General features: G+C 40.4%; 2 protein-coding genes and 1 long non-coding RNA gene across 4 annotated transcripts; all 3 read left to right on the top strand.

Annotated features, from left to right (window-relative positions):
- Nucleotides 1-35,069: 35,069 nt before the first annotated feature.
- LOC131561482 (uncharacterized) lies at nt 35,070-41,696 on the top strand. Of its 2 annotated transcripts, none has more exons than XR_009275069.1 (3): nt 35,070-35,275; nt 37,300-37,354; nt 41,523-41,658. It is a non-coding gene; the product is annotated as an uncharacterized LOC131561482 (long non-coding RNA). The 2 variants fall into 2 exon arrangements; XR_009275070.1 differs by having other exon boundaries at nt 35,078-35,264; nt 41,523-41,696.
- A 3,687-nt stretch (nt 41,697-45,383) lies between these two features.
- LOC131561481 (pulmonary surfactant-associated protein A-like) lies at nt 45,384-51,827 on the top strand. The gene is made up of 5 exons (XM_058810789.1): nt 45,384-45,417; nt 46,052-46,152; nt 49,325-49,463; nt 50,475-50,546; nt 51,267-51,827. Exons 3-5 carry the CDS (start codon nt 49,340-49,342, stop codon nt 51,641-51,643), a joined length of 573 nt encoding a protein of 190 aa, XP_058666772.1. The 5' UTR covers nt 45,384-45,417; nt 46,052-46,152; nt 49,325-49,339; the 3' UTR covers nt 51,644-51,827.
- A 6,499-nt stretch (nt 51,828-58,326) lies between these two features.
- LOC131561458 (pulmonary surfactant-associated protein A-like) lies at nt 58,327-60,421 on the top strand. The gene is made up of 3 exons (XM_058810763.1): nt 58,327-58,532; nt 59,164-59,241; nt 59,941-60,421. The coding sequence occupies exons 1-3, from the start codon at nt 58,376-58,378 to the stop codon at nt 60,315-60,317; spliced, it is 612 nt and encodes a 203-aa protein (XP_058666746.1). The 5' UTR covers nt 58,327-58,375; the 3' UTR covers nt 60,318-60,421.
- The last annotated feature ends 11,310 nt before the right edge of the window (nt 60,422-71,731 follow it).

Genomic DNA, 71,731 nt, shown 5'->3' with positions numbered 1-71,731 from the left:
TGCTGATCTTGGCCTGGCCTGCTGCCCTTGCAGGGGGCACTCAGTAATTTCATTTCTGCCTTTTGCAGGGTTTCAGTTCAAGGACTGTGCTGGCCATTCACTACCAGAGTCAAATGCTGACCACGTCCATGCAGTCTTGCAGCCTCTGAGGGTGGCTGAGCACGATCTTCAATAGCATCAGCGAACTGTGTGAGCTCCTCCCAGAGCAGAAGGGATTTGCTTTCCTGCCATGAAAATGCAAGGTTGGTTGAAATTATAAGCTTACTTAGAAATAAGCAGGAGGTATTCTTTTGGCTTTAATGGCAGTGTATTTCACCCCTTACATTCTACAGCTTTTGAAATCAAAAGAAACGACAGAGACTAAAAATTTTACTTAGTTTTTACTAAAGCTGTCCCTCAGACATGATTGACCAGCAGCCATCTCTTGGAAGGATGGTGGATGAGGTTTGTGCCTCAGTCTTTAGTGCTCCCTGACAATAGTGGTTCCATTTTAATTTTTTCCAAGTTAATTTCTTTTTCTGCAAATATCCTCTTTTCTTTTTGAAGCTTGTTGCAATAAGGATCTCCTTTAATTGAAGTCTATGATGTAGTTTCTAATGAGTCTGAAAGGCATCAACATATCAGAGGCTGCCTGCAAAAGGCCAGGCAAGTGTTGAACTGGTCCTTCTAAAACTTGAGGAGATTATATGCTGTTATAGAAGCCCACTGTGCAATTACTTCACTTTGATTCTTTGATTGTCACAGATGGCTACTGAAATCATTCTGTCTGATAGTGTTTGATGAAGCATTTAACATTTTGAATCACAGTGGACTAATACAATTCAGAATGAATATTGAATATTTTAACCGGGTTAAATGTCCGAGAATCTTTTTGTCTCAATGTGCCACGCTTTTCTACTTTAAGAAAACCACAGGCACTTTAAAGCTGTGGTATTAAAAATGCTGTTTGCTGCTGAAGATGCTGCTGAAGATAGAATGATGAAAAGAATCCCACCTTTCCTTGGTGTCTCTGGCTGTTCCTTTCTCATCATAAAGTATGTATCAGCTCTTTCAGACAGCTGAACAGTCCCATTGTCCTGGGCACAGAAAAGCATAAAATCACTGGCAATCACTTTGCCATTGTGTTTGGAGATTAAAGGACAGGACCTGACAAATGAGGCAGACCTTGAATCAAAAGAAGAGGTAGTATCAGATAATGCAGCTAAACAGTATGTCTAGCACGGATTAGCTCTGAATGAATTCTTGGCCAGTCATTCCTCTGGCAACCCATTTGCCAAAGGGTCCTGATTTATCTTTCCGGTAGTATTGATCTTTACTTCTAGTTCTAAATATTGTTTTGAATTCAGTTTTAATTAAGATTTGTTATTGTCTTGTAAACTTCCAGGAATGCTCAGAGAGCACTCATAATGCAGAAAATTATCTGGATGCTTATTTCTGTGGTTGTTCTCCTTACTCCCATCTTGCCACCCTCATCCTGGCAGCACATATTTGTATCAGTATCAGTTTTCTAATGTAAAAAGCAGTGTACAAGGATTTGTGGGAAGGCCTTGGGATGAGTCAACTCTTGGCTGCTGCCTCAGCAGCAGAAGGCTGTAGTTTCCATTTCCACCTCATGTACTGGGCTCACACCCAATGCTTGGCACTGTCTTTTGGTGACAGGGGGTGTTTCACTGAGGAAGATGTCATCCTGAACATGACATGATGAACTCAGAGCTATTGTTTCTCCATCTGGAAATGAAAACCCCAAGGAATATTTCAGACAGAGCAGGAGCTTAGCTTAGGGCACGGCCAAACATTCCCAAAATCATTGCTGCGGCCATTCACATGTGAGATGTTCAGTACATGACGTTTCTGCCTGAAGAGTTTCTGCAGCATCACTGTCTGTATTGTTCTCATCAGGCACAGCATCTGCTGTGCCATTTGTAAAACACTCAGATCTCTATTAGCACAGCAAAAGTTTTTCTTCTGTGCAAGTGGCAGGAGCTGTAACAAGTCAGCTTTGCTGCTGCCTCTTCTTCCCACCTCTGGAGAGGTGCATCCTTCCTGCTGCTGCAGGGAGAAATCACTTTAATGTGTCTGCCAAGGGAAATACTCCAGCTGATTCCAGATTTTTTTGGTGATATGGAGACAGTAGTTCTTTAATTCTGGTGCATGATGGAGGCTGGAACAAGGGGCCAATATTGACAGTTTACAACTGTCTTTAGTAAAGGAGATTGACGCACCTAGGGAAAATTGAACAGTTTTGGCTCATTATCATATTCTGCTTTCAATCTGAATTAAAAAAAAATCTTCTGTGTCTGACTCCCTGTTACCCCAGCTTTTCTGTAGTACTCTATAGTCTTACTACAGATTTCTGCTTGTTTTCTTCCACTTGTGAAAGAAAGAAAGAAAGAAAGAAAGAAAGAAAGAAAGAAAGAAAGAAAGAAAGAAAGAAAGAAAGAAAGAAAGAAAGAAAGAAAGAAAGAAAGAAAGAAAGAAAGAAAGAAAGAAAGAAAGAAAGAAAGAAAGAAAGAAAGAAAGAAAGAAAGAAAGAAAGAAAGAAAGAATTCAAGTACTTTTTTACTTTTTCCTTTGGTGTAAAAACATGGAAAATGGCTGTGTGAGAACATTGATAATAGCCAAGGACCAGACTTCAGCCCTGTGTTTTCATGCCTTTGCAGGGAACATGGTGATGATTATGAACTGTTGCAGTCCCAGCCCATTGAGTTTGTTCTCATGCAGAGAGCTGATAGCAGATTTCAGATGCCACTCTGTGAAGCACCAGCCTTGCTGCAATCAGGGTTGAACTTCCCTCCCTTCACCACAATCTTAAAGAGCAATTAAAAATGCACTATAAAAGTATCTTGTGATGTGCTCTTATCCCTAGGCAGGGGACATCAGGATCCTACCAAGGATACCATCATGTTCTAAAGCTCCTGATACAGCCTCTCTGTGGTCACTTTGGAGAGCTGAATCTTCCTCTCTGTGTGAGCTCAGAAATAATTCTTCGTGGAATTTGGTGGAAAAAGCAGTTCTGAAAAGTATTTAAAAGTGAGAATAAATATATTGCTTGGTACCATGACAAATACCTTTCATCTTTTAGGTGGTATGAATGTGCAAGTAAATTGGTTTGCAATTCTCATGACACAAAACTAAGCTGAAAACTGTAAATAAAATTTGTTTTGCAGATCTCAGAAATAAGAAAGCTTAAAAGAGAGTCTGATATGTGAGCAGAGTTGCCTGTAAAATAGACTCCTCTCAGGGAATTTAAGTAGTTTTCCTCTTTAACAAAAATATGGCAGTTAGATGCTCTGCCAAATTTTTAGTGGCTTAAAACTCCAAGATCTCTGCAGAAACCTGGAAAGGAGCCATTTTGGAACATGATTTTTATCAACAGGGATTAGAAGGAATGATCAAAACAAATCTGAAGTTTTAATAAACAATCAAGTTTCCATCTTCACTGCTTAGATTCCTATTTCCCTCCCATGCAGGTAGAACTAAATTGCAGGTAGCAGGTGGGACTCTTGTTCTTCATTAGACTTTAATTTCCATTCATATATATTTAAAATTTATAATAGGTCTCATGAATTCAAATGAGACATCACAGTCCACAGATAAAACTGCAATAACAGTTATAGAAATTTTAGAAAATAGCCAACCCCAGGTGTTGACTCATGAATATTTATACACATCAGACATCAATGAAGCAAAACACCATTTAGACCTGGTCCTATTCCAAATAAAATGGATAAAAAAGCCACTCAATACTAGAAAGGCTCCTTTAAAAAACATCTGAGAAAAAACCAACAATTTTTCCCCATCTCCATGTGTATCCCCAAATATAGGGTGTGGTAGAGGGATCTTAAAATGAAAATATGGTTTTGCTTTTTTTACTTCTTGAGATGGCTATTCTTTTTCCTCAATTTGAAATATATTCTTATCTAAGTGCATGTAAGCAAAGCTATTTTTTGCATACAAAATTTTTTAATTGTGTCACAATATTTGAGTTTAAGCATATATTCTTTGCATGATAAACTTCATGAATAAAATCTCTGTGACACCTGTGAAAGGAAATACATATGTAGAAACAAATCAAAGTCAGTAAAGATTTTATTTATAGAGTTGGAATACAGCCAAATGGATTTTTCTCACTTAAAAAAACTCCATTCATTCAAACTGGAGAAGTTTCTATTCCAAAAATTTCTATTTGGAGTGTTGTAGGGAAGGAAAAAAACCCAAGTCTGGAACTCAAATGATATAGATACAAACACCTGGTTAAGTATGAGCTCTAGGGCAGATTCTGACTTTATTTGCACCTTTGTACATACTTGGATATTTCCATTAAGTCACATTGTTAAAGATTTATTTCATGGCACTGAGACCAGGATCATGCACATGAATGCCTGACACAACAGAAGAGACAGTTTGACAGATCAGGAAAATAGGACCAAACCTGGACTTTATATAGAACTTAAGATTTTCGCTCTTCCCTCAATTCTACATTTTCCTCCTGAAAACATAACTCCCTGAACCAGGGAGACAGTCAAAAACAGAGAGAAAATGCTTGTGGCAATAAAAATAATGTAAAAAAAGGTTCAGGAAACATGATCAATTGCTTAGAAAGACCCAAATCTGTTCTTTTTTTCCTAGTGACCGAGGATGGAGGAGGAAGTTGTGCATTCTGTTCCATTTCCCAGGAGTCTGACATTGTCCTGCAGGTAAGGATTTACCTCATGGCAATCAGGCTGGGAAGCGTTCACTGGGTTCCAGGCTAAAGAATGCACTGAAATGCAGGATACTGAATACAAGTGCAGTAGCCAGCAAGAGTGAAAAATAGTAGTTTCTCATCTGTTTATTTCAACAAGACAGTTCTCTGGCACTGGAGAACAAAAGAAGTTGATTTCATGAGGTGAGAGGAGCAGAGCTATGGACTCAGAACTTTTTTTGTATTCAGTATCCTTTGGCTTTAAAATTTGTGTCCACTTCCGAAACTGGCTACAGTTCCAGGAACAATATTACTTGAATAAAACATATAAATATAAGGAAATTTTTTTGCAAATATGGCAGAAGTGATACGTCAGTTCACAGTGGTTTATCTTGAGCTCTTAATATATGAGAGTTTTTTAGTAGCCTTTATGTATTTGTGATGAAGAGTTTGAATCCCAGAAGATTTGCAGAAAACACTTAAGGATATTATTCCATTAGTGTTCCATTTAAAATATTTCACACTTAATTAGGTAACAGAAACAATATCAGACTTTGGTGTTTAAATTTTAATCTGGGTAATGTCACAGTGAAAAATTAATGCTTTGATGGAAAAAGAATTATCTTGGGAATTATTTGTCATACAGAATAGGGCCAAAAATAATTTTTTAAGTTCTAGTTTAAAGGAAATGCAAGAGGACATAAATAAAAATTCTTTTATGTGCAGGATAATGTTCTCAAATGAGAACATTAAAATAGGCTGCCCATCTGGCTACCTTGTAGGCAATTTAGCATTTTCTTTCATTTATTTTCATTGCCTTTATTTTTAACACAGAATAATGTTCTTTCACTGAGCTTAGTGTTGCATGTGAAGGGGTAAATGTCCAGGTGACAGATGACAAATGTCATTACTTGATTCACTGCAACTGTGTAAGGAAGGGCAGCCAGTTTTCCTCATGTGGTGTCCAGGCTGAAAATCAGGTACAGGGAGCTTGGCATCAATCCCACACTTGGGAAGGGACTGATGTCAGTGGGAACAAGTGGCACAGGGGAATAGAGGAGTTAGATGGCTGCTTGCATCCTAAAACCATGAGAGAGCCTCATCTGTCTCTGGATATCAAGGTAAAAACAGGCAGTGGCAAACACCGTGGGGCCTCTTTACATCACCAGGGAATGTACTTTGTGTCTGCTTAGTCACTGTAACTGCTAACAGAACTCTGCAATATCTAGGGAAACAGCTTAGTGCATATTAATTTCTTGGAATCACTCAAATTAAAGCAGAAAGTACAGTCAGCTTTCTGTAGACTCAAACAATTAAGGCAAATTTAAATAGATTAAACACATCTGTCTGTACTTAAGAAGAAAAGGGATTAGGACTTAAATGTAACAACATAACCCTTGTTCAGATGTATGTCAGGCACAGTTTGGAGCTCTGTGCTGCATTATGATTAAAATTCATACAGAAGTATTGCTAAGAGAGGGAAGACGTTTCAATTCCTATCTTCTAATTAATTAACAACTAAATATGACATAAAGACAGCATAAGAGAAGGAAAGGCTCTGAGTCATCTGATAGCCTCACACTTTGTTGCCATAAGGAAAACCATCTTTAGTTACAGTTTCATGACTCTGCACTGCTCGAGCTGAAAATTCACAGTGCGCAATACTTGTATGGAACCCAGTGAAATTTGGTTTCCAAAATGAAATGGGAATGACAGAATGTGTGCCACATTCAGATGAGCAACTCAGATGTCAAACAGTCCTTCAGAGAGACCACAATGTTCTGTGTGAAAATCTATTTGAAGTGTACCAGCAGTACATTTAATCAAAGCAGCAGTGCTGGAGCCACAGAGCAGGGATGTGCTAATGGAGACAAGCTTTGCCCTGTCCCCAGCAATGTGCTTTAACTCTGACACTCAGCTGTCACAAGTGGGTCTGGAATAGATTTCTTTGCAGCAGCATGACTGCGTCTGAGGGAACACCGGTGAGGGCAGGACAGCAGTGAGGGTGTTTCATGCCTTTAGTCTGTATTGTTGAGGCTAGAAAGCACAGCGTGATTTGGAGCCAAGAAATCAAAGTATTAGCAAGCGAGGGAGAAATCACAGTTTTTCTGACTGTCACCAAACCTAGCAGTAATGCCATTAAATATAACACACATGTACCCACTCATGGCAGGGGAAGCAGGTGCACACAGACAATTAATTAATCCCTTGCCAGCCCCGTGTGCCCCGCTGGATTCTCCCGCTGTCAGCACGGCGGCTCTTCCAGCCGGGAGCGGCCCTGGCACCGCAGGGCAGCGGCACGGCCCGGCCTCCCAAACCTGCGGGACCGGCAGGGCTGCAGCTCCGGGAGGGATTGCGGGACCGGCAGGGCTGCAGCTCCGGGAGGGATTGCGGGACCGGCAGGGCTGCAGCTCCGGGAGGGATTGCGGGACCGGCAGGGCTGCAGCTCCGGGAGGGATTGCGGGACAGCCCCAGGGCTGCAGCTCCGGGAGGGATTGCGGGACAGCCCCAGGGCTGCAGCTCCGGGAGGGATTGCGGGACAGGCAGGGCTGCAGCTCCGGGAGGGATTGCGGGACCGCCCCAGGGCTGCAGCTCCGGGAGGGATTGCGGGACCGCCCCAGGGCTGCAGCTCCGGGAGGGATTGCGGGACAGCCCCAGGGCTGCAGCTCCGGGAGGGATTGCGGGACAGGCAGGGCTGCAGCTCCGGGAGGGATTGCGGGACCGGCAGGGCTGCAGCTCCGGGAGGGATTGCGGGACCGCCCCAGGGCTGCAGCTCCGGGAGGGATTGCGGGACAGGCAGGGCTGCAGCTCCGGGAGGGATTGCGGGACAGGCAGGGCTGCAGCTCCGGGAGGGATTGCGGGACAGCCCCAGGGCTGCAGCTCCGGGAGGGATTGCGGGACAGCCCCAGGGCTGCAGCTCCGGGAGGGATTGCGGGACAGCCCCAGGGCTGCAGCTCCGGGAGGGATTGCGGGACAGGCAGGGCTGCAGCTCCGGGAGGGATTGCGGGACCGGCAGGGCTGCAGCTCCGGGAGGGATTGCGGGACCGCCCCAGGGCTGCAGCTCCGGGAGGGATTGCGGGACAGGCAGGGCTGCAGCTCCGGGAGGGATTGCGGGACAGGCAGGGCTGCAGCTCCGGGAGGGATTGCGGGACAGCCCCAGGGCTGCAGCTCCGGGAGGGATTGCGGGACAGCCCCAGGGCTGCAGCTCCGGGAGGGGATCGCGGTGCGGGCTGAGGGATGCGGAGCTCCCCGGGGCTGCGGAACCGCGGCGCTGCCGCTCCCCCTCGCGGCCCCGCCGGCCCCGCTCCCGGCGCTGGGTACATCAGGAACGTTTGGGTTTGGAATGTCGCTGCCGGGATACATCCAGGAACGTTTGGGTAGGATCACTGGTGCTGGAATACATCAGGCACATTATGGGTTTGAAAGGCTGATGCTGGGATAGATCAGGCACGTTTGGGTCTGGAATGCTGGGATACATCAAGCACTTTTGGGTTGGAACACTGGTGCTGGGATACATAAGCACATTTTGGGTTGGAACAGTGATGCTGGGATGCATCAGGCACATTTGGGTAGGATCACTGATGCTGGGATACATCAGGCGCACATTTTGGGCTGGAACACTGGTGTTGGGATACATCAGGCACATTTTGGGTTTGGAGCACTGATGCTGGGATGCATCAGGCACATTTGGGTAGGATCACTGATGCTGGGATAGATCAGGCACGTTTGGGTTTCTCTCTGTGGCACCAAGCAGCTCATGCAGCTGTTTCTGCTGGTAGTCCCTGCCCTTGCTCAGGGTGTTTGGAGGCCGCAGCAGGGTGTGAAGAGAGGCAGGGCTCCAGCCAGGAGCTGCTGAGCTCACGGAGGGGTGGGGGTGTTGGTACCACACGTTCCGGTGGTGTTAGGATGAAGGGAGCAGGTAGCATTGCTTTAAACACAAGAGATCCTCTCCTGCCTGCCCCGGCTGCCTCTCTGAATTCCCCCTGATGTTTGACCAAATTATTTGGATCCATTCACCCTCCTACACTGATTTTTTTCTCCCAAGATTTCTATTGTTTTATGAAGCATGTAACTATGACAATTGAACTTCAGAGCACTCTGGGAGCTTACAGAAAATGAACCAATGCAGATTTTTTGTATTGTGTTTAGAAAATTGTTTACATTTTAAAAATAGTACTGTGAGCTTCTGGGCATTAGTCACAATTTTTTAATGCCTAAGAGGGAAAATAATTAACTGATTTTTGTGCCTAAAAGGAACATTAGTGTCTAGAAGTATATCCTGCATGAGGTACATAGCTAGACATATGACCAATTAGCCACTTATTTTAGATAAGTACTGCACATATTTTATGCTAATTATTTGCACAGATATTAATCCATCAGAGACTAATTAACCAGAATCTTCAGATAACTTATGCTCAGTGTTCCTGATATCACTAGGTTAGATCTCTTGTCAAAAGACTGATTGTTATGAATCAATGAAGAATTTTTAATGAAGCAAAAAATACCATCAAAAAGAATCCTACATAATGTAATCACAGGTGCTGAGCTCAAACACCTGCAGTATGACAGACAAAGGAAGAGATCTGATATCTTTATTTGAAAGAAATTACTGTCTTGTTTCCTTTCAAGGTAGATAATTTATTAATGACATGTAATTTAGGGAGTCTAGTAGTGACTTGTTTATTTTCTTAGTTGGTCAAGTAAAAATTCAGTTGATTTTAAATATATTCTTTTTATGCAAAATGGCAACAGATGTTGGAACAAATATTCCAGCATCTCATAGTTTTGTTCCAATTTCAAACTGGTTTTGACATTAGCTTGTAATATGTTCTTCCCTCCACTGGAGGAATCAGAGGGTACAGGGTGACAAAGTGTCATTTGGGATGTCTCATTGAAAAGTGAAGGAAAATTATGAGATTTTAGCTTAATAGTCTGAAATAATGGTGGGGTTCACTACAGTAAATCAGTTCCTGCCTCCTGAGTCTATTGAAAAGGAACTGTACTCGAGGTTTGTGATGCACCACAGCTCCCCCAGTGAGGATGACCCCGGGCAGCTGATGCACAGCAAGCAGTTTGGGGGAAGAGCTGATTGTAAAATGTTCCTGTAGCCTTGTGCAGACAGCTGTCGCAGTAGCTTTGCCAGTGGAAAGGGACAAAAGCATCACGGTTCCTTCATCCCCATGCCTTGTAATCTCAGTGTAAAAGTATAGCTGGAGCATATGTGTATCTTTTCATTATCACCATTCACTTATACCATTGCTACCTCTTATGCTCTGTGAGGTTTTTATCCTCTGTAAGCCTTTTATTCTCTCTGTGACTTTGCAAATGTACTTCACAATGCTTTGAAGATTAATCCTATAATTAAAGGACATAGTTAAATAATAAAATTCTGGCTTGCTTATAGTGAAGAGACATGTACAATCTCCTACCATTAAATTGCATCTAAAAGCATGTTTCACTCAAAGAAACAAAGCACCAGCAAATATTTTCAAAGAAAGGATTTCAAGCTGCTGATTCATGACATACCACCTAAGCATGAATGTTGTATAGCATGCTTTGTCTGGAATACACTTTATTTAAGGTGTAATGTTTAATTCATCCCTACTATTTTTATATGGCAGTAGAAATACCTTTCTTTCTTATTAGACAGAAAAGGCTTCATTTTCCCAGTACATCAAGGTAAGAAACCACAGTTGATTCATGAGGCAGTGACATGTGCTGAATAAAAATCTAAATATCCTACAGACCAAATTACTCCAATCCCTATTTGATGCATTGTCTGCCTATAGACAAGCAGGTCATAAACTCATTCAGGTTCTGTTTCTTCAGTTACCAATTTGCTCTGATACCTGCTTTTGTTGGAGAAGCTGCCCCACATGCCCTGCCATAACAAAGTCATCCTGCTGCCTGATCAATAATAGGCTGAGCAGTCCAGCCCTCTGCCAGAATTCAGCAAGGCACAGGTGGAAGTTACAGTCATCAGATGTTTGGGCAGCAGAATGCCCTGCTTCTCCTCATTTGTATTGAAGTGTTTCACCTGGGGGATGATTTTATCCACTTGATCTTTCAGTTTTGGCTTGAAATAGAACCCTGGTGGTGACTTTTTATAGTTAATGGTCCATCCAAGTCCACTAGGACTTTCCTTAACTTGCAGCCATAGGAAAAAGAAATGACATGTTAAGCTCAAAATATTAATGCTGTCCTTTTTTTTTTTTTTTAGGATAAAAGGATTCATTTCATAGAGTATTATAGGAGTACTGAGTGAAATGCTGTCTATCCTGTGAGTAAAAGCCTGAGGGTAGAATGGACTGAATCATAACAAATGTTCTGCTGAGTACCAAATACCTGTAGGAAGCATGACTTCACGGAGTAACTGAGCAGTACATGTAATTTTGATTTAAGTCAGCAATATCATATGCATTACTTAAAACAGATTGAACAAAATACTGCAATGTACCAACTCTGTACAGGCTGTGTAGGGTAAGGGGGAATTTTGGGCAAATGCAGGGGAGGGAAAAGAAACAATGGAAAAGATTTGGTGGAAAGGATTTTACTGAGTCTGAGGCCTTGATCAGAGAGGGGGGATCAAGAGACTGTTTATAAGCTGTGGGAGGTAAAACTGGTCAATGACCCAAGGATTATGGGCCCTGCTCAAAAGGTCTTGGCCTCAATATAGCTCAGAGAGCCAACATTGCTGAGGTATTTCAGTCTTATAAACTGTCCTGCACAGATATCTCTCTCTCTTTCTTCCTCATTCTCTGCCTGCAAGAAAAAGCACTATTTTAGTTGCCCTGTGTGATCCTTTAGCTTTTGCCAGTCACTGCTGTAAGAGAAAACAAAGAATTGAAAAGTGGTGTCCTTTCTATGGAACAGGTAGCAACAATCCTGTAATCTCTATTTGAAATGTATTGGTAACTGGAAATAGAAATAGGGTGGTCTTTCTCTTTGAGTTTAAAGAAAGGTGCTGGAGTGACAAGATTAACTCTTGGTACTAATGTTTGTCCTCCTGGGTTTCTCCTAAAAAACTTCCTGTTACCATAAACTCAGCTTTCTCACTTCCTAATTACTGCTCTTAGTGAGGTCAGGTTGTAGCCTGGTTTGATATCTGGTAAGCCATAGAATTTAGATTTCTTAAAGGCTGACAGAGGCTGAGAAATAAAGAAACATTTCCAGTGGGAAACATTTGACAAGAGCAGTGTTAAAGTCTGTTCTTAAGGGTCAGCCCTTGTGAAATCCCAGGGTAATGAGATGGTGTCAAAGCATAAATTGCCTTCTAGCAACTTATTTTAATGTCTATATGCATTTTTATATATATATCCATAATTTTTCTTTTTTTAATCTTTGTGCATCTTTAGAGGAGAGTGTGAAGGGAAGGAGGGAGGACAGGCAAGAGATGGCCCTATTCAATCCCAGCCTAGTCTGTGTTTTATACAGAAAGAGGGTAGTAACAAAACAACTAATTTAAAAGACAGTAGCAATCCCACACCAATTGAAGTACTTTGAGGAGAATTTTTAGGAGATTCTGTGACCTTTGTAAATAATTGCTCCTCGTTGCTGAAAAGCCAGGTGTCATACAGAACAACCTGCAGCAATGAAGCAGCAATCAGTGCAGGGTGCTTTTCCTTCCTTCCTGTGTCAACACTAAGCTTTACATTAGATTTGGTCTCCCTTGTCATAATTTCATGTATGGCAGGAGCCATTCCTGCTTTCTCTAGGCTGGCACAGCTAGGACACCACAGCTCCTGTTAATTCATCCTTGGTGTACATGTGCATGAATGAAAAGCCTTATTCTATGGAAAGGGGTTATTCTGAGAATCTTTTAATACAAAATTTAGAAATTACTTCTTTTATCTCTCACTAAATTAAGTTTATTAAAGATAAAGCAGTACATAATTTCCCAAAATTTTGTTTCTTCAAACATTTGTATTTTAGATATTAATAATGGAACTTTTTATGCCGTATGTGTTCATACCTTGTTTTGAACACTAGCACTGGTTTTTAATTCTTCTAATTTTCTGTATATGCGCTATTGAAACAGAAAACCTGAGGCATAAATGACTGTTAGAGCTGATACAAAATTTTTCATTGTACAAGAATGCAATTGCGACTGCCAAGCATAAATATTGCTAAAATCTTGGTTTTAAATTGTGTAGCGTGAGGCTGCAAATACAGCAATTCATTTTCTTAAAAATTACTGTCTACCTAAAGATTGTGGTTGTACAAATAGCTCTGTACCATGGAAATGGCAGGACAGGAAAAGGTCATTCCAGAGTTAAAAATGTGCCCCCATTTTAGTACAAACTGTGAATTATTTAGAGGGCAAATCCAATGAAGTGGCTCTTTCTACAGACATAAAGTGGCAATGTCCAAATCTGAGGAAGTGTTCAAACATTTAAAATTTAGCAGGACCCGTCTGAAAGAGCAAAGAATAAAAGCTGTATGAGTGGTGAAAGTTCTGTTTGTATGCATGCGATACAATAATTCCTAGTGTAGATGTTTAGCTGGCCCTTGGGCATTTTGAAAGATGCATGTGCCTTATGTTGCACCCAGATGCCCAACTCAAGCAGCAGCTGAATGATGCTGCTGCTGCCATCAGCCTCACATCCTCCTGTCCTGGTGCAGGCCCTGAAGGAAAACTGCCAGCCCTGATCCTGCTCAGACTTTCAAGCAGCCCAGTGTTTGTGTACTGATGAAGACATGGTTGCTTTAAAGGAGAAAAGATGTGTTTGGATATGCAATTATTTATTTCATGTTTATTCATGGCTCTAACTTCTTAAGTGAATCCAAATGATTCACTTAAATTTAAATTATGTAGTGCTATAAATCTGTTTAAATCTTTTGCTCAAGAATACATAAATAGAAAATTACGTTGCTGGCATATTTCTGATCCCATCATAAACATTCTTTGCAGATTTTTATTTGAGAACAATTTCTGGCTAATGTAAAGCTGGCTGCCCAAGCTTTAGTGTCTTCTAACCTGCTAAAAAACTTAAGCAAGTACAGAATTCAGCCTTGTCATCCTGGTGGTGTTGTAGCTGCTTAGAGGCTGAGGTACGTTTCTTTAAACCAGAGTCTCCATAGTGTTTCTTAAAGTCAGTGACTTTACAATGGCACAACAGAGGAGGGAAACCCAGAGCCATTTTTATTAGAATGCTAACCTCCTCTTGCAAGGTCTTTGAACATGTTAAAGCAAAATTAGAAACATTCCAGGTTTCCCTGAAAATACAATCCCTGATGAGAAGATGATTTTAACCCTAAATCAGATATGAGACTAATATAAGGAAGAAATAGAAAGAGGTTAAGATCTAATCTACACCCAAAGCTAAAAAAAAATGTTAAAAATAAAGTCAGACTTGTCATTTCTGTCAGATTTTAGAAGGTAGAAACTCTCATGCTTAGACTCTCTGTAACCAGATATAGGAGGGCAGCCTGTAAACCACTGTCTCCCCTGAGGCCACAGGAATGACTTGGTGTCAATATTCTCCTCTGATAAACAGTATAAAATCTGATTTTTCAGTGCTTGAGTAGTGCTAGCTTCATATACTGCCAAGATTTTTATTCCTTTTAAACTGGGTTAAGAAAAATCAGCTTCTCTGTCATTTTTCAAAATCTTTCTCTTAGGCCTCATAATTACTGAAACTGAGTGAGTAACTTGGCACACCCTGCTTTTATTTATCAGGGCTCAAGGACTAAATCATTGCAATTTAGATGTATGTGGAAATAGTTGGAAGACACAGCTGAAGTCCTCTAATGACTAGTTATGGTAGACAGCCTTATAAAGCCCTAATAATATTTTGATTATTCAGCTCTGATATTTCTGAGTACTGGGCTATCAATTAGTGAAATCATGAAACCTGATATTTTGATCAGGGAAAAATGGTGTATGAAACTGAAAAGAAGCATCATTAATTCTTTCACTACTCTGCTGTAGGTAGGGATATCTCTGTTGAATGCCTTCCACACCAGCCCATAATTAAATATCTGCTTTATACAATAGATGATAAAGTGACAGCTGGGAGTGGGTAAAATATGCTGGGAAATCCTGATGGGATCTGAAGATCATGAGCTTGAGCAGAATATGTTGCAAGAGAAAAAAATCTTTTCTGTTTGTATTTCAGATTTTGTATTTAGTGCTAAGTTCAGCATCATGCAAATTGGCTCTGACAGAGGCATGAGCCAGAGTTCTTGCATTCCACAGAAATATTTTCCTTGCTTTCATTATATTTTTAATATCTCCTAAATGTAGGATATGTGTGGGCAGAATTGTCACAAGCATTGTTGCTGGTATTATCAAATACTCCAGAAGCCTGATTATGATACACATTTGGTCTCTATTATGCCATGAATTAGACATATCAGTTAATTAGTTATCAGCTGCTGTTCCTTTGTTTGTACAATGTATTTATTTACCACGAAAAAAAATTAGATTATTTGTTTAGATTAATTAGGTAAATGTAAATACAATAAAGTGGCATGGGGGAGGAATTTGAGATCATTCTACTAATTGCTTAGTGGCTAATGGGAGGTTGAACACCAAAATTATTTCTGCTTGAAACTTCTCAAAGCAACAAAAATCATGGGATAAATAACTGAGTGCACTCTCTGCCTCTGATTTCCATTTTGTCTTCTTTCAATGGAGCTGCATTCAAAAAAGGTTGCTTGAAAATTCAGAATTGTATTTATATAGATGAAATTCTGATGGCATACCTGGTGTAATAATGTTAAATTTAACAGAATAGGTGGCACCCATTAAGCATGTCTAAAGTAACTCTAATTTCTGGTCTCATGATTTACAGAGGGTATGTTAATGTTCACCATCTTGTTATTGAAATTTTAAAATTCTGTTCTTGACATTGGAGTCATTCACACAAAGCAGCTTGCCTGTGCATATTTACCTCTTTTTACAATCAGGAAAATGAATCTATATTTGAAAGATCCAGTCTGTATGGGTTTGGGCTGCTAGCTACAAAATCATAAGCTTAGAAATTGGATTTTAGTGCAGTTCTGTTTGAACAAACTCAGTGAATCCAGAGCAACTGTGAGCTCAGATGCAATTGGGCATTACCTATAGCTAATGAGTAAAACAGCAAAAAGGATGTTGAGACAGGGTTATAAGGGCTGAATTTTGCTTTCACAGGAACTTCAGTGGCTTAGCAGAAATAACCCCAAAATTATCAGCTAAAGCCCTCAAAAGCTCATCACTCAATGAATAAAGGCTCCCAAGCATGTGGGACATCTGCCCCATCTCTGAAGCTGTCCTGTTCTTTGGGGACATGACAAACCCTTAACTCTGAGCAAGGGTTTGGGGGTTACTTTCCTACCAGGGCTGTCAGTGTCATGTGAGGGAGCCTTAGCTTACTACTTCCATTTTAGTCAATTTTCACAATTAATGCCTGTTTTAAAGGCCCCTTTTTAAAGGTGTTGTTTAAGAGTGGCGCAGGAGCACTCATTTTATGAGTTAAAAGGCAGAAATTCAGAATAAAAAGAGGTGATCAACCCACTTGGATGTAATACAGTTCCCTTATGGAGCATGGGCAGCTAAAGAGAGCCAACAGCTCTGACAATAATTTGGTCATTAACCCTTGCAGGCCAGACTGAGCCAGTGTTGAGCACTTCAGTCCAAGGAACAAGTGACATCTCCAGCACTGCAAACATGTTCCAGGCTGTGGCCCTGCTCAGAATGAAACTCCAGACAAAGACAACAGAAATAGAAAGGAAATGGGGGTCAAAATGGACCCAGGTACAGTAAAGTGGCTTTCCTACAATTTATCTCACTGGTAACTGTGTTCAGCTATTCTTCATTAAAATGATGTTTAGTACAGTCCTCAACCTGCCAAACATGGAAGGAATGTTTGTGACCATTGCTGATCTGAAGGTTTATAAAATCTCCTGATTTCATGTGATTATGTGGTAAAGGACTAGATAAACATAGGGCAGCATGTAAAATGAGGGTGGAATATTCCACAGGTAATTATTCTTTTATGGTTCCTTCAGTGCTAGATTACCATGATTAAATGGGCTCTGGTCTGGTAGTGAATTAAATCTGTTAGCAGTGCTGTTGTTTCAGAAGGTTTTTCATGAATCCTTCATACCTTTTTCTAAGGCAAACATGGTGCTGTAACATACATAGCCCAGTTCAATATTTTACGCTAAGATGGGAAGAATCTATGAGCATTTCAATTGTTTTTTTTTTCCTAGAATACAAGCCAGAAGGAAATTAAAGGCCAAAAAGGAGGGAAATTCTATAGACTTAAGAATGGTTTTTACTCTAAATTGTAACTAACAATTCATTAGCTATTTGGGAATGCTCAGGCAACATCCTTATCAAGCATGCTCAAAATGACCTATAGTTAAAGGATTTCTGCTCATGATTAAGGTAATTAGAAATGCCTGTGTTAAAACTAAAAGAAGCTACTTGGACAACTACATCTTTCTGGACCCATAAGAAACATTATTTTGACTCCTATTAAATTCTGCAGAAATCTTATATTTCTAGGGGGCTAGAAGAAGGAAATTTAACTTCAGAGAAAGTCTGAAAATTTCCCACTACCAAGTTGAGGAAAAAATAGAACTCTAATGCAAATATATGTATCATAAGAGATTGAGTACTCATGAAATGAAGCTGCTTGCAAGAAAGTACTATTAAGGCATTAAACCAGTGGGGAAAAAAGTGTAGAAGAGAGGGTTACTAAGGGTTATGAAAAGTCACATAATCCATCCTTCTGCCTGAAGGAAGGCTGGAAGAGTAGTGCCTTCAAAGCCAACCTCGAGGCACTGTGCTTTACAGATCCACTGAAGCTAATTACGCAGGAAAATTTAAACCTTTCTGATTCCAGCAAGCAGGACTTTCCACCTTTCCACCCCTGCCCCAGCTCTGGACACTGATGGTGGCACATCTGTCCATCCATGCTGGCAGGCAGCTGGAGGGAGCCCCAATATCTGGTCACAGACAAGCGTTGCAAGTCTCATGCAGCACCACTGCAGCTTCAGTGGCAGAAGAGAAGGCAAATTTGCCCTTCTGCCTCACAAATCAGTCGCTGCATAAGCCCTTCCCAAAAGCCTTTCATAATTACAAATTCTACCTCAGTTATGGCTTCACATCCCTCAGTGTGGCTTCACACCAGTACTTGTGGTTCCCTTGTAAGCAGCCTGGGGAGGATGGAGGAAATGCCTATCAAATATTCCACTCTTGCACCCAGTTCTTAATCCTGCCATTATCCTCTCAAGACAGGTATTTCAGCAATAATTTTTTTTTTTGCCTTGCTTTTCTGTTTTTCTCTTTTAAAATGTCACCATCTAATGCCATTTCAAGACCATCTAATGCCATTTCATACAAATATAAGGAAAAAAGGAAATAAATGTTTGCACTTGGCAGAATTCTTGAGAACAGCAGAAAAGGTGAGGAGGATAATAAGGATAGGCAGATCAAGATAAAATAGCCATTTTGCAGTCAGAGGAACCTCCAAGCTCAGCTAGTAATAGAGATTAAAGTCAAGACATGCTTCTAATAAGGCCAGTAGTAACTCACCATAATTATACCTTACAGTAATGCCACTTCATCATCATGGCACAGCTATAAGTAGAATATCATCACTTCACATTTTCCAATAAACTCAATACATTCTGAAATAAGGTAATAAAATCTGTGATTCCAAATAGTGACATATAGAAGCTGCTATTTACCACAGAAACCCCCTAAACAAATGCAGTATTAGGGGCTAATTTTATTTCAGAAGAGAGACTGAATTTTCTTCTGAAATGATAATTTATTTCTGGTATATCTAGGTCAGTGATTGGTCAGTTGTTTGGTGCATGTGGAAAATTGATTTCTGTGTATATTATTCTGTGATGAAAGAAGAAATCAACTGCGTAGCACTGAAGTCTTTTCACTGTTTTACCTTTTTCCATCAGGTAACTTTCCAAAATCTGTCTGGGAAAACTGCAAAGAAAGCAATGCCTCATTTGCACTTAAATAATTTTGCTGAGGCCAAAAGGAAGACTTAAAGGGCCACTCAGCAATCATAGGAATTTATTCAAGCAGGATCTAAATGCAAATGTCTGAACTTCTTGAATATATTCAGTTCTGGAATTCCATTTAAGATCCATAGGTATCAAATATTACACTTTGCATTTGTAATAAGAGACCATTAGTCTCATTTTATTAGTTATAACCTGCACCCTAGTAGTTTTAAGAGGAAGCTGCAAATGTTTACAAAGTTGTGAATTAATTATTTGCTTCATTTGCATGCACACTTTCTCTTCAGCTTTTGTGATTCAACTCACTGGGTCATGAAGTGTTGAGGCTCTCTTTAGAAAACATGGACTGTGTGGAGCACAAAGCACAGCAGCCACAGACATTACAAGAGCTGGGTGGCAGGGGTCAGCCTTTCCTTACAGGAAGCAAAAGGCCCATAAAGAGTGTAGGCAGACAAGGTAAAGTAAACAAACCTGATATAAAGGGAAGAAAGTCTCAATTCCTCTTTCCAGGTTGAGATAAGATCCTTGTTTAGACAGGAGGGACTGATGAAGCATAGACAGGGCATTCTGCTAGATGCTCCCCTCATGCAGCTGCCTTTTGAAAGCAGAACCACGCCAGGCTTGGGGTGGGAGGTGGTTTGGACAGGTTTTGTTTTGCCCTCAGCTGAGGGATGCAGCCAAGCTGTTGCATGCCCAGTGGTGATTACTGATGGCATAAACAACAGCAAACTATTGTGTACAAGAAATGCACTATTCCTCCTGGAAAAAAATAACATTTCCCAGAGTTACTGCAGCTTTCTCAGAGATCTGACAGAAGTAATTCTTCAGGATCTTAGTAACAAGAGTTTTGATGCAAAGGCCATCTCATGGGGTATCTGGTTCCAGGACCCATTTGATCCTGCACCCCCTAGATCTTTGAGAGCTACAGAGCTGGAAACCCCTTTATAAACTCTTCATTTGGAACAGCAGCCCTCAGCTGCACTGACATCAAAGCAAATTGGCAAATTAGCCATGCAGTGTTCTCAACACATGGGGCACTTTGGGAAATGAGGTGGCCTTGCTAGCAGGCTCCCAGAAGCTGCCACTCTGCTCTGCTGTGCTGAAAGTAATTTAAATGTATTGTGTTTCTGGGTCCTCGTCATCCTCCTGTTCCCAAAAGGCAGGAGTGCTAGTGGAAAATTATTAAAACCTGATATTTTTGAAGGTGACTTGAGACATCAAAAGCACTTCATTGGCAAGTTGCTGGGCTGCTTTCTTCTCCAAGGAAGTCAGCAGAGAGTAGTGCTATAGAATAAATAGCAGCTCAGCATAACCATCACCTGAAATGCATGATATGCAGGCAAGAGAATTGCTTGAGCATCCTAATGTTCAAAGTGAGATCAATAGAAACAGAGTGGTAAAGAGAGAACAGTGGACAAAGGTGAAAGTGAAAAGCTGGATCCTGCTGGTAATTTCAGACTCTAATCTACCTGTCCCTGGGCTGTCACTTGGTATAAATGTGCACATGGCTTCATATATTGCCAATATATCATATGTAATGTTTTTTATTATATTGCATAAATGATGTCCCCACTATGCCTGTACTGCATCTCAGTAACAAATTCACTACTTTAGCATTCCTGCTTGGATTTCACATTGAGGTTTGTCAGCTACATGAGTCTCCATTCACTCTGTCATCAGTGAAAATTAACTTTCTTGTACGCTGCTCTTATCACTTTTAGACAAACAGAAACTGTTTGGTGACTCACTTACAGGAAGAGAACATTCCCTCTTACTGTGAGGTGATATTAATGACAGTAAATCTTCCCGTGACCTTAGTTTAGCTGTCATTTGCTAGGCAATTCCTGTGTCTGAAGAGCAGTAATGTAGCCTATGGTTATCAAAATAAGATTAGAAAAGGTTGTGTGCAAATGATGATTATTTTTTAGGTCTTTTCTTGTATGCATGAAAGCTGTTGGGGATCGATTTCATATTTTTCAGAATCCTGCCTATTTAAACTAACATATTGAAATTAGATTTCATTTAAGAAAAAATGGTAGGCTTTCAAAAATTCTGAAAACTCACAGCCTTCATTGTGGTAATTGAAAACTTTGGGGATCCAAACTTTCCAAAAAGATGATAACTGTGTTTGAGCTGTAGCAGAAAGGCTCTCCAGAAACTTAGTTATTGCCCAGCTACTGGAGCAATTCCTAACAGAAGCAGTCTGTGCCAGAAGATCCTGTTCTGTTATACACTTCAGCTGGTGGTGTAAATTGTATTTAAAGCAGGGGCCATTTAAGGATTATTCAGCCTGTCCAGGAGAAGTGACTGCAGAGTCACAGCCATTCTCAGTGCGCTGGAGCTGCAAAGCTCCTGTCAGACACAACGTGACTGAGAGATATTGGAGACTCCAGGGGTGCTGTCAGAACATATTAACAAACCCATTTCTGCATTTCTGTCATCACATCAAGATATCTTTGGCTCACTCTCTTTGGAAAGACCTAGTGTTTCAAAATCCTGGGTCTGAATAATCTTTGGGACTTTCACATTTTTGGCAGCTACCTTTTAAGAGCAATTAAGATTAATTGCCTAATATTTTTTCAGATACCAAGACATATTTTGTGGAAAGCTGCTGTAGAAATGCAGCAGCTTTGGTTTCTAATGAGAAGCAATGCTATAAGGTTAATGACAACAGCTAGCTGTTTGGTTAATTCCATAAATTAGCCAAACCAGAGAGGAAGGGGTTCAAATCAAACAAAATTTTAAGAGTCCATTTTGGTTTAGTCCGTACTGTGAGGAAATTGCGCATGACAATTACAAAAGGTAAAATTTCATCTCTGTTGTCCTTGTATTCAAAATAGTCAGATCCAGAGGAGGCACTGGAGACAAACAGCTTTTTGGGCATTGCTGCCCATCCACTGTGGCTGCATTGCAGGGAAGCAGCAAAGCCTTGGAGCATTCCTGTAAGGGAGGTCAGTCTGCACAACAGCCTCTGCCCCGTGACTAAGCTGGGAAACTGCTCCAAAACTATTCAGAACTTTAAAAGTGGTTTTGAAATAAAGAGGATGAGTAAGTGAAGACAGAATAGGAAGATTTTGTACAATTCACATTTTTTGGCTGAAGTGAATACAAGAGGACTGGTAGATATTAGTGGAAAGTAGATAGCTGTGATGGTGTTTAGAGGGGTCTTATGTTGAAGGAAGAGATGAGGATCTGACTCCATGTTTCAGAAGGCTTGATTTATTATTTTATGATATATATTATATTAAAACTATACTAAAAGAATAGAAGAAAAGGTTTCATCTCAGAAGTCTAGCTAAGCAAAGAACAGAAAGGAAAGATTGATAACAAAGGCAGCTGTCTCAGGCTCTCTGTCTGAGCCAACTGGGCTGTGATTGGCCATTAATTATAAACATCCAAGATGGGCCAATGCCACCTGTTGCATTCCACAGCAGCAGATAATCATTGTTTACATTTTGTTCCTGAGGTCTCTCAGCTTCTCAGGAGGAAAAAATCCTAAGGAAAGGATTTTTCATAAAAAGATGTCTGTGACAGGTAACAGCTACTCTGCTTGAGGAATTGTGTTTAATTTTTTTGTAAATAGTGTCTGTTCTTTTTTTTTCCTTGTAGTTCAGCATTATCCCTGTCAGAGGAAAGCTTTGCAGTGTCTCAACTGTTGGTCAAGCAGCCTGAGTACTTTCATTAAATTCAAATTTAGGAAACAGCTATTTGTGGAAGCCAGACTAGTTCTTTCATCTATTTGGGTAATAACTTTTGAGGGTAATAACTGGGGGAGGTGTTAATTTGTGGACATTCCCTTTAATCTCCAATTGTGTAAAAGCATCTGGTTGATTAAGACTTCTATATAATATGAAAATTTACACAATAATAATATCAATATTGCTTCACATAGTGCACTTGTTTAGTTCAGAGGAGTGTAAATTTTCATGTTTTTCTTCGCCTGATTTATGAACAGAGATAGCTCAGGGATGACATTTGCTCGGTTTCTCGGCTGTTTAGGCTTGTAAGGTTTTCTGTGAGCTGTCTAGGTGGCCTGGAAAGGCCCAGGGATGGCCTTGAAGAGCCGACGCTTCAAAGGACGAGGAGAGACTTCTGATCTTGTCTCGGTCTTGGTGTTTATTAATTGTTTATCTAAAAGATTTTCTTTCAGCCCGACAGAGGTCTGCACAGCAGCCAGCCATGGGCACACTGCGAGCCCCCGGGGCGGTCACTTATCTTTATACCCTAAGTTACGTGTACAATATTTATCATTTCTCCCCAATACCTTCTACCCTTATTAACCGGTGCACTTTTAGTAATAACCAATCCCAAAGTGCCACCATCACCACAGAAGATGGAGGCCAAGAAGAAGAAGAAGAACAGGACACGCCCCAATTCCTCCATCTTACTTCTTTAGACCCCCCTGTACCAAAATCCTAAACCCTGTGCTTTACACTTTAACTAACTTATCCCTTCACCATTCACCCAGTGAATTCCTCCTATCCTCATACAGGTCTCATCTCCTGTGTAGGATCAAAATCCTGCCACCAGACACTTCTGGCAACATTCCAGGATTCCCGAGCCCCCCAAGGGTGGTCTCGGCCTCTCTGCACCTCCATCCTGAGGTGCTGAGATCCCACAGAGGAGTATGGAGTTACTGCAGACAATGTAAGTCAAGCCACCCCTGATGCTGTTCCATAGGAAGCTCTGGTACAGCAGTTCAAACTGTACCACCCTGTACTGCAGTACTCTTAGCCTGAAATGTTCACTGGCACATTCAGTGAACAAGGGAGTGCAGCAATGGACAGTGCAAGTGTTTTACTAGAGGTGAAAAGCTACATTCCTCTTTCTCTTTATCTGTTGACTAAAAATTCAGAAATGTTGATTCTAGAGAAGAAACTCTAGTAGTTTCTTTTAGTAGCTCTTTAGCACAAGAATTCAGTTGACTTTGTTGCTGTTGAATCCTAAATATTTTAAGAACACTTCAAAAGCAGTGATTTCACCTCACATCCCTCCTGCTTAGTGAGAGCTCAATCAAATCTAAGTTCTCTATCACAGCATTTCAGGCCTCAGCTCTTAATAGATATGCTTATTAATGTATATGCTAAAGGAAGCATATGGGTTTGCAAATCAGGGAGGATTTTATTTAGTAATAGAATTTTATTTAGAGATTGCTCATTAATTCTTTAAAACAGCTTTTGGTTACAAGTATTTGCTTAAGTTTATGCAACATAAATTGCATATAACTAAAACTCAAATTATTTCTTATGAATAATGTATTTGAACAAATATAGGCCTTCAATGTATTTGCAGATCATTTGTAGTCAGCTCACAATTTTTATGTCTAAGCCCATTTTTTCAAGTTGTTCACTCGTTTAGGTTAGAAGTGGGATTTTATATGTCTCCAAGTGTTTACTATGCAATTTTCAAGATGTATGATTTACTGCTTGAGGTGTTTTTTTCATCTCCTTGAAAATCTCTGGGAGTCCACCTGCTTAATAGCATCCTGAAACATTTATTATGTTTGGGTTTACTGTGCAGGTAATGGAAGGGGAAGCATAAACTGATGAAAAACACTTCTCTGCTTCTTGTGCAAATATTGAATTCATGCAATGGTTGTGCTATCATCTAATAAACTCTTTTGCATTCCTCCTATATGAAAATATATGTGTCCAAATATTCATGGCTAAATAGAATCATCCTATGCATGAATTAGCATAATTCAGATTAAAGCAGTGGAATAAACCCTGAGAAATACTTCAAGAGGAAATAATTTTGTTGCCAAGTCCTGTTTGCTGAAACAGAAATGTTTCTTTCAGATCAGCTTCTGAGCACCTGCTGGAAGTGTTGCTGTTCTGGACCCCGATGTCCTGGTGTAGCCCCACTCAGCCTCACACCGACCCTTCAGAGCTTGCATAGACTCAGGTACTTCTCATTTCTTTCAGCTGATCCATTTCTAAAGTTCCTGCTCCCCACTCAACCCCTTGCTGGTCATTCAGTCACCCCAAGGCTCCAGTCACACTTGTGCTTTGGAAGGGACAGCTCAGGGGTGACAAGCCCATGAAAATGAAATGGCTTTTTTCTGTGGCACTGCTTTTCCTGGGAACCAGAAACTCTGTGGCCAAAGGGCTGCTTGCTCTCCCTGTGAGGGAGATTTACCATCCCAGTGTGCTGTGGCTGGGAAAGGACACTCTGTGTGCTGTTCTCTCATACCTGATGCATGTGTGCAAACAGACCTTTTTCTACATTGTCTATTTGAGTCCACATTTATTGGCCAGGCCAATAAATGCCTTGGAGCAGGTGCAGCAATGGACTGTGTGCTTTTTCCCAAGTCAGAGCAACTTGCAATGAGGCCACTCTAGCAGGAAGAGCAATCAGGTCATAACAGGCAATTATGTTCAGGAATTGCTGAACATGGGCCAAGGATCACCATTTGAGCTCCTGGTTATGAGCCTCAAGCTTCATTCAGGCTCAGGTCTGGCTGTGCAGTTACAAGTGCAGGACAGTCTTTCTGCTAGCCTTGATGGGCACCTGTGCCACACTCCACATAAGAAATGAAATCAAAAGCTCTACAGGCCACCAAAGCTTTCACAGTCTTCTGAAAAGACACTTGCTTAGACAAAAATGTGCTTTGTCATTTTTATCTGAGCTCTGTTTAATACTGTTATGGCTGTGCTGACATATTCTGCTGTGATTTTCCAGTGCAATTTTCCTTCCTGGTAGAGAGTTAAGACAGTTCTTAATGTGACTAGATAAAAAAAGAAAAAACAAAAACAATGTGTTTTTGTTGAAAAAACATTTCAAAACAATGGTGTTTGAAATGATGCTGTCCATTAATATACTTTATAATTAGTTTGTCCTGTACCTGTGTTCAAGAGGCAGAATTCCATAACCATTCAAATAACCTCTTTGACTGGTGAGAGTTTCCTGTCAATGCAAGGGATGGGGGGAAGCCACATGTGGGGGCTTTCCAATTCTATTCCCTTTCCACTCAGGTCTCTGAGAAAAAATGAATCATGGATCGGTTTCCACAGATCAGTGGCCACCACCCTCTGCCAGGGGACTGAGTTGCCAGGACAACTGTTGCCAAGACATGCTGCTTTTCCTAGGGAACCATTTCAGAGTGTTATTTCTGTACAGCAAACCATCTCCCATGTCTACTGTTACACCCACGTGAGAAGCTATCAGAGTTTTAGCTCCATGTGGAGACTGGGGAAGAGCAGCAAGGGAAGACAAGTCCAGTTACCAAAGGGGAATTTGTGATCCTAGAGGGATCTGCACAAACTTTGTGGTCTGTGAGACTATACATGAACTCTGAAAAAAGAGGTCCCAAAGCCCAGAGCTGGGAGCCTCTTCAAGCCGTGAGATCAAAATAAATTCCCAAGCTTGTAATGGTTTTTAAAAATATTTAGTTTGGAATAGGATAAGGTCCTTGGGGATATTCTGCACTGTAATAAATAGCTCTTGTGATTAAGTACCATGGCTCTGATCATGAATATAAGCTCTTGTGATTGAGTACCATGACTCTGATCAACCTCTGCATCTGCTGGAAGCAGCAGGTACCATCACCTCACCCAACCTGGGAAATGTTTTTTTAATGACTGATATGTTCTCAAAGGATCACTCTTTTCCCTTGGAAAATCACTGCTTGGGAGTTTTATATCACCTGCGAGATTGCCTTAGCTTCACTTTGTCAGTGGTACATACACAGCAATATAGAATCCCATTGTTACAGATGATTTTAGAGTTCGTGATTCAACTGTATTCATTTCCATTTCTTTTTGCATGAAATTCTTTTTGTTCAAGTAGAAAATGGTTTTGATTATTCTATAACATGAGACAGCATTCAACTGAATGGCTGTAAGTTAGTTAAATGGATAAACTCCTCTGTTAAGAAATACAAAGAAATTTAACACTCGTCCACCAGAGGTCCCTTACAGGCCACTTTATTCATTAGTGGCTGTGCTTTCACTTGCCTGGTTAGCTTCTGTTTACTTCCCAATGGAGTACTTTTGGATCAGCTCTTGAAATGCAGGTCCTGAAGACCCTATAATGACTTTGAATCTTTTCCAGAGTCATTAACTTTAAGAAGAAGAAAGGAAAAATCCTGCTGAAACATAATAAAAAATCATGAAGAACTGTAGGGACTTCGTTGATCCCATAACCTTGGTAGGCAATCTCAGTATTATTTACACCATGATTCACAAGTATTGTTGTGCATACTAAAGGATCTTGAGTGTGAGACAACTCTATACCCTGTATTACTAAATCTATATGGGATCCTTATCTGGATTCTTATCAGCTCAATACCATTCTCAATGTGCACTTAGTTGAGAAGCAAAATGCGTTTACAGCTTCTGATACTTCAACTGTATGTGAATGTCAGCTCTTGTGTGCTAGTGTAGGCTTGAGCTTCATAAACTTTTGCTGCAAAATGATGAAAACCCTTGAGAAATCTTTATTTGACAGATCAGTTGTCAAATGGGAACCGCTCATCCAGCTTTGGCAAAAGCTGCCATTCAGCATCTTCTATTGCAGCCAGAGTGAAGAGTTGGAAATCTGCCATGGTGTTTTGTGAGCCCTTAAGCATCAAGATCACCTGTTCATGGTCTGTGTTTGAAGGAGTCTCAGCAGAAAAGAATGTCCTTCCTCTTACATTTCATTTATAGTAGATGAAGGAAAGGCAAAGGAACAGAGTGGGAATATTCCTGTTCCTCCAAGCTGAATGAAGGACAGAAATTTCCCAGTAGAGACCCCTTTAACCCAACAATTAGATAATGTGTTCTGAGCTTTGTATGGATGGCATTTGTTTTTGTTTTGTTACTGTTTGATGGCAACATTTAACCACTTGCTCAGAGCATATAGTACTGAACAGTTCAGCATCATTCAGGTGTATCAGCATCAAAATATTTTTGTTTGATTCAGTTGAGTACATATTAAGGTGTAAACTCAGGATTAACCATGAAGCACTGTTATTTACCTCTGTATCCAGGTGTACTGGAGCAGAAAAAAACCTGTAATATTCTGTCTCTCTAGCTCCCTAATTCCTTTAATGCTGGGATAAAACCATAGCTATTCTCAAGGATAAAGATATAAATATGCACAGATTTACACTGTGCTTAGTTTTATAGTTGCACTAAACAATGAATTCTTTGCAGGGGTCAAACAGAAAGCTGGGTGCAAAGTGGCCTGGTGCTGGATAAAAACTATTATGGAGTCATGGGTGTCCCATCTGCAGATGCATTCCAAATATGTAAGGTAAGATCCCTTAAAGCTCCATGAAGCTGAAGAGAGAAATTTTTTGACTTTATAGTCAAACTTTTTTTGACTTCATAGTCAAACTTTTATAATGTAATTGAAGTAGAAGAGCTGACTTGGGATGGTAAGAACAGCATCTTGATGTTATTTATCTTCATTCAGAATCTCATGTTTTAAAGCTCATATGTCTTTAACCTCAGATGACAGGAAACTCAGCAGATTTTTAGAAGAGGAGAAGCTCAATACAGGTGTTCTGAATAACTGAGGGATCCTTTGGGAATCATCAACTTTGAATGTCAAACAGAACTTCCTCTGAATTAAGCAGGTTGTTTGGGTTTTTTGGTCTGGTCTGCTTCAGAACTGTCTCACTCTCTTACCAGCCTCTGTCAAGATTATGCTCAGCCTTGCAAGCTGTGTTTTTCCTGTGCCACTGTTCCTAGTGTGTCCTACTGTAGAAATTCCCTTCTCCCTCACAAGAAGTTGATGCTTTTACCTTGTTCTTAATATACCAAGCAGTCACACGACACTTGAAGATTATATCACTAATGAGGCTTGACTATTTCAGGATAGAAAACAAAACAGAGAACAACTGTTCATGTGCACAGTCCCTTTGGCAGGCTGACAAGTCACGAGAAATAACTTCAGCTCTGCTCCATCCTTCTGATTGTGCAGAAGCATGGATGCATGTTAGGATACACAGACAAGGGATAAATCACTATTAATTCACAAGAAAATAATTCTGCATAGGACAGCTTCCATTTTATATATTTCTAAGAGCTCTAATTATGCTCACTGTATGAGCACCTATTAGGAATCGTGCTCCATGATGCCTGCTCTGAGGTTTTTTTAAGGCAAGGTTATTCCTAGAGTTTTGTTCTTCAAAAGTCTTTAATCCTGTCTCTAATTGTCTCAATGAAAAGTGTGAAACACTCTGTGAACTCCTGGTTTCAGAATAAAAGCACTCTGATGGTCTGACATCAAAGAGAATCAGTGAGGTAGCTGTGCATTCCTACCCAGTGCTTTAACCATTTATTCTTTTGCAAGTGTCTGGGAGCTGTCACCCTGCTATGTTGTGATGAAAATAATTGGGTATAGTTCTCACTTCTGTTATTCCCATATGATATTGCTGCTGGTGAAGAATACTCAAAAGTGATGGCTCCAAAGGAAAGTTTGAAGCTTCAAAAGCCAAGTGCTCTCCTGTGCTGATCTGCTTCCTTCTCCAAGGAAATCTGCAGAGTTTCACTCGATATTCAAGAATGCACAGACATAAGACCACTCCCCCAAAATAATGGTCTGCAGAAAGAAGGTACATTCAAGGATCCAAACAGTGAGGAGCTCTCTATGCAAATGTGGAACCACAACCAAGTAATTCTGGAGAAAGATGTAGAGGTAAGCAGATAAATAAATTACAAACTCAGCTAAGAAAAACATTTAATAGTTTGTGAATACTAAGCCACCTGCCCTTATTATTTTTTATTTGTTGCTTAATGCAGATATTTACAATAGTCATGTAAATTCTGTTCTTCATATAAACATGCTGAGTTTGGCAGAGTTTAGTGAAATTTCTGCTACGTGGAAGAACTATGCTTAAGCAAGATAGTGTCTTGACCTAGTGAGAACCTAGGGGTGGGGAAATTGCTGACAATCCTGTCTGCTTCATACATTTCTTGCTTTTGCAGGCAAGAAACCTCCAGGGAAGTTCAACAGCTGTACAACAAACCAGATATTTTTGTGGGTTACAAGGTTACGAGTTGAGCCGTGAATACCCAGTGTTGACAGCATAGAAATCCCATGTCTGCTTCTTGGCCGCAAAAAACCAGCAAAGGTCAGCCTGGAAATTTCTGCTTCTTATTTAAAAAAACCTGACAGATCTCTAATTCCAAATCTCTTTTTAATGATGTTGGCTCTACAATGTTTTTATCAAATCATGTATGACAAGTAGCACTGCACTGAACTGATTGTTCATTATATTTTTACAGACACTAAATTTATCCTAGCTTTTGAATAGGAAAGATACAAGGCATTAACTGACAGCCTATAACTTCTCTATCTGATGCCACCACCTAATAGCTTCAGAATGGGATCCTGGGAACAAAACTCCTCCTGACACTGCTGCAGGGATTGAGAGCTTGAACTTTTGCAGATGGAAACATCTAACAGACCTTAGTCTTAGTAAGAAAATTTTCTGCAAGCAAAATGGCTGAAATGTCTCTTCCTCAGGATTAAATTTTATGTTATTAATGTTACAGAGCCACCTAGCACACAATGTAGTTTCTGTGTCCACACAATGGTACCTTGGCCAGCTGGGCAGTGCCAGCTCTGTCGCAGGAGAGGCAGTCACTGCAGTAAAGCAGGTCTGAAAGAGCCCTCCTTCTCCTAGGTCACTGAAAACTGGATCCACTGACTGAAAAGAGGGGAAAAACCTTGCAGTCAAAACCCAGTGCCTGCAGCTGTGCTGATTCCTGAGTTGCTCATTTGCAATGTGCCACAGCCCAAGGCCAGGCAAAGAGCAAAGGGCTCACCCCCAAGATGCCACATGCGGCCCCTGTAAATAGGGGTGGGAGAATGAGGTAGGCAATCACCAGGATTGTGCAAGGCAGAGATAAATGAGCAACCCCTTGCCAAAACAGAGCATAAAATAACAGCTTTTGGTAGAAATGCAGAGGATATACCTTTTTCTTTTGGCAGCCTTGTCCTCATGCTAAAAATCCAGCCGGTTTCTGTTTCACTTTTTTCTCCAGCTCTCTGTTGTGCTGGCTGCCAGACAAGCCAAGCTTCCCTGCGTACTGCTGTGGCAGAGGAGTGGGAAGTGAAGAGTTCCCTTGCTGGGATGAGTGTTTGTGCTGGGGCCTTGCAGCCTTTGCAGGTTGATGCACACACGATGGTTTGGAGGGACTTTTGTGGGCTGACAAGGAAAGCGGTCAGGAGGGTGGAACCTCACTAAGAGCATTCTGCCCCCGCGTAGTCTGTGTGTAAATACAGGTTTCCTAGGACTTTAATTCAACAGGGCTGTCCTCTGCTGCCAGGTTTTGGGCTTTTGGGCTGATGACCCAAGAGTTGTCACCTCCAAGGCCACATCTGGTGGTCTTGACCACCTGCTGCCTCACCAGGTTCCCCTCTCTGCCATTACCTGCATTGGGTCAATCATGGCTTAAAGCATATTTTAAGGAGGAAAAAATTAATTACCTGCCTTCAAAAAGGACTTTGCAAACTAGCTACCTCCTAAATGTAAGTTTCAGAGCATCTTTCAAAGCCTAATTCTGATCTCTGCTGAGAAATCTCAAACTGTGTAAGCTTTGGGACCTGAAGACTGCCATTAAATCCACACAATGTGATTCTCTATGTGGAATTCTCTGTCCTTCTATAAACATAAGTATAGATTGCAAAATCTGTTCTTTTCTTTTTCAGATTCCAAAGATTTATTCAATTTTTTTGTGAGTGCATTTGTTGGGGTTTTTTTTATCTAAGCTGTTGTTGGAGCTAATTGTCATCAGTTGCCTTGGAAAGTGATGTAATTGCTGGGAAAACCTGCCACCATTTTGTCAAAGTGTAAACAGGCACTTGGGCTCTTCTAGAATAAAGGATTGGAGCACCCTGGAAAACTATGGATGTAAATAGATTTTAGCTCCTGGCTGGCAAAACCAACAGAGATTTGTGTGAGGTTGAATCCCTGCAGGAAGTGAACTTATCTGAAGGCTTACATTTTGTTTTCAAGTTTTCTTTTATTTTGAGCTTTGTCTTGTTACCTTCAAGGGAGACACCAGCAATGCCAACTTCCCTAGTATTGTATAATTAACACAGTACAGAAAATCAGCAGAAGAAAATCCTTACAGGGTGTTAAGAACTGTCTGGAGTCTATGGAATTATATAAGAAATATAAACCAGGATTCAAGTTTGTTATACTAGTTAGCTAAATACCTTCCTTCTTTTATTTTAATATGTGCCATTGCTCAAAACTTTGATGGGAGCCTAATGGAGGAAGCACAAAGAAGAATATAGAAAAATGGTGCTTCTTAACCTCTGCTTTTTATCCTAATTATAATGTTCCTACAGTAATATTCTAATGATTATACTCTATATGGTACTTTATCAGATGAAACCTGACAGGGGAAGCTGCTCTCTGTGGGAAATCTTTTCTGAAGCTTAAAATAAAGAGAAATAATTGAGGTGAAGAGCAGAATTCATCCTGGATTAGATTTTTCTCTTTTTACCCAAATCTGTCAACCAAATGGTGTTTCCTGAGGCTTCTCTTTTTTTGACTGGTAGAACTGGGAAAATTAAGAGAAATTAAGGCCACTTGCCTTTAATATGTAGCTTATGTACTATAAGTTTGTCACAAGTCTGTGGTAGTTTAATTTGGGGGGTGTTTCAGTTAAAGAGAATACATGGGTGTGATTGCCTCACATTTGACACTCATATTGCAAACAAGGGCAATCACTGTGGTGCAGCCTGTCAGAGCTTTTACCTTATGATGTTTCTATCTGTTACTGCTGTTCTGCTCAGAGAGGGCAGCAAAGGATTGCAGATCTCTTGGAATCCAAAAGGAGCTCAGCTCTGAGATGTAATGCTGAGGAAAAATGTATATTTTTAATATACAAAGGAGAAATAGGGGAGGCATTCAGATCATTGGTGCTCAAAGATACTTGAGCTTTTTGTCCTTTAAGGTGTGGGTGTATGCAATTAGTGGAGATTCTGATAAGAGAAGCACTTAATCACTTTGAGCTTAGGCATTTCCTGATAGGTGTGGAGTCCCTGCGGAAACACAATGAGCTGCTGAGGATTCATCCTCAACTGGAATATTGTATGATTCATTTGGCATGAAGATAAAGGCTGTACATTTCAACATATAATGAACAAAACACTGAAATTAAGCTGTAGCACAGTGAGATTAATGACTGTTGTGATATTAGGTATTTTCATTAGACCTCAAGACTTTCAGACTGTTTTAAGTTTGGTTGTTTCTTTTCAATATGCACAGATACTATCAGGGGCTATATGCTATGATTCAGACACTATCCCTTTTGCCTGAAGACAGGAGTGTGTTTCCCAGGTAACACCTCAGAATTATGCAAGTGGAGAAATTTATTAAATGACTGATTTGTCACGGATCTGTGGACTTAGCAATGACTCTTTTTCATCCTTTCAATGCCTTGGCTTTCCCTGCTAGGAGTAAGAAGTTCAGTTAGCACAGAAGAACCTGCAAAGACAATTTATTCCTGCCCAGAAGTTCAGTGCAGCACTTCTGCAGCCAGTGTCTTACCAGCTAGAGATGGTCCCAAAGGTGCAAAGGGTGAGCAGGAACAGAGCCATGACCACTTAGCAATACTGCAATTTTGACACTCCCTATCATCCCTTTAGTATTATTTCATGCCTCCTTCAATCTTTCATTTTGTCTCTTTACTTCTCTCATTTTCTTCTGCCCCACTAGCCTTTTGTAGGCTCTGCACAATTTCAGGAAGCTGAACATGCTTTCTGCATTTATAATACTACTCTAGATACTTGGCTTTTAATAAATAAAAAAATAATATTGTAAATTTTCACAGCAGCCCATAAAATAGAGATGTAATGAGATTTTAATCTGATCGTACCATTTGTACTCTGAATCACTTCCTATTATCTCCTACTAAATTATTACTGCTCCTTCTTTCCAGGGGCCAGCTCTCAAAACCAGAAATCATGCTTGCTAGATTTGCCTCCTAATCTGATGGTCATAACTTGATTGCTTCATCAAAAGCAGAATTCCCCCAAGGTGTGATTTGTCAGGTCATTTTTTTCATGTGCTGCTGCAAGCAGCAAATGGCTCCAATATGCTTTCAGTCATGTGGCAGAACCCAGTCACGCTCTCTGCCAAGTGACCTAATCAGCTTCTGCCCAAACTCTTCATAAGTACACATGAAATTGTATATTTTCTTACCAGATCACATCTGTGTTATCATGTGCAACCCACCCACCTTGGAATGAGGTGCTTGCCTTCCATCCGCAAAGGAAATTCCCAACATCACCACTTCATATGAACTGTGACATAAAATTCCAGTGGCATGCACTGAGATTCTGTATAGACATCTTCTGGTCCACTACTCCTCTGTGTCCCTCCTCAATTACATGGTTGAAACAAGCAAAGCCAGCAGTATCTTTCAACAAACTACTCCAGAGAGGAATCCTTAATAATGCTGTGATTTAGCTCATTTTCTAGATCATACCCTGTGATGTGGGATTGGATTACAGCTGAACAAGATTGGCTTTCTTGTTTAAGAGGATGGAACAACATGAGGGCATTTATTTCATGGATTTTCAGTGCCATACGTAGGGGTAGTAAAGGCTTTTTCTTCAAAGTAATGCATTTCCTAGGAAATGAAGAGTTCCATGGGAAGAATTCAATTTTCCTGAGATGTTTTTATTTTCCTGGGGGTGGGCAGGTGGAACACCAAGGGGGAAAGAGTTGGTGTTAGATGCTCTCTTAAAGCACCTAAGGAAACATAGTGGGAGAAAAATTTAGGAAACATTTAAATCATTTTTTATTTTAAGTTAAATTCTAGGAGAAGAATTGAGAGACCTATAGAGTTTCCCTGGAAAAGTGAGACATTCAGGAATAAAAGGAACTTTAGAACTACAAGGAAAGAGTGGAATAAAGGTAGAATATGGAGGTAAGAAATAAATTTCTCATGTTTCTACAGTCTGGTTTTCAAACTTTTACTATATTCTCCAAAAAATATTTGTGTTAGTGTCTGGTATTCCTATGGCACCATTTCAGGAAAGGTGTGAGTTCCAGAAGTGTGAGGAGCAGAAAAAGAAACCATCTGTTACATAGGAGATGAGCTGCCCAACAGAACTGGAGGGAGAAATTGTCTGGAATGAGTCACCAGCTTGTTGTTTTCTGTGGGTGAAATACCAAGCCCTCTATCTCATGTTATAAACAGCATTTTTTCTTCTCTCATTCTTTGCCTGTTCATGAGTTTTGCTCCAACTTTAATTAATTTTACAATGTTTACATGTGTTTTGCCTGTGAGAACTGGGCTTTTCCCTCTGAACAGAAGATGACTTTGGCAGCCCTGAGAATTCAAAGCTTATCCAAGTGTTCATTTTGGTCAGGGATAAGGCACTCCCAGTTGGATAAATTCCCTGAACAAATCTGCAGTGTGGCCTGTGATTTCTGCTCTGGAAACCAAATATCTCTTTCACGTGGCATCAGATTACAGGAGAGCTGAGCATCTTGGAGACAGGTGTTGTGCAGTCATTTTGGTATAAATTATTTAATAACAGCCTTGAGTCCCACTTATAGTAACTGATGACTTGCAGAGACAAGTAACTGCTTTGGAAACAGAAGCACAGATTTTGGAGGCTGAATTAAATAGACACAAAAAAGGTAAGGTAAAGGTAAGTATAATTTTTGGCCTGGTAAAATGATGCATGTGCTTGTGCTGTGCCCCTAAAAGGGGCCTGGAATACCAAGATAAAGGGTGTATTTATAATTGTTCTCTCTTGGAGATTCAGTTTTGAATCTCCTAGTAAAATACAGATTTCATATTTTCAATCATTATGTGTTAAATGTGTGGTTCAAGGGTAATAAGTTATGGCATGCTCAGCAGGCTGGTGGTTCTTTCTGCCTGAGTTCCTCATAAATACAGCGTGAGAGAAACACTTGCTAATAATCTTGAAACAAATGAAAAATTTGTCTCTATTTCATCTTGGAGCTGAGCTGTAAACTTGGAGAGATTGCTCTCTAAATGCAGCTTCTGATACATTCTTTTATGATGTAAATAATGGACAGTGCATACAGCCCTATGTTTCCTCAGTATTTAGTGATGCCTTTGCTCCTGGGGCACTTTTATTCTGGTTCTAAAATTGACTGATAATGATCACTTAGAGCCTAGAGTGGTATTTATCCTGTGACTACACAAGTCCACTGCAGCAGCTGCTGACATGGAAATAATTTCTTTTTTGAAGTTTCAGCTATTTTCATGCAGCTCTTCCCATGTGATTGGAAAATGAATTGTGCTGTAACTACAAAAAGGAATAAAACAGTAAACCAGGCAGGCAAGCTGCTTTGTGTGCAGTACAAAATCATGAGAAGAGAATAAAATGATGTGTTCTGGCAATCTATAGGCATCAGCTGAGGTACAGGAGATATAAATCAAGATTTAGATGCAGCGGAAAGCAGAAATATTTTTTTGTCAAGTTAAATCCAAAAGCCTGCTACTGAAATGTTCTCAAAGTGGAATTTAGCTCATGCAGAAAAAAAAGCAAAAGGCCCTGCTTGTTTGATATGTCCTTAATGTGAGAGAAGTGATCCTATAAGCTTTTATGATTTTCTTGATGGGAGCTTCTTTCACCTCAGGTGAACTACAAAATTCCGGACTGTATTCACTAGGAATGGGTGGATATCACGACAAGAAAGCCCAGTACTACAACTTTGACAATTAAGAAAAATGTTTCCATTGAAGGCTGAAAGTGTTTAACTATGGAGGAGCAGATTTTCAATTTGTCTTCCACTTAGTTTAAGACTGAGCTAAGTGCCTCTAAGGAGAGAAGGACTGTGGCTTCACTGGCAAGTTATGGACCCATGGGAACATAAAAATGTGTCTGTACAGAGGAGCCATTGATGCCCAGCTCATCTGTTTTATAGCTGTTATTTTCATTGCCTAATTCCCTGTCTAACTTTATAAGTAATGACATTTATTTTCTCTGCACTAGGTTATACAGGTACAGCAAAAAAGCAATTACTGAAATTGGTAAAGGATATGAATTTTCCAGAGTATGATTTATCTGCTGATCTGCTTCATGCCTTCCTTGTCATTACTGGCAAAGTATCTTTGCAGTTCTTAAGTGAACTGCATTCCTTTTCTGCATTAATTGGTGTCCTGCAGCTATGAAAAACAGAACACTTAAAATTTTGCCTGGGAATTTTTAATCAATAGTTATTACCTAAAAACATAGGAAATGGTGCAATATTTAAAAGATGTATTTGGGTTTAGGAATCAGAAATAGTTCAGTCTCCAATGCATTCATTTGGAATGATTATGTAAGTCTATTTTGAGACTGTCTCCAAAAACCACTGTGAACTGTTTTGAGACCATTTCATCTGCAGCTGGACTAAGGGTAGTGATAGATTTTTCTCCCAGTGCATCAGCCAGTAGGTCACAATGACTAAACCACTGATTTAAAAAAAAAAAAAAAACTGGAGTAGTATTTTGAAGATATGAATGGTTGCTTTCTCTCAACCGTTTTGTGGGGTTTTTTTTAGAAATATTATTCCTGCTGCCCTATCAGCCACGTTCTCAAGAGTTCACTTCTTAACTGTGATTTAGACTGATTTTTACATTACTTTTCCCAGCAAATCTCCATTAGAGTTGAGAAATTTATGAAGCTTCTTGTAACCTGAAGTTAATGTTTATTTTCAGAGAGGACTGTGCTTCATTCAAATGGCATCTGTACAAACCACAAATTGGTTTCCAGGTAAGTGCAAAAGTTCTCTTGTGCTAAACACACTGGAAGTTCTCAAAAGCAGAATGGGAAAACATTCCTATTGCATGCCTAGTTTCCTATGGCCCAGAGTTATCAGATAATTAACTTTTAAACCAGACTGTGTACAGGAAAGGCATATTTGGCCTCAGCAAGTATTGGATCTATAGAACATCTGAGCTGCATTTCTTGCAATAAACCTCCAGTCCTTGAGCTTTTAGGTTCCTTCTGGCGTCACTCCTCATTTCCAGCATTTCCTGTGCTGTCGGTTTACCCTGGTGTAACCGTCTCAAGGGAAATGCTCCCCCAGCTCTAGCACCTCCTGTGCAGAAGGGGAGCAGCAGAAGGGGAGCTGCCAGCTTCCCTTCCTTTTGTTACCTGGTCAACTCTCCTGTCCTGAGGCAGTGCCCAGAGGAGCAGAACAGTGATGCTGCAATCTGACAGCCTGCAAGGCCATCATGCAGGAGGCAGGCTGATCTCAGCTGGACAAAAGTCCACAGGGCAGAAGCCACACCTAGAAATACAAAATGAGCTCTTACTAAGTCATATTACTTGAAATTTTAAAATTCAGCAAGGTGTTATGAGATGTGCCCTAAGTTCTGACCTTTTTCATCATTTACATCAGGGACACCTTTTCTTCCTTGAGGAACACCTTTCTTCAGTAGATGCTAAAAAGAAGGAGTTTGAAATTGTGGTCTATTGTCTTCCAGAAGGCTTAAATCAGCATTCCTGATGACCACTTAATTTTGCATTAATTATAAACTAATCTGTATTTGCTGTTATATCCCTGATTAGAACCAACTCATATTGTGCTAATATGACCTCCACAGAGCTTATAAGTAATTCAGGATGAAAGCAGCATTTGTTAATCAGCTGCTGGGTTTATCTTTCTAAAACACAATTTCAGGTTAAGTACATACTCAAGAGGAGCTATCCTGTCACATGTGAAAAAACACAATCATTGAAAGGCTCTTTTCATTCTCTTTAGTTTTCAAGTGGCAATTTTTAGTGGAAGCTACAAGGTGCAAACAGGAAGCCATTCAATCAGTAGCAGCTCATACTTACTGCTTTACTTTTTACTTATAACACATAAATATGGGGGAGCAAGTGACTAATGCACAGTTAGAGCATAGGAGAGGTGTGTTCTTTGCTGTGGCGGGTTTCCTGTTGTGAAGGCATCAAACTCTTCAGTTTAAACATGCAGAGGAGAGAAGCTTTATGCAGGGCCTGTGACTTGAGCACTGCCAAATTGATCTGCTCTGTTGCTTAGCACCTGGAGAGCTAAGGAGTGAAAAACGATTCCTGGGTTGCAGTTTGGCCAAAAATGCTCAGGGGAATAAATAATGCAAGATTGCCTGGAAAGCCAGGCATGGCCTTGTGTCTCTTTTAAGCTCTGCTAAACCTCTCACCACCAGCAGCATCACTGGATACTCTGTGCTCTCTCTAGCACAAATGACTTTGTCCTGAGGCACCTGCAGTTAAAATCTCTTTTTATGGCCTGTGACCCCAGTGAAGATCCAGACATCAGTTGAGCTGTTTAGATCAGTGCTTCAGGGCAGACACTTGTAAGAGCTTTTTCCTGGCTTTCTGTGAGCTCTGCTTTGTTTATGACTTCAGCTGGTGGCACAGTGTGTCCCTCTGAGCTGAGCTGCTGTGCTCATCTTGCAAAGAAACTTCTGCCATATTTGCAGTGGGAGGAAGACTCTACTGTGTGCAACTGGCTGGCATCCTCTTCCAGGGTGTTTAAATTCAGATAAAATTTCAAGCAGCTGGACTAAGTACAGAGAATGTGAGAGCAGCAGTCAACCCATGTTTAGGTGTCTGATTTCAGAGCCTGAGATTGCTGTGTTGGGCTTCATGCAAGCACACCTGCACCTGCTCAGTAGTGCAGCAGCCTGAACTTCACTGTTTCCTTTCCTCATCAGGCTTTTTGGGCTCACCTGGGAGGATCCTGAACAGAATCTTTTCCCTTTCCCTGCACAGCTGTGCTACAAAACTTGGCTGCCTTTGTCTTGTGCTTCAGCTGTGTAGGAAAAAAGTTCTGTGCAAATTTCCATCCTGCCCCAACAATTATATCAAGCACATTTATAATTCAAAGTTTTCTTTTGATGTAAGAGAAGTTAAACCATGCAAGTTTCTTTAGCTGAGATGGAAAGACACAGAGTTTCACCAGATTTAGCTGGAAATCCTGAAACCCCTTCAGCAGAATCATATTGTCTACATTAGTTACTCTCTTGTTTATCTCCTGTCTTGCACTTTATGTGTCCAACGACACCCCTGTGACGTTGTCCCATGCAGAAGTGGCTTGACCAGCACTACATTGCCTACAAATCACAAGCTATTAACTTCTCTATCCCCTTACACCCTCTCCACCCTGCCTAAGCAACCATACATAGTATTCACAGAAACTAAAGACAGGAGGAAATTGTGTACTTTTTAAACCCTTTTACCTTTTTATTCTAGAGCTGCAGCTAGAATGGAAAAAGGAGTGTATTTATGGGACTTCCTAAGCCTGTTAAGTAGATCTTTTATTTATGCAACAAAAACTAGTGGAGCAAATATTATCTTGAAGCCTCTGATTGTCCTCCGTGGGCTGTTATATTTTCTACTACATGGTCTTTAGCTTCAAGCTGCAATTGCCTCCCTCTGGAGCATCTCATCTGTCATTTTCATGAGTGAAGTGCATTTCTAGGTTTCATGACTAATGGTGAAAAGAAGTTAAAAGCCTTTCAATGGAAAAGTTCTACACTTTTCCAAAGCAAAGTGAAAATATTTCTATTCCTTTTCTTTATAATACCATGTTTTAAATACTATCTTAAAGCAAAACCTGTATTTTTAATAAGTGGGGATTAAGTGTTGGCAACAGTATGACAGGACTGGATGACAAGAAAAGTTTTCAGTTTCTCATATACTAGCAGTTTAAAAAGTTATTTAAGAAATAGTTCAAATGTATCTGCAGTGCTTAAGTATATATTAGATATACTTAAGTATATTAGATTTAAGAGATACATATTATTATGTATATCACTTCACTAAAAATTGTGTATTACTCTTTGTCTCAAGTTACTGGGAGCTCTCCAGTGGTTTTGAATGATGCAGTCCTAATGTTTATTTTTGTCAAATATTCTCAAAATAGTTCTGAATTTGGTCTTTATTCTGGCAAACGGTGAGTTGCTGAAAATATTATAGTTTACGTTATTTATCTCTGTAGCAATAACAAAGTATGTTCCTCAGGAAAGGTAAAAAACCCATAAAAGATGGCAATTATTAAACAGTTGGGCCCCATTTGTGTAGGAAAATAGATTCTAGAGAAATGCAATGTACTACTGGCATTGTGACACTGGTACCAAAGCAGGAGCACAGTTCTCAAGGTTTTGAAAACTAAATTTTATAAGTTAATACTTAAAATCACTCCAGTTTCAGGGGACTGCCCACAAGAGCAATGGCAATGGCTGAGCCTGAGCAAGAGGCTGGGCTGTGCACAGAGCTGGGGAAAACCTGGTTTCTAGCTTGGGTCCCTGAGGTGTTCTGGTAAGGCAGACAAACAATGAGACTACTTGAAAAATGAGAATGTTTGAGGAGCTCTTGTGTAGATTCCCACTCCTGGGAAACAAGCATGTTCCTGTCTGCCTAGAATGAGTCCTCAAATCCAAGTAAGAGTGCCAAAACGAATTTATAAATAAATATAATCCTTTCCTTATACTATAAAAGGTATATTTTATACTAGAATAGGTAGCTGAAATGATTTTCAATAATTGTATCGAGTTTCTTTTGTCTTACTAACAAAAATTATGTTTAATCTTCCTTAAAGGCTGTAAGGGATGACCCCCATGGAATAACAAAATGATATTTTATTAGTTAAGTAGTTGACATTCTGGTTATTACATTTCTCAGAGTTATTAAACATTCTCTTTGATTTGTCATTCAAGTTAAGTCTGCTGTGTTTTAATAACCTACTAAACCTTTTAACTTTGAATCATTTTGGCCTCAAGCAACATTCAAGATCTTCCCCTCTCTTGAGAGAGAATCTGACGGGGTAGAACTCTGTTCATTCCCGTTTGTTTTATTTCTACTTCTTTGAGTCTTCATCTGTTCCTTGTTTTTATCCATTAGCTGAATTTCAAGGGGCTTTAAATAGAGCTTTTCTCGTTTACCGTTGCAGGAACCTTCCAAGAATATTTCTGCACCAAAGCCTCTGCAAAAACTGCACCTTAACTAGCTTCAAATCAGCTGAGATGTATCAATCAAAGGTTGCTTTCTTTCAACTTTGTGTTCATTGTCCTGGAAAAATCTGCGGGAAATGGAATTCTGTTATAACTGTTATCTTAATTTTCAGCTCATAATAGCAATAAAAACTGCAATAGGTGATGCTTGCTGAGAATTCATTAATGGTTGTGTCCCTTCAGTAAAATACAATGCAGCTTCATTTCACTGTGATCATCAGACCTTAACAGTATCTTGGTGAGTTTATTATTTTCCTTTGCTACTCTGTATTTTCTGCCATGTGTTTTCAACCACAAGTTTCTCCCAAGGACTTTGAATTTCTATTGCAAACAAGACTTTGACAATGCTTTTGGATACATATGTTCTAACACTTATCAGTGAGACATTACACAGCCATTTCCCAGCAATAACAACATAATAAGAGCTTGGCAGAATTTTTTTCCCATCAGCAGGCTAGATTATTTTAAATTGACAGCAAGAGCCAGGTGGCTATTCATAAGGGCAAGATATGAATTGCAAGCACACGTTTCCAAGGCAATGCTGGCCAGTGGCTGTTCAAGCATAAATTGCTTCGTATTACCCCTTTTGATGGGAGGTAAGTGGTGTTCCCATCTCTATGGGAACACAAAGTGGCAGGACACCTCCAGCATTACTCCTTGCACTGTTCCCAGTGAAAGAGGGCAATGTTTACTCCTCTGTGACACACCTAAGTGACATTGCAGTGAGTAATTTCCTTGTGCTGTTGAACAAAGATCAGGAGTCATGCCCCATGCTGTTAGGCAGTATTCCTGTAAGGGGGCTGCTTGCTGCAGGAGATGGAAGGAGGAATTAGAGTTGGTGATGTGTCCTACAGGATAAAAAGGTGAATTGATGATCTGAGGGGAAAATAAAAGGATTCCTCAGTGATCCTAGGAATAACATCTCTCTTTAGTTTAGCTAGCTCTGAAACAGGTAAGAAACAGACTTGAAAACATTACTAGGTTGTGAATTTAGAGTGAAATGTTTCTGTCTGTTTATGAAAAGACAAGACAGAAGCTGATTAGAGTGTGGTCCAAACTTTTACTAAACCTAGATAATGAGTATGGGAAGGGAAGAGCACTTGGTCTGCCCTAAGGAAGGAAGAAGGCTCTGTCTAGAAATTTTATTGTCAAAGCAAGAGCTGCTTGATGCCTTTGTTTTAATGTGCTGTTTGACTTTCTCCTTTTTTAATTCAAGGCATAGAAACAATAGTTCAGTCAAAATTACTTTAATCTAGCAACTTGCCTACCATTTTCACAAAACCCAAGAGACCACTTTGATATCTGTACTTTAAATCAATTATTTGAAGTATATGAGAGAGAAGGAATCTAATGTAATCTGAAAACAAAGGCCAGGTACTTCTTTTAACATAGATTTAACTTGAAAGTTCTTTGGCAGGAGAGAACCATGACTTTAAAAAAAAGAAATTGAAATCTGGTCACCTCTTTTCTTGATAGCAAAGTTTGAATTGTTTTTCCTAGAATAGAAAATTGATAGATTGAAAGGAATTTGGGTTAGAGTTAAGGTTCAGTTCAGTCTGGTGAAGCCAGCTCTTTAAAATCCAATGCTCCAAGCTCTGCTCCTCATCTCTGCTTGGAAACTCATTATCTATATTCAGTATTCTTTCTCCTTCTACATCTACCTGTGTACACTTAAACATAGAAATCTCCCTGGGATCCACTCCCAAAATAACAGTGTTTCCCCAAAATAACAGTATTTCTCTGATGCCATGCTTTTTTCATAAATATAAACAGGTCTCATCAGCAATTACATTCTTCCTATAATGTGTTTATCCTCAAGTTAAGGTCTAGGGCACACAGAGCAGAGTTTTCTTTCAGTATTAGCAGTGTGGTTAAGTGCCTCACTGTCTACATTTTTTTGCTCCCATTTCTGCATCAGTGCACTGTGAATTAGCATACAAATTATTTTATCTGTGCTTCTTATTTTCCAAAGGCGGGGACTGTTGAACTTCCCATATTTTTGTTTGGTTTTGTGTCAATAAAATTGAATTGCAGGAGGGGAGGAGGTAACACTTCACCTACTGGGTTGTTTCATGACATAAGAGGTGACATACGCTTAGTGCCCTGTATTTCTGGTGAAGTCTTGAGCTGATGCCAATGAGCCCTCTTAAAGCTAACTATAGACACTTAACTCTGTATGATTTAAAGCTCAGCAAATAAATTACAGTGGAAATGCTAGAATGCAAATATGAAAATGACTATTGTTTTGAAGGAGGTAAACATGGAGAATGGACCACACCTGCTTACCACACAGATGCTGTACCAGGACTCGCTCAGAGAGTCAATATCAGGAACTTGCAGCACAGTGACACACTTTAAATTATTGTCTCACAAATCGCTACTATAAACTAGCAAGGCTGTGAATCACTATTTTGTGTGAAAGAGCACAACATAGCTTTACACAGATCAGGATATGCTGTTATCATAATCAGTTAGTGATCAGCTCACTTCAAAACGGCAAAATGAGGAGTTTACCTTGTGTTCTGAAATTGAGAGGCTTGAAAGCTGTATAAAATTAGTTCTGGTTCTGAAACTTCCTTGGTAATTAGTTTTTTGAGGCTAGCATGCAGAGCTGTTATAGAAAGCTGTTATTTTGGCCACATGACATCTTGAAAATCAGATTCCATTTTTCCCCCAAGTTCTCCTTTGCTGAGTTGAGCAGGGTTTGGGTTTAATCCACTGTCAGAAGATCATATTTAATATTCTTATGGGTTTTCCTAATGCTAGAAGAAGGCGTGCAGCACCTGGGGTCCTCTGAAACCATTAAAATTCCCTGGCTGAGTTTTGTGGGTGTTTCCCAGCTAAAGGCCTTCACCATTGCCACACAGGTTTACCTGCAAATTTCAGAATTCCTATCCCAGCTATTCTACAGGGATGCTAGGTTGCAGAAAAAATATTTACTTTCTTCCTTGTTGAGTATCTTTGTTTTCCCTCATTCTCTGCTGCATAACTAAGGAAAGTAAATCTAATGACTAAGTAATCTCTCACATTGCATTATGTTTTAGATTTCTTATCAGATTCCATTGTGTATGATCTGACTCATGGGAGAACAACTGTTATCAAATTTATCTTTCTTCAAAAGTTCTACCAAAAGATAAGAATTGATAACATTTTCCTAGATCATAAGCCATGTTTTGCTCATGTCACACTTTCATAAATGAATAGAGATAAGCTACTGGAGCTTTACTGATCTTTACTGATGTTTAATGATTTCAATTCTTTAATTCTCTTTTAATACGAACTGTGTTAGGTGGAAGAAACAGTACAAATCTCCAGAGACTTATCCTGTTCATGTGTTAGAGCTGCATATGTATGCAGTGATGCAGCAGAAAAACCAGCCCTTACAAATGTTGCAGAGTTACCTAGAAATTAGATCTGTTGAGATTTTATTCTGGTAACATTCCCAAGAAATTTGGCACCTAGCAATATTTAAAATATTGCTTCTCATAATCGGGATCCATTAAGTCTCATCTTATTCTGGAATTGAAGAAATTTCCTATGTACCCCAGAGGTCTGCTGCCATCCAGAAACAGAATTACCTGTGTCTTTGTGGTCAATTGTCTGGTATCTGTGCTATTTCCAAACTGCAAAAGGAATGGGAAAAATGTCTTATCTGTTGGGTACTGTGTAACCCACATCTTATCCACTCAACACCAGTTTTTTACATCTACCTCATCTGGACTACAGAGAGAAAGAGTTTCCATTGGTGGTGCAAAAGGACTAATGTGCATTCAGAGCTCTGCTGCCCATCTGGCAGAGGAAGGACTGAAGATAGATTATCTAGAGCATACATCTGTGAGTGTTAACTGATCATTTGCTAAGAAACCTGCTACACCCTCAGTTTGCTATTTGTAGGGGTTTTTGAGATGGAGAACAGGCCATGCTGGGCAGTTTAACTGCAGGAAAAGGCTCACAGTTGTGAATGGAATTGTATTTAAGTGCCTGCACTATGTCTAAGGGGAATCCTAAATGCATCTTCTGCTTTGATATTTTATCTTGGCTAGGTCGGCCAGTTGATATTAAACATTTCTAATTGCTGGACAGGGAGTCTAAAGATGTTAGATTGCAGCTGTGAATCCTGCTGGAATCATTCAGAAAGAATAACACTATTATTAGGGGTGATGACAAAACTTAAATAGTTTCAGTGAAATGCAAATGAAAAATAGAGACCACAGTATAAACTGACAAAACACAGAAAATCTGTGAAGCTGAGATATTTTTGTCTCTCAGGTGAAACATTGATGTGTTGTCTTGCTGGGGTTTATAAAACAAACCCCATCTAGGATCAATCATTTTAGAGTAGAATGCATCAGAACCAGAAGGGAGTTGCAAAATCCCAATATGTATTTCTGGGAAACAGCAGGAGCAAAAGCTCTGGTTTCTTCTTTTTTTTTTTTAATCCATTTGAGAATTTTGTGCATGTATACAGATTTTTTCCAAGATCCATCTCTGACCAAGAGAGGAGCAGCTGTCTTGTGCAAGAGAGACCAGAATGAGCATTCTAGCACATAGCTAGAAAATTATATTAAGGTAAGATAAATACATCAGATACAGAGAGGGAGGAAAGTTTAGAATTCTGATTACTGGGTCAGACTATTTGGAAGGTACCAGGCTTCCCCAAGATTAATCACAAGAGTATCTTTCCTTTCACAAGAGCCACTGGTGGCCATCTGCCATTTTTTGCTTTTATAACACAACAAACCATTTTAAAATATGGCCTAAAATTGCTGAAAGTTACTTTACAGTTTTATATCTTTTGTGTCTACAAATCTGGGGTTATCTGTTAGTTCTGGGTTGTATTTTCTACAACTTCGGCTTTATTTTGTTAAAAAAAAAGAAATTTCTCAGCCCTTAAAACTGGCCTCAGTATTTGCATAACAAACATATGAGCAAAACTGAAAAAGCTCATTCGTGGCCTCAGTATCCACTTCAGCCATATCATTTAACAAACACCACACTATATAAAGGGAATTGGTGTGAACTGATTTTTCATTTCATTTTGAAGCAGAAGGGTAAGTTGAATTTCCTTTTAATAAATCACAAAGAATTTCAGCTAGAAGGCAAATCTGTTCCTTTTGATTGCTGTGGTCATATTTACATTCTACAATTAAATTTCCCATTATTAGTAATTTTTTTGCTTTGCTTATACTAGCAATTTTGGTAGATAAGGAGGTGCCTGAAGGACACTAGATAGTAATGACTGATGAAGGTCATTAAAACTGGATTAAAACTGAAGGGCTGTGTTTTTTCAGTTTTGCTATATAACTGATCAGGGGTCTGACTCTGCATCATAACCCAATTATGAGCTGGATGCAGTAGCCCATTGAAATGTAATTCCCTGAATGATCATCACCAGGCAAAGGGTACATGTTGTAATTGCATTTCCTTATCTCAAGGATGTAAGTATTCCTATCACCTAAGGTAGGTTTCTGTTAGGGTCTTTAATAACCTGCTCTCTCTGAGTCACTGGCCAGTGTTTCCAGAGGGCTCTGCTGGCCTTCAGTAAAGGGCAAACAACTAGAGATGCTCCAAATTCAACAAACCAAACTCAACAGCACTTTAATACTGCACATCTGCTCTCAGGTGGATTTGATTTTACATTGTTTAAAGTGCACGTTCTTGACCATACTGCTGCTAGTTAAACAGATCCCATATGCTGCAAATTTATGACAAAATTGAATATTTGTATATTCAAGGGTATGTCGCATCAGACTGATGTTGATGAGACATTCCCTGCGTGAGGGCGCGCACGGCCCTAAGTCCGGCTAGCAAAAGGGGAGCGACGCCCCTGAGCATCAGAAGCCAGCCCCCCTTGGCGTCCTGGCCTCGGGCTGCGCTGGATTGCGGCCTTGGGTTCACGCAGGACGAGACGAGTGAGGAGGCGACCACTTGCTGGGGGTAAAACGTCGGTTTATTGAGGAGCCCACAGGCAGCAAAAAGGGCAACCAACAGGTGGAAAAACCCACAGCAAATGGCCCCCGAACACGGCAGGAGACAAAGTTTTTACAGGGAAGGGGTGAAGAAGGGAGGGGAAGCCCAGCTAACCAATAGGGGAACATGTGGGGCTGTACATAAGAAAACTGACACAAGAACTTATCCAATAAGCACAGAACAAAGGAGGGGCCCCGGGACGCCAGCCAACCACAACCCCCAGAGAGAAGAATGTTCTCGAAAGCAGGGAGGAGTGGGGGGTGATTGACTGGGCCCAGGGGGGAGGAAAACTTTACTTATATGGTGGGATAAGGGAGGAGCAGTTATGTAACTTGGGAGATTGACAACTAACGGGGGCAGGGGTAACCACAGTAACTCAACTGTCAGGGCAATAGTGGCGGGAAAACTGGGAAGAGAGGGACCATTTATGGAGAACAAAGGGAGAACATACATAAAATGAGGGAGCAAAGTGAGAAACTTAAAAACACACTACAACAATTCCCCTAGAAAAACCAGTTGCTGTTGATGCAGATTAAAAATAACCTGCTATAACAGAGTCAATATGGAAGATCTAAACAATGCTTTTTCTTTTAAAAGCTTACTTCACTTAATAAATGACACTAGATGATATTTTTATTCTGCTTGGCATATATAATTTGAAATGTAATAGCAAATACCTTGTTATAGCTTGATGAACCTAGATGTTAATAATCTTACCACATTCAAGCCAACCAAGCTTTTATTTTAAATTTTAAGTGGAGCTAGACTTAGAACCTAGTATGTGTAAATGCTGATTTTTTTTTAAAAGATGGAAGTTTTTAAGAGAGAGCAGGTACAGGATCCTCTTTGATTTGTGCCAATTAAAAAAGTGAAGTAATGGATATTATTTGTTTTGTATGAGTCAACCCATGAGCATCACCCCATTGGACGCAAATACACATTCTGGCATCTTGAACCTTTCTTTATATCTCCTGTTAGTTTAACTGAAAGATGTCAATAACTGTATATTTGAATGCCATAGTATCTTACAGTCCTTCAGGTTTCACAGCTGCACACCCACTCACTCTGCTGTAAACAACCCACAATATATGGTTTTAAAATGCTTTTTAGTCATGATAGCTCAGCACTCAGATTATAACCCTAGTTGTTGTTTTATCTGTGGGTATAAAATAAGATGAATAAGCCTTTTGCCAACCAGCAAAAGTTTATTTTCTACAAGATTAACTGACATTTTCAAGCTTGTGGAATTTTGTTCAAAACAGGATAGGAATGTCAATTGAGCTGTGAAGTTTTGCCCATGTGTAAAACAGTATCTGTTTATGCCAAATAAATGTGCTTAGATAGTGTTGTGCTGTAACGAGCTCCCAAACATGACCAGTCCCACTGTGACAGATCTGCCTTTCCGGTTAATATCCTATGCATCATTGGGTGATTACAGTCCTTGCAGACAGCTAATGGCTTAAGTGTGATCAGTTACCTCTGAGCTTATCATTTCTCAAGGATTAATCCAACAAATAGTCAGCGACAGTGAAAGGGCTAATTTATCTTCACTACTCCAAGTTTATCAGTCTAGAAAGAGTTTTGTGTATAAACTACACAATGTTTGCAAAATAAATCTTTTACATCTGAAATATAAACTTTATTTAAACAAGGAAATAATGTAAATTTCAAGAAGGGGTGATGGGGGGGGGGGGAGTGTGCAGCTGTATAAACCAATGTCTACAATTTCTTACAGAATTACCTGACAAATGTGTGATGGCTTTTTTTACAGCTGGCCTGAGAAATCATGTTGTCTTACTCATCCTACACCCTCATAGCACTGGCTGCTTTGTTAGTAACTTGCCATGCATTGAGTAAATGCCCAGAAATTTCTGGGCTGCCTGGTATCCCTGGAAGGAATGGTCTGAAAGGTAAGCAAACTTCCTCTTTTGCAAGAGACCCACCTCACAAAGGCTGCATGAACAGATAACACAGAAGGACACGTGCCCTCAAGGAAGTAGATGTGTTAAGCACAGGAAGGAAAAGAGAATGGAGGAAATGGGCAGTTTATTTTTTTCTAAAAAATGGGTCTCCTCTCTCTTCTGGGGGAAGAGAGGAATTGAACCAGTTATCAACACTCTAACATATAAATATTTTATATATATGTAGAAATGTTTTCTCCAGGTCTGCTGGCAAGGCTAAAGCACTATTAGAATTATTCCCAGTCTCCCTGCATTAGGTCAAATATGGGGGGATTTTAATGGATTGTGAAGTGCAGTAGGAGCTGCAGTGTTGCTGGGGATGCAGCAATGTTTTGTGCTTCTCCATTGCTGTTTATTTTAGCTGTGGATTGTGGATTGTGATCATGAGAGTACATTAGTGACTTTATTCTACACATAGGACCCTCGTTACCTGTGGAGAATGGTAGGAAAAAAAGAATCTACCTTTGCAGTGGGTTCCCATCTTTAGCAAGCAGTGCTGGATTTATTTTATGCTATTCAGAAACCTTCCACTACCACTGTTTATGGCTCCCATTAAAGCAAGATAAACACCCAGCACTTGAAAAAGAAAGTCACACGGTGCCATAGAAACTGTTTCCTCCTCAGAGTGTTCCTCATGCCTGCCATTACCAATGAAACCTGTCTTTGGCAAAGCCAGTTTCATAGGTAAACTAACAAAAGGCTTCAACCTGTAGAGCTTCAGTTTCTTTTCTGCAGAGGAGAATTACCATCATTTCAGTGGATTGGATGTTTTTGTTAGTTTGCTTTAATATATATTAACAACAATGTGAAAAAATACTGTGAAAATATTTATTTTACTCTTGCTGATGTTAAAAAATGCATTTGCAAGTTAGTTCTGGAAAGTAATTGCTGTAATCCAGGGGATTGTTCCTAGCAGCACAGCCTAGTATAACTGTTTAACTTTTGTTTTTATCTGTGTAGGTCTGCCTGATTCTCTGGCCAGCAAATTTGCTTTAGCAAATTTGAAGCACCGACTTTTCCAACTTGAGGCTGGTAATTCTTCCCCTTGTTACTTTTTCAGCTCACAATCAATTTTAAGTGCAATAGGCAAAGTTAGTTATAGAACCATGACTTGCAGGAAAGAAACTGCATTTGGAATGGGTGTTACACCCCAAAACTCCATTTTCTCACTCAAAGGAGGGGAAGTCAGGGTTCTTATTTCTCTGGAGGGAAGCAGATTCCTCTTGGCAGTCATAATGCACTTTTATTCAAATTTGGTTTATTTTTAAGAATATTTCAACTACCTGATATTGCACTTTCCACATGGATTCATGGATATCTTGTACCACTTTTATCTATCAGTGACCAGATTGTTAAAGGTTCTAAATTGTTTTGTACTGAAAGAGATTCACAAAACAATTATCATTTTTCTGTTTCCCTTGCTCAAATCTGAAGCACACTGATCATCTTTAGAAAGTACCACTGATCATCTTTAAAAAGTACACAAAATATAATAGGGCTGATATTTAGCAGATGTTGGTGGGACATCCTTGTCTTGGAGATAAGGCCAAGTGGTCACAAGCAGAAAAATATATTTAGTGGGCAGTTAGTGAATGGATAAAATTAAGGATCTTTATTTCTCTTCTTCCTTAGCTCAATTTTTCCCTCTGTTCCTTTTAACACTTTTAGTTTTCATCTCTTGATTTCTTTTTATTTGCTTGTACTTCAGTATGCCATAGAGAATTTACAAAGCTAACTCTTTTCATGTTTCAGCGCTTGCTTTGAATGGGAAAATAAGAAAAGTAGGAGAGAAAATACTTGCTAGCAATGGGAAGAAAGCTGACTTTGTGTCTGCACTGCAATCCTGTGAAGAGGTTGGAGGAACTCTTGCAGCCCCCAAGAATGAGGAGGAGAATAAAGCTATTATGGACATTGTGAAGCAGTATAACCAATATGCTTACCTGGGCATTAGAAAGGGGGAGACTTCAGGTCAGGTTAAGTATTTAAATGGCATGCCTCTGATTTATAGCAACTGGCACCAGCATGAGCCCAATGGCAAAGAGAAAGAGAAATGTGTGGAGATGTACACTGATGGCACCTGGAATGACAAAAAATGCAATATGTACCGTCTCACAATCTGTGAATTTTAGAGAATGGCCTTTCAGCCACCTCAGAGAATGGAGATAATGAAGTATCTGTGTTTCAGGTTGATTAAATTCCTGCAATTTCTCTGTATCCTAAAATATAAGATTAATCATATTGTGATATTTTTTAGCCTTAGGAAAATGCCAAATTTTCTAGGTGATTAACATGATTAAAATGTGCCTGAACTGATGTGCTTGGTGTGTTTCTCCCTTTTGGAGGGTTGGGAATACCTCAGAATTCATTTCTCATGGCAAATTGTCTCCATACCTTCGTGAAGGCTAGAGGAAAATTCCAAGGTTTGGGAGATTGGAAATGCTGAAGTTAAAATTGCCCATGGTGTCATAGTTGGAAGCATTTTGAAGTAATTAATAGTGTCTGCCTCAAAAGAGATGCACAGAGGTTGACTTCACTGGAGTAATTATGGTTTCAGGTTGTGGACATCACTTTCAATCACAGAGCCTGTGTCACATTGAACCACTCACTGATTCATTAGCATCCACCTTTTGTTTTATAAAAATATCAACAGTACTAGTTACAATTAATTTTTCTAGTTTCAGAGGCTACTCTCTATAAAAGACAAAGATAAATATTGCACTCAGTTCAAGTAGATAGAGTGTATAAAATGCCAAAGATTGCATTTTGTTGCTAAAACAGCAGATTCCCTCAGAAAACCATGGGGCTGCAGTGTTGGAAGGCCACCTGTCTTTTCCCAAAGCAGATAATATTTTGGGAAGGCAGCTAAGAGTGGAAGTTCAATCAGTTCAAACACAAACATCTCTGCTGATGTTATATACCAAGCAACAGCACAGACAGACTTCTACTCAAATCTGGTAAGACCGAGAAGCAAAATTTCACAGAATATTCTCCCTGCTACTCTGTTTGGGCAGCTGGTGAGCAGCAGGGGCAGCTGGGCAGAGTTACCACAGCAGCCAATTCTCACATTCTTACCTTGCAGTGAGGAAGCCCTGGGCTCATCCATCCTCATTTCCACACTACCTGAGGGGGTAAAAAAAGAAAGCACCAGCTTTAAACTTTATGCATGAAACACGATCTCCTCCCCCACATCTGGCTCTGTGCAGGAGCCCCTGGGAGCTGGGCCTGACTCTGGGCAGTCCCAGATGTTCCCAAGCCTCCCATGGGGAGGAAGAGGGGTAGGGTCTATTCCCATTCACTGCAAGCCCTGCCAAAATTTTGGCAAGGGATGATTAATCCCCAAGGTTCATCCAGCACTCCAACTGATATAAGAGAGCAGACTGGGACTCTGAAATGGAGAAGGTACACCCAGGACCACGCTGGATAGATTTCAAAGTGTGAACCTGCTTCCAAACCTGCTTTCCAAGGCAGGAGTTTTGAGACCTATGACCATGGTACCATTTTAGCCAAAAGTTTCATAGAGCCATGACAACACTCACTCTGTGGATACATTGAGAAAAAAGGTAAGGCTAAATTTATACCTTTTCATTTTCCTGGGTTTAGATCTGACCAGCTACACTAAATCTGCCAGAAAGGGTTGAAGATTTACTTAAAGCTACCTCTTAAACATTAGTATTTTAATAAGCAAACCTCATTAGCAGTTTTTGAGTCTAACTGTGCAGTTTCTTTGTTAGAGCAAAGTGTTTACCCATCACAAAAAGTTACCAAATCCTTCCCCCAAAAAATCCCTACCAACATCATCTTTTACTCTCCGAACTGAAAAAGCATATTCATTTACTTATGTCTCCAACTAGTTTTGGGATATCCTATTCCTTTAGTTAATGAAAAATTTATTTCTACCACATTTGGGGCTGCCAAATTACTGTAGAGATCTCTTGTAAAGACCCTTAATGTATAAAAATCTTTTACAAATGTTTTAACACCACATAACATCTATATCTAAACAGATTTAGACTTCAAAACAGCAGAGTGTTTTTCATCCAGTTAAGAAAAATAAGATTTTTATTTTCGAGTCACAAGTTAGTACTTATTACATCAATTAGCAAAGTATCTAAGCTAGGTATAAAAGCCTATTTTTTTCTGCTTTAGCCATTATGATTGAAAAAAGGAGAAAAAAATCAAATTAAACACATACATGCTGCTGAAAAATAAAAGCTCCTCAGATCCAGACAGAGAACTCCTAGGCAGTGCTTTCCTCTTTATGGTTCACACTTGATCTGTAATGTTGCTTGATTATTCTCTGCAGTTCCACAGAAGAAAAAATATCCAGAAATTGTTATTTTTTAAATTTTGATATGGCTTTTTTTGTGTGTGTTTGGTGTATAACTCTATCAGTTCATACCTTCAAATGCTATTTGAAATACCAGCATTTCAGTCTGGTTTTTTGTGAAAGATCTGAATTCTCCATCTATGTTTGTTGTTTGTTTTTGTTTTTTTTTTTTTTAATGGACAGATAGGTTGGGCACATGAAGAAACAAAATACATTGTTTCTGTGTTCTGCTATGGTAACATAAACAAATATTATAAAATCTTTCCTTAAAAGTGCAATAATAATTCCTGATGTATAATGACCAGACAAGGAAAAATCCAGGTTAATCCTTTCTTCTTCATTTATAATAATTTGCTACAGAAGTGCAACATAAAGGTAAGATCTTTAAATCAGAAAATTAGTTACTCCCCACATGTTATAGAAGCTGTCTTTTAGGAATTAAGATCCTAGTACAAGTAAACAGGTCGCAGAAATTCCAACCCTTTTGAGGCAAGTGGATCCTGTCTCACATGAAAGAAATTGAGTATAGTTAATAAGGTATGTTTAACATTTAGACTTAGGCCAGAAAAATTATGGATATTTATTTCAGAGAGAATTTTCTCTGGTCTAGAGTGATATCCTCTTTTATAATGGTATAATGTAATTAGTTATTTCAGCTTAGAAGTACTGTTATCAATTTTGAGCATTCAAAAACCTCACACCTGCCCCCATCAATCCCTACCACATGTGAAGAAACTGACCATTGATTCCAGCAAACACAAATTTTTCTGATTTTTGTAAAAACTTGATTAAAAAAAACCCCATGGCCCATGGTTCTTGAGAAAACCGAGTTCCAGTTCAACCTCTTGTGAACCCAACTGGCAGGATGTGACACAGGCTGGCAGGGCTGCCTTATCTTGTAAAAATTGTGAGCTGTAGCTCAGAGTATCAGGTTGCAAGTGATCTTTCATTATGGGAAGCTGAAGCACACTTTTTTAAAATCCTGTTAGCCAACAGCTACACAAACACAGCTGATTCCAAAACACAATGGTTACAGGATTCTTGGAAATTAGAGTAGCGCCTTAAAAAAAAATGATAAGAGGTCTGGGTTGTTTTTTTGAAGTCCCTGTTAGGGTTTGCCAGAATCTGCCTCAAGGGCTGTAACCCAGGTGATGCCAAGTGAAACCTGGAATGAAGCTTTCACCCATCTCTGCCCTTGTGGCTCAGGAGCTGAACAACACTGCAGGGCAAAGGTACCTTAACCCTTGAGGAGGCTGTGGCAATGGGAACTGTTTAGCTGTTAAAGAAATGAGATATAGTCTTGTTTTCCATTGGCTATAAAGCTTCTGTGTTTTTTCTCAGCTGAGCTGCACCAAGTGACATATCAGAGACATCCAGAGCCCTCCTCGTGGACCCTTCACCTTAGCTCATGGGGCAAGATGGCATTCATGTGCACTGCTACACAGGTAAAATAAAGACTTTCTGCTCTAAAATGCCGCTCATCATTTAATTTTTAAAATGCCTGTTGAAGTCTGCTATCCCAAGTGTCTACATCTTGCTGAATTGCTTTTAGCGCTCAGCAAAAATAGCCTCAACCCTCCTCTGAGAAATGGGACCTCGTGTCTCCCCATGCTCTGTGCTCTTCCTGCTATTCCCAGGGATAAGGAAGTAGCTGGGGACAGTCTGAAAATTATTCTGAAATGCAGAAAACACAGGACAAGGTGGAAACAAGGTAGGGTGGAAACAATGGCAGAACAGAACAAAATCAACTTTAACAGAAAATATTGCAAGGGTTGGGGGCATTTAAATACAAACAGAGAATAAGAAAATAATTTTTCAGGTTACCTGTGAATAGCACCACAGAAGAAAAAACCTAACTTTCAAGAGACTGAGTATACCAAGGCAAGGGTAACAAACAGACTTATGGAAAGAGCACACAGCCATTCAACTCTGCCTGTGTTTCTCAGAGCAGCTAAGAGAGCAGCACTGACCAGCCTCTGTCCTTAGCAGGTTTTGCCTTTGCCTACATACACTGCACAACAAAACCTACTCAGAATATCCATCATTTGCTTCACTGCCACTGAAACTAGGAAACTTCTTACTGATCGATGTGGAAACTGAAGAAAAGTTATCTCAATACTCAAAAATAGTTTGTTCTTTATCAGATCTGTGTCCTTGAATCTTGCTAGACCTCTGTGATATGTGGTTCAAGGAAAGATCAGAAAATAGTTTACAAGCTATGGTGGTTATATAAAATAGTCTATTAGGCAACCATAAACAAGCATATTAGAAATGAAGGGGTATTTAAATATCTATTTAACTTGTACTATCTTATTAATATGCTGATGAAAATCAAGGCAAGAAAGGTTTACAGTTTATCCAACCTACATCAGTTTTTCCTCAGGAGTCTATGACAAGGAACCTTTTGTCCCCCTCCTGGTTTTCCAGGCCCTGAGTCAGCATGTGAAACCCACAACTGCCGGCCAAGCCTCCTCCTCATCTCACACTTGCCCAACTTGTGGTTTCTTCCAGGTGCAATTAAATGTTCAAGTTGTTCTCACCATGGATGCAAAGGGCCAGGCTCTGCCAGTGACCTTTTCCAGGGCTCATCTAGAACCCAAGTACTGCCTTGTCTCACGTTCTCTGTTTGATATTGGTGGGGCTTTTTTCCCAAAAAATAAAAAGTAAAAAATCTCTGCCGGAAGAATGTTGAAAGCATTACATCAAACACTCAAAAGCTAAGAAACTTGAAGTTTGACAAGAAGCTTGAAACAAAGGTAACTCGTGCAAATTTAAAACAGCCCTCTTCTGTCAGCATGCACACAGCTGGGTACTGCCTATTTGTTTTTCACAGGACTAGTGCACTCAAGGGCACTCAATAAACAATGCAGCAGGATTTAATCCAGCATCTGTGGGCACACCACCAAGGACAAAGGCCTTGAGGCACACATCAGAGGCTGAGGTGAGGGTGCACAGCGTCTGTGGAGGTGATCTGGCCTAGCCCAGACCCAGTAGCATTGGTTAGAATAATACAGACACTGCTGACATTCCCCTTCCAGTCCCAAAGCGCCTCATTCCCCTGCTGTCCTGGCTGCTGGCCTTGCTGCAGCACCAGGATGCTGGCCTGGCACAAGCATGATGTGGCCACATCTGACTTGGTTGAACTGGAACACAGACTCAAACACCTTTCCTCAAAGCCTCCACTGCACAGAGCTGAGAACATCTGTAAAATACTTGGCAAGGCCATCTCCATTTCAGTGATGCTTCTCATCTTGGGCCTCTGTTCTTACAGGACTGGCATAAAGCAACCTTTTTCCTTCACTGAGAGGTTCTTGCTCCACTGGATAAAACTGCTCTTTTTGACACATAAACCTCCCCTGGAGCATTCTGTAAGTTATTTCAGCATGTGTCTCTCCAGCTATCTCCTCTACATGTGCTGCAGATTTGTCATTTGCCTTTGCTGCTACAATTGTGAGATTCTGTTTAGTTATGAGACTTTGGTCATAATCACTGGTAAGTCCTCAGTCTGTAACAAAAATCATGGTGGTGTCCCTGTGCATATTGTATTTCAGGTGAACTTGTAATTGCTTATCTTCTGTGACATTTCCACACCCACTCTGTGGAAACATTAGGTATTTCAAATATGAATTGAGAAATTTGTTCTGTTCTAGGGTTGGTGTTTTAAAACTTGTGAAAGTGTTTCTACAAGTTACAAAAGTACCTTCAAATAATTTCCTCATGTTTTAAGTATGTTTGCCTCTTGAAGAAAACATTGCCCCTATCATTCAAGTAAAAGTTCATTCAATTTCCATTTATATGCCAATTCATATCATATGATGTATTCTTTGTGCTCTCTGTAGATAAGAAGATGAATCTCAAATTACATGCCCTATAAATTGGACCATTTAATGAGTCTTTCTTAATTCACACTGGAGCTGCTAGGTAAGTTGCATATCTTTAGATAGGTTGCTGTTTCAACTATGTTGAATCTATTAAACTGTATCACAAAACTTTCAAATTTCAATGTGTGTATCAACATTTTTAGTAACAATTTCACCTCTTTTTATAGACCATGTCACCTGAGGGAAGAGATGTTAAAAAATGGATGCTGCAATAGAAGAATAAGTATTAGCAGTTGTTTTGCTCTTAGACCAATTGACACAGACAGCATGTCCCACTTTGTTTTAAACATTCTCTTGCTAAAGCAGCCATGTGTCTATTGCTCTCCTTTAAAATGAAATTATAACTATTTTATGGGGGAAAATGGCATATAATGGTATCTGATGTACAGGAAAGAGCTTTGAAGGGATGTTTTGGGTGTTTGCTCTGTAGACTTTCATAGACTTAGCAGTCTGTCTTTTGGGAAAATATCTTAATTGTCTGAAATAGGATAACTTTGCAACTACATGAATGACATTCATGTCCCTGCAGGCAAAGTGTAATATGCATAAGACTTCACGCTCAGAAAAATTCTAAACAATTCTTTTTTTTTTTTTATTTAAATGCAGGACTCTACCCTGGAGACTAAACCAGTCTGGTTTACCTTCAGCTTTAAATGATGCTGTCTCCACAGCTGCACAAAATCTTAGCAGTAGCATTTTTCCTGCTCCCATTGTGTGCTCAAGGTAAACTTGCAGGATTTCTTCCATCGTTCCCTTTCAAGCCTTTGTTTGGAGGTAGGAGCAACAGTGCAGAAGAGCAACAAATACCAGGTATGTGAAGTTATCTCCAATTTTATCTGTTGTGCTCTATTTTTATGCTTTGAAAACTCAATGCTATCTACCATAATCTGCTATGTGATCTACTTGAAATAAAATAATCAGGACTTAATATTAATTTTCTTATATGAAGTAAGATGCTTAAATCTTTATTTAATGATGCAGTGGTTCAACTCACAGAGAAAAGTTTAGAATTTTCCATAGACAAGAAACTTGTTGCTAAGTCCTAGGTTGTAGCTGTAAGCAAGTGCTTGAACAGCCTGAAGGATTCTATCAAGGATTCAGTCCCTTCAGACACAGTTAAAAATCAGCTAAACCTACTGCACAGGTGCCAGAGTTTTGCCTGGACTGGCTCAATCACTTAGACAGAAAATTATCTCAGTTTGCCAGTTCCAGTTTTCTATACACATCCGTGCTCTGCAGGTGACTTCCAGGAACTTATCCCCTACCCTTACAAAGATTAATGTGTGAAGATATCACCTGTTTAAAACACAGCAGTAAGCTAAAACTTGTCAAGCAAACATTTCAAAAGTTCGTATTAATTTCATATGATGAGCTCTGCTTTATTTGAAAGCCACGACTGACACTGTAAAGCCAAGTGCATGATAGCTGGTTTTGTTCACAGATCTCACAGCTCTGGCTGGCAACGAACATGGGGACCCCATCCATCAATTGGAATATCGGATTTCCAGACTGGAAGGAGGTATTTTATCTGCCTTTACTTTCTGCTGCTCCTGGGTTAGTGGGGATAGACTAGGTGGGCAAAAATTGCTTCTTAGGAAGAAGGCAGAATTTTTTGCAGATTTATAGCATTCCTTTTTATATCTTCTTCACTGGTATATCAGAGTGAAAACTTTCAAATGGGGGTGGGGCAGTGGGAATTAGATTTTCATATCTGGTGGGAGACACCTGGGTAACAGCTCTGAAATATGAGTGCAAGCAAGGCAGTGATGTGGCATATTAAAATCCCTGCCTATGCAGAGCTGCTCCATGCACACTTTATGCCCCAACAGACAAACAGAACACTAAAAACCTACTAAGAGAACCAAGACCAGATCAAATCTAAGATTCCTCTCACTCCAGAACATTGGTATGCTGCAAACTACCTCAGAGTCTTATAGAGAGTCTCAAATAAAATCATATGCTTTTTTACAAAAAAAAGGATTCCTCATTTCCTTTCCTCCTCCAAATTCTTATGTGATTCTCCTGTTTCATCATCTGTGTGTTTCTTCCCTTTTCCCCCTTCTCCATTTTCAAATTTCTTTGATTTCAAGTTCTCCTTTCCTTTACCCTTTCCTGGGTTTAATCTAAAGTTATGGAGCAAAGTAGCAGGAGTTAAATTTGACAGCAAAATGAGCACACAAGAATGCACACTTTTAACAGCTTCTCCCTCCTCTTGCAGTCCTTCGCTTGAACAAGATGATAACAGAGTCTGGAGGAAAAATCTTTTCTACCAATGGAAAAAAAGCTGATTTTGATGGTACAGTGGAAAAATGTAAAGAGGTTGGAGGCTCTATTGCCACTCCAAAGAGCCCTGGAGAGAATGATGCCATTCTGTACTTTGTGAAATATTTTAACACCTACGCCTACCTGGGGATAAAACAATCCCTTATTCCAGGAAGATTCCAGCTCCTGAATGGTGCTCAGCTGAGCTATACTAACTGGTATCCAAATGAACCTTCTGGCAAAGGAGAGGAGGAATGTGTGGAGATGTACACTGATGGCACTTGGAATGACAAGAAGTGTAACAAGAATCACCTTATTGTCTGCCAGTTTTAGTGCTTCCCTTGCTGCTCTCTGGAATGTGCTTCCCTGTCACTTGTGTCTGCCTTTGTAGCTAGTGAACTTAGATAAAGCAGCATGAAAAAATAAAATGCATTCTTTCCCTGTCTAATTTGTCTTTTAAACAAGTGCCAGCCATAAAGAGGAAACTGTATAAGGAAAGCAGGGCCATTTTGTCTGTTTGATAATCATTGCCCAGTGTTAATACTGCTGCCTATGGGTTCCTACTGTTGTTAGCCTGCTGACTTATTACAAGAACAAAAATTACAGTTCTTGGCTGCATATCTAAAGTGACTTGCAGCCACAAGGTCCTCCAGTACTCCTTTACCCATGAACCTCTACTGAGTGTGTATTTTGATCCCTTTGTGTAAGTTTCCCTCACCAAAACTCCCCATTCAGACACTCTGCTCAGCCCACAGTGCTTTGGCCACCCTCACCCCCAACAGGTGCCCTAGAGAAAGCACAAGCAGTGCAGCTGGGGTGGCACAGAACCACCCTCCTTACATTTCCCATAGGAAAACTTCAGAGTCAGCAGGGCTTTAGCCTTCATGCAGCTCAAAGGTGGTGACCAGAAGCCAGCTGTTCAGAATTCCTAATGCCTTTCCTGACTCAAGGAGCACAAGAAGACCAAGGTCCCCTGGCACATGGGATGTGTGTGGAAGAAAACACATAGGAGACAGCAGGAAAATTACTGGGCCATTGTGATTTAGGGATAGTCATCAGAGCCATGACATGGCCAATTTTTTTAGGCTATATTGTCATGAGATTCAGATACAACTAATTTTGGGCACCACAAAGGTGGTTGTCAGACCCTCACTGGGATTCCCACAGGGCCAGGGTTGGAGGATGCCAAGTGACTGAGCACTCATTGCAGAAGCTGCTCAGTCTCATCCAGCTCACCATCTCACCATCCAGTTTAAGCTAAAGGATTAAGAGAAATCTTTCTCAGCTTGGGTCTGTTCATCTCCTGAAGGTGATAATTCCCCAAGTTTAGATTTACAGTTGTGCAGCATAGCTGCACACTCAGAGATGTCTGATTTGGATTTTTCCTTTCTCTAGGGCAGTTGACTTCAACATGAGGCAATTAAGGCTCTTCATCAGCTCCATGACATGGTGCAAAGGCTGGCTGAGCATCTGGGGGTGCCTTTATAAAGCCAAATTCCTGACTATGAGCCACACTGATTCCCACTGTGTTAGTCTCAGCTTGGTCACAGAAACCTGAGCAAGGACACGTCCAGCTCTAGAGCCAGATCAGCTCCTCTCACTCCCCTGTGCATGACAGGGAGACAGAACAGCCAAAGTGTGGAAGGTAACAGGGGAGGGGAGGTGTGCTCACAGCTCATGTGAACCTGGGGGCCAGCAAAGAGGCTGTTTGGGACCTTGTAGCTGTGCAATTCACTGTAATTCCAGAGCAGCAGCCTGCCATGCACAACATTCCTGTGCTGGCTTAAATTCAATTACAGGATTATTTTGGGCACATGCTGTGTGACAAGGAATGGGTCTTCCTGGCCCCTTTCAGCCCGCTGCTTGATGTCAGGGCCTGTGAATCATTCTTGCTGTTGTTCTCTGCAAACCAAGCTGCTTGTCTTTTAGAGATTAGGAAAATCAGTGCAACAAGGTTGGTGTCAAACCAAGATGCCTTTCTGCTCGAGCAGCCTGGTGCCTGCAGGTGGTTCCCCTCCACAGGTAGGCTGTTATTCACTCCAGCAGTATTTAAATCCTTCATCACCGTGCATACACATAGCACCCTGTTTCCAAGAGCTATAAAGTAATCTCAATATATGCAAAGATAAAACTTTTGTGAGCAAACTCCTTTTTATCCATGCATCTCTTTGGCATGTAAGGAGAGCTACACGGTGTTAACAAATGACTTATTTCTGGACAGCACTGCCAAAATAAAAAATACTGAATCCCATATCAGATAGACTCCTCTGTTAACCCAGTGGAAACAGGTATGTAGAGGGGAAATGAGGACTCAGGAGTCTGCATCGTTCTGTTTCACTTTCAAACTCTGTTTTTATTCACAAACACTTTTCAGCTCAACAGTATCTGCCTGCACCCATCAGCTCACCTGCCCAGTCTGCAGCCTTGCATGACTCCTGTTGTGAAATTAACTCTGCCACGAGCACAAGGAAACAGGATCACAAGCATCACCTCAAGTAGTAATTTTCCACTCATCACATTCCAGTAAAGTTTAAGAAATGTACAGTGATTAACATCAGCCTGAGAATGAAGTTGGACACACAGCCCACCATCAGCAAACCTTTTAAAGCCACGGTAAGTTTTTTTATTCTCTCCTGCTAATCTCCTGGGTGTCACAGAGTTATCTCAAATTAAAGCTATTTGCAGGTGTGAGTGAAAGAACACACACCTGCCTTCAGTAGGTACTGGGATGAGGACACACAACCACAAAGCAAATGTTTGTCACCCTGCCTGAAGCTGCCACCTCCAACAGCCCTGACAGCAGGCAGGTCTGGAAAGAAGCAGGCTTGGCCTGAAAGGCAGATTGGCTCAGCATTTGGGCACCAAATTTATTTCCTAAATCTGAATGAGGTGGCTGTACAGCATCCTCTGATTTGTAGAAAGACAGGATTTTCCAAGGCTAGCAAGCATTTATTTCAAGAGCTGTTTTCTGAATTATTTCTGAATTTATTTTAAAAGCTTAATGCACCTTATCCTAACTCTAAATACTAGTTGTGCTTGTAAAAACTGCCACCATTGGACTTGTATTTGCTAGTACTTGTGGATATTCTGGACCACCCAGCATGCTGACAAGCCATACTCTGTGATGTTCAATTTTCAGTCCATGGCATGCACTTTCCCACTTCTGACTGTAGGACTACTAGTACCACCACTAGGATTAAGTGAAGTTAAAATTGTATTAATCTGAAGACTTAGTAAAAAAACAGGATAAACAGGTTCCCCAGAAAGCAACTTAGCAAGGAATTTGATTTTAGCAAGATGAAATATTAGTGTCACATATTGAGAGACGTGGAAGTCACTTGTCAAGTTCTGCAGGGAAAAGTGTTACTGATTCTGCCTTGTATAGTGGAAAATACTACAAAATTATTCCACCCCTCCCCCTGCCAAGAATTGTTCAGAAAATAGTTTTGGATCTATGAAAATATCCCTTGTGAGAACTATTAACAGCTTTTATTTTCTGTGAAAACACCCTAGTTAATATTTTTCTCTGCTTTGTAAGAAACTGAAGAGCCTATTGCTGGTTGTGTGGCTTTGAGGTCTAAAGGGACATCCTTGCAATCTGAAGCTCTGTGCATCCCTTTGGATGCATCCACTCTAGCACAGATCACTCCACAGATTTCTTTGTTGAGTTTGTTGAGTTTTTAAGGCAGGCTGCAGCTTGGCCTTCACATCTTCTCCTGTCAAGAGGCAAAAGGCAGATGCAGCAGCGTGTTCAGGCAGCAGGGCCACTTCTCGGGGACTGTGCAGTGCCACCTCCACAGCAGCACGGAGAGGAGCCAGAGCTGGCTTAGCAAAGCCTCTGAAGAGGTCCTTACATGCACTTTATATAATAAATAATGCAGCAGTCGTATCTTTGTGTGTGACTGAGCAGCTTTCAGGTGTAGATAATAAAACCCCTCCCCACATAAACACTTATCTTCTACACCTGTTTGTAGAAGACACAGGAAATTCAATATAGTCCATGTGGTTTTATCTGATATCATTTATAGCAGAATCCAGTGGAATTCCTTACCTAATAAAATACTAAAAATTGTATAAAGATATCACTAATAATCAATATTTAATATTTCAGATATATTGTTTTGTATTTTATACAAATTTTTTTATTGTTTTGTACTATTGATTGTGGTTTGCCTGAGCATAGCTCTGGTTTTTCAAATATGGAATGTGAAAAACGCCAATCACTTGTTTTTAAAATTTTAAAAGTTTAATAGTAATAAAATGGTTATAAAAATAGTGATACAATTAGAGTAATAATAATTTGGACAATTTGAATTAGGACAATATGAGACAATAGAGACAAAGAGTTACGGATGTCTGGGTACCTTTTTCTGGGCAGCACGAGCCTGAAAAAGGACCCACGTTAACAGAGGATTTACCCTTAAAAACTGCCTGTTGCATATTCCTACACCTCATACATGATGCATAAATTCCATTCAAATACAGGATTCTGTCTGGTCATCTTCAGCTTCTTCCTCTGAATCCTAACAGCACCTTTGAGGTGGGAAGAAGTTAATTTCTTCTGATAAGAGGGCAATAAATTATTTTTCTCTGAAATATTTAGGTGTCCCGTGGCTGCTATCTCGCTGGGCGTCCTTTCTTTAAAAAAAGTATCCTACATAGCATAGTTGCTATTAAAACTTTTTTAAATAACCCAATAACTATATTTAACACACTACTTAAGATAATTAACATAGCATTACTTTCTAACACAACACATATAATATTCATTTTAATATTTGCAAAAAGCCGATCATCAAATACACATTTTTCACACTGAAGTAAAGCTAAGCTGGTAAGTAGCAAGTGGGCTGTTGAATATATATATAGGTGGAAGAGAGTTGGGTGTGTGAATGCCAACAAACTGAGGGGCATCAGCATTCATACTCTGAAGGCTGCACATGCTGTTCGCAATAATCAGTCAGAATGAGTTAATCAGATTACTCACTCGTGAGCAAATAAGATGATTTACAAGGAAAGCCCAAGTGGTTTTCTGGTGAAAAACGGGTTCTCATTTTTCACTGAGTGGCTGCGCAGGGTGAGGAGCCGGCTCTTGCTCTGCTGCTCTGAGCAAACAGCGGGCAAGGCAGTGCGGCTGCCTCGGGCAGGTTTGTGCCGCTTTAAGAGCACAGGGGGAGGCGATGGAGGCACAAACGCGGCCCTGCGCTCCTGCGGGCTGCCCTGGGGCCGGCACAGCCCGGCAGTCTGTCTGTCCTGCCCTGCCCTGTCTGTCCTGTCCAGCTGAGCAGCCCCGGCAGCGCAGTGAGGGGCACTGAGCAGGTAAGGGTGCCCAGGACACAGCTGGATACTGAGCAGGTGAGGGTGCCCAGGACACAGCCCAGGAGGCACTGAGCAGGTGAGGGTGCCCAGGACACTGAGCAGGTAAGGGTGCCCAGGACACAGCCGGGCACTGAGCAGGTGAGGGTGCCCTGGACACAGCTGGACACTGAGCAGGTAAGGGTGCCCAGGACACAGCTGGACACTGAGCAGGTAAGGGTGCCCAGGACACAGCTGGACACTGAGCAGGTGAGGGTGCCCAGGACACAGGGCACTGAGCAGGTGAGGGTGCCCTGGACACAGCTGGACACTGAGCAGGTAAGGGTGCCCAGGACACAGGGCACTGAGCAGGTGAGGGTGCCCAGGACACAGCCCAGGAGGCACTGAGCAGGTGAGGGTGCCCAGGACACAGCCAGAGCACTGAGCAGGTGAGGGTGCCCAGGACACAGCCCAGGACAGCCCAGGGCACTGAGCAGGTGAGGGTGCCCAGCACACAGCCCAGGGGGCACTGAGCAGGTGAGGGTGCCCAGCACACAGCCAGGGGCCTGCTGCCAGCAGGGAAAGACAAAAAAAATCCAGCTAATTCAGGATTTGATGCCTTTCTATAGAAAGGGGGCATACTTTACAGTATATAAGTAAGGGGGATAACTAAATTATTTAGAAAGGGTGATAACTAAATTATTTCTAATTCCGGTAAATGGTTGTCGGCAGGGAAGAGTAGAAGAATGTAGTCACATATATCTATATTCCTATTCACATAATTAATTTTAAGTGCAAAATAGTTTGCTAAATTGTTAGAATTATGTCTGTGAGTGGACTGCATAAGGCAATCCCTTATTCTTCTTTTACAGTAAGCACAACTCTAGTTTGTATAAGTTTATTCAAAAGTGTTTAAAATCTAAATATTTCAGGAGAGGAAATGTCTGTGACTCAGATGTAGGTATGTCCTCACTGCTATACATTCAAGAATCAGAAACTTAACAGATATATGCCACAATGTGTTATCTATGAAAGCACAAAATCATCTTTTTAGACAAAATACAAAAATCTGAATTTATATGTCCAGAAAAATGTGATTTAAATAACAACCGAGAAACTCCTCTTGCATTTTAACTTTGATTGTAGCCTCCTGATTACAATTACCTTTGGAATTGAGGTGAAACTAAGGCCTTGATCAGCTTAATCACAACAGTTTGCTATGCTAGTTTTGTCTATTAAATAGTCTGTCTTCATCATAATTTTTGTTTTAAAAGATCTTCCTCAGTGTTTCATACATTTAATTTCTGCACTCAATTTTCATATTAAGAGATTTTAAGCTTGATTTGTAGCCTGCAGCGTCTTTACTCACTGAAAGATAAATACACACAGTTTTGACTTTAAAATAATCAGACTAATCTGCTTCATGTATTATAAAGGCTGAAATATTTTAAAAAATTACTACTGAAATATTTTCATTAATAGTTTAGTTACTTGTAGAGGGAGATATTTATAACAACCATATACAGTGAAATTTCTGTTAATATTTAAATGATTCTGAGCGTTTTTATACACTCTTTGTTTAAAAGGTTTGGACCTCTGCCAAAGCAGCATTATTAGATCTTTCTAAGGTTTTACATAATTGTAAAGCAGCCTTTTCTCTAAGGTACTGAACTCATTAATTTGATTTCTGGTTCTTACAGGAGTTCTAAGTGACAATTTCAACTTGCAGTGTAGTTATCTCTCGATCATCACCCTCTTTTCGAGTCCATCCCTGTGCCAGACACCCAGGTGTGAGAATTTTTCCTGTTCCTACCATTTGGTGCCTGTGTTTGCAGCCCAGAGCCAGGGAGGTGGCAGAGGAATGCATTCACCCTCCTGCAGCTGCCCAGGGCTCCAGGGCACAGCTTGGTGGCCTCCTCAGAGAGCCAGCCTGGGTGATTACCCTGGAGTGCTAACAGGAAGCTGGCAGCTCACCCAGGGCACCCAGGAGCACTTGTTCTCCCCACTTGAAGGGCAAATATTTATATCACTGACTGAGTGGCACAAGCTCATTGTTGTTGTTGGTTTACCTCTTTCAGCTTGTTCTGCCTTTGGAATAAGTGTGTGCCTGGGAGGAGAGTGGTCACAGCCCTGCAGGGTGGGCAGTGTTTCACAGCTCTGGTCGTGCTGAAGCCACTGGGAGCCCTTCTTTGTGTGTGGCTGAGCAGCTCTCAGGTGTAGGTGATAAACCCCTCCCCACATAATCTTCTACACCTGCTTGTAGAAGACACTGGAAATTCAATATAGCCCATGTGGTTTTATCTGATGTCATTAAAAGCAGAATCTAGTAGAATTTCTGAAATATTATAAAATATTAAAATTGCATAAAGATATCACTAATAATCTTTAATATTTCCGATATATTGTTTTGTATTTTATACAAATTTTATATTTTTTGCAATATTAATTGTGGTTTTTTATCCAATTCGACTGTATTCATCTCCACCAAAGTAAGAACTTGTCACTTGATTTCACAGAGACAAGTCTTTGACTGACATTAAGTGCTCTAGCTACCAATCAGAATATCTTCCTAGAAACAAAAGAAAATATGAATATTCACTGATACAAAAGAGACCTTGCAGACTTCAATCCCTTCCCCCATTTGGTGACTGCATTTACAAATTTACTGGACTCCCAAAGTTTTAAAACTTGTTTTTCTGTTCCCAGAATTTAGCCAGCAGTACCAGATCTGCGACTTTCCAGGCACAGAGTAAAAATTATTATATGATAGGCAATAATTCTGTAGTTTGGAGGCAAATAAATTATAATTTAAATACTTGCTAATTCAGATACCAGTTCCTCTTTCAGCCCATGCAATGCATTTTCAAAGAAATCTCAAGTGAGAGCAAGTTACAGACAGGGAGGCCACCACCTCCCACAAGCGTCTTGCTCAAGGGAACTTCTCAAGTTACCATAGCTAAAGTTACTGTAAGATTCACAGGGCTGGCTTGAACCTTCACACCATTTCTGTAGACTGCAAATAAGCCTTTTTTTTTTTTTTTTCTTATAGTATTTCTGCCTTCTGCATTTTTCTTCATTGTGCATTGAGGAAGTGCAGTTCCCCCTTCCCAGATGCAATAGTGAGATAAATATATCTGGGGGTTTGTAAGGTTTTCCCTACTCTTACTTCTCCAAAATCAAGATGTCCATTTATGTAATTTGGCCGGGCAGGGGGAAACAAGATTAGAGAGAAAAAAGAGGAAAAAATACCACAAAGCAACTCAGAAACTCAGGTATTTAAAGGAGCTAACCAACAAGGACATTGAAATTAGCAGACGGGAGGCTAATACAGCTTTCAAGTGTGTGGGTTCTGGCAAAGGACTTGCAGCCCTTATGGCTTTCAGGTGTGTGGATCCTGTGGCAGGAATTACACTGAGCACTGCATTCCTTAAGACACCTTTACTAACACCCCACAACCTGTGACATTCCCTGGGCAGCAGCTAAAGGCAGCAGTGAAGCAGCACAAGGAAACTCCCTGAGCAAAAAAAAAAAAAAAAAAATCCCTCTCCAGGTTAAAAACAGCCTCACACCTATCTTCACCCAGCAGCCAGTGGGAAGAGAGGAATAACACCAAAAGTTGCCACATGAAAAGTGAGAATATCACCCAGCCTGAAGGGCCCTGCAGCACAGCCCACAGCAGCAGAGCCAGAGGCCACAGCAGATGAACACACGCAAAATCAAGGAGCTGCTCTGTAGAAAACAGACACAGAGCACAGCCCACTGCAGGGAATGGGTCTGTGGGCAGCATTCCAGCTCCAGCCACCCTCCTGCAATGGCTGTGTGGCTTCACTGGGGAGAAGGGAGAGAGTGCTCCAGGCCTTGAGCCGGGCAGCTCCAGCTGCCTCCTCTGAACTTTTTCTGTGCTTGTAAGATTTGAAATTAATCCAAGATCTGCTGATGGATAGCTGGGTTTCATTGAGGATATCGTGGCCTCAATCCACCAAGATTTGTTACTAGACATACACTGGTAACACAAACTCTCCTTACAAGCACAGAAAAAAAATTGAGCTGATGGTAATTTTAACATTGTCACGTACACAATTGCTGGAAATTATTCAAATTTTCTATTCTCCTTAGACATAAATACTCTATCAACCCAGTTTCCATCTTCACCTTTGCATAAAGGTCAGGATTTAGTAACAAAACCCCAGTAGCACATGCTTGGACAAACCTGAGGCCTCGTCTGGTGAGCTGCAGTCCCATAGCCGACAGCACAGGCAGCACTGCAGCCCCTCAGGAAACCTCCTCACTACTGGCACTAAGGACTGGAGAAAAAAACCTCTTCAGGCCCTGGCACCTCATGTATTCACCCACTGCACAGCTTTCAGGTGTGTGGGTCCAGGAACAGGACTGGTCACCCTGATGACTTTCAGGTGTGTGGGTCCTGTGGCAGGAATGGCATTGAAACTGCATTCCCTAGGACACACCTGTTAGCACTTAACAGAATCAACACACATTAACTCCTTCCTAAGCACCCTGCTCTTTCTAAAGCATTGTACATGGAAAAAGATGAAATATGCATTCTGACGGCAGTTCGATTTCCAGTTCTCCTTTCCATCATATTCTTTTCAGCTTTAGTTTTGCTGTATATCAGTGCAGTAATCATTTTGTGTAATGATGCTCTGAGTGGGAGAGGAGGGCCTTAAAACTCGAAATTGTAAAGAAAAAGACTTATCCAAGGGTTAGGAAGAGTGCTTTAGGGTGGACAGAGTGTCTTACACCAGCATCAACAACTGCAGCTGAGCCAAGGGGGAAAGGCAGGCTGATGCTCTATGGAGGATCCTGAGGGTACACAGACAGAGAGAAAGAGCAGGAGCTCTTCTGGGGTCTGCAGCCCAGGAAATGGGATTATTTTTTAGGCTGAGAAAGGAATAGGCCAAAGAGGCTGACACCCCTATGCTGGCTGAAACAAACGCATCTATCCAGAATTAATTCCTATCTGCAAGTAAATAACGCAGCATATTTTTTGCTTTACAGCTTCAGACTCCTGACATGGAGGAAGTCATGGTGGAAACAATCCTGGCCCCGTGGGAGATCCTGCTGGTGATTTTTGCTGCAGTGCTGGTGATGAGTGTGCTGATGCTGCTGCCCCCAGCTGCGGTGGTGATGTGGAGGATGAGACATGTGCCACAGATCTCGCTGCAGGGCTCCGTGTGAGCCAGCCCTGCTCCAGCACTGCCCTGGCAGCATGGCTCACGCTGACAACACCTCTCACTACCTGTGAGCCACCCCAGAGCACTGCCTCTGCCAGTCTGCTGCTGCTAAGTTCCTGTGAGAAGAGTTTTTTGTGTGATTTTGTGGCCATGAGCTGCAGTTCTCCACACTTTGCCTTCCATGTTTTGGCTGGGCTGTAATTACTGCTCTTGGCTCAGCTCCTACACTGAGTTCCTCTCTTGTGTTATAATGGACTGAAAGAGAAGTAAGGATAATGCAGCACTGTATTCCCTTAATTAATATCAGGAATAATTAATATCCCTCTCTATAGTTACAGTGTAAATATTACCAAAGCCTTTAGCTGACTGACACTTGTGCAGGTGGATTTATCCAAAGCATGTAAGATACTCTGGGGAGGCAGTGGTTTAGTCTGGTTGTATTGCAAAACCTAAAAAAAAAATAAAATTTCAGAGAATATTTCAAGAAGTAAGCCTCTCCTGCTTCTGTTGTTTGATCTGGAAATTAATGGTTTAAAATAGTATTAAGTTCTTTCATTCTATATGAATTTTCCTCTTTCCTCAACCCCCTAGTGCCAGAACAAACCCCATCCTGGGGCTAGAGCAGGAGCATGAGGAATGGTCCTATGCTCAGACAGGCCAGACACCAACAAGAAGTTAATGCAAACACACAGCAACCATTTACATGAATGAAATTATGCAAATGTACTCTGGGAAATAACATGATTAAATTTACTTTAGTTTTTAACTGTGTTATATTGGCTTATTGAGTCAACTCCCTGTCTCATTATAAATAATAACTCAGGTGGTGGGAATAGAACAAAACCTCATCTCTGCAAGTTTTTGAAAAACACCCCAGCAACCCAATCTCCAGCTTAATATCAGTTTCATGACAAGTGAAAATTAAGGCTTTCCAGCCTAATTCTTCCACACTGTGTGACACTATGAGGATTTATGAACCAAAAATGAAAGTTTCTGCTGGTTTACATATTTTATTTCCTCATAAAATAAAATATGAGTGACTTTTCTTTTGTTGATTGGTTTGGAAAGTCACTAGAATAGAATAACAAAATTGAGAGGAAAAAAATGGGGTTTAGCACCAGTAGAAAAATGATACTGAAAAGTACTCCAGATATTTTATCTGAGCATTTGTTGATAATGATTTGGCTGGAAAGACTTAAAAACATTATAATTTCATTTGATAGAAATCATTTGTTTGCCATAAATAAATAAATAAAACCA

This window comes from Ammospiza caudacuta, chromosome 9, assembly GCF_027887145.1.
Source record: "Ammospiza caudacuta isolate bAmmCau1 chromosome 9, bAmmCau1.pri, whole genome shotgun sequence".
Classification (NCBI taxonomy): Eukaryota; Metazoa; Chordata; class Aves; order Passeriformes; family Passerellidae; genus Ammospiza; species Ammospiza caudacuta.
The sequence above is the reverse complement of the archived record's forward strand: the minus strand, read 5'-3'. Positions and strand labels throughout refer to the sequence as shown.

What these genes read in the sequence shown, in the direction of transcription:
- LOC131561458 (XM_058810763.1), top strand. Translation starts at nt 58,376, where the DNA reads ATGATGCTGTCTCCACAGCTGCACAAAATCTTAGCAGTAGCATTTTTC. An exon ending in AGAAGAGCAACAAATACCAG is followed by an intron (nt 58,533 to 59,163) that starts GTATGTGAAGTT and finishes TTTTGTTCACAG; the next exon opens with ATCTCACAGCTCTGGCTGGC. An exon ending in GATTTCCAGACTGGAAGGAG is followed by an intron (nt 59,242 to 59,940) that starts GTATTTTATCTG and finishes CTCCTCTTGCAG; the next exon opens with TCCTTCGCTTGAACAAGATG.
- LOC131561481 (XM_058810789.1), top strand. Translation starts at nt 49,340, where the DNA reads ATGTTGTCTTACTCATCCTACACCCTCATAGCACTGGCTGCTTTGTTA. An exon ending in TGGAAGGAATGGTCTGAAAG is followed by an intron (nt 49,464 to 50,474) that starts GTAAGCAAACTT and finishes TTATCTGTGTAG; the next exon opens with GTCTGCCTGATTCTCTGGCC. An exon ending in ACTTTTCCAACTTGAGGCTG is followed by an intron (nt 50,547 to 51,266) that starts GTAATTCTTCCC and finishes TTCATGTTTCAG; the next exon opens with CGCTTGCTTTGAATGGGAAA.